This window comes from Somniosus microcephalus, chromosome 13, assembly GCF_052327205.1.
Source record: "Somniosus microcephalus isolate GS21.2 chromosome 13, FLI_Smic_1.0, whole genome shotgun sequence".
Lineage (NCBI taxonomy): Eukaryota > Metazoa > Chordata > Chondrichthyes > Squaliformes > Somniosidae > Somniosus > Somniosus microcephalus.
In genome coordinates this window covers 169,218,550-169,290,638 of record NC_140999.1, presented here as the reverse complement: position 1 = coordinate 169,290,638, position 72,089 = coordinate 169,218,550, and the positions used below count along the sequence as shown (strand labels likewise).

The 72,089-nt window shown below is 42.5% G+C and overlaps 1 protein-coding gene across 2 annotated transcripts; it reads left to right on the top strand.

Annotated features, from left to right (window-relative positions):
- The first annotated feature begins 32,652 nt into the window (after positions 1–32,652).
- On the top strand, positions 32,653–37,639 carry slc32a1 (solute carrier family 32 member 1). Of its 2 annotated transcripts, XM_086005556.1 has the most exons (3): positions 32,653–33,194; positions 34,574–35,326; positions 35,905–37,639. In XM_086005556.1, the coding sequence occupies exons 2-3, from the start codon at positions 34,952–34,954 to the stop codon at positions 37,090–37,092; spliced, it is 1,563 nt and encodes a 520-aa protein (XP_085861682.1). In that variant the 5' UTR covers positions 32,653–33,194; positions 34,574–34,951; the 3' UTR covers positions 37,093–37,639. The 2 variants fall into 2 exon arrangements, with proteins under 2 accessions (XP_085861682.1, XP_085861681.1); XM_086005555.1 differs by lacking the exon at positions 32,653–33,194 and having other exon boundaries at positions 34,237–35,326.
- The last annotated feature ends 34,450 nt before the right edge of the window (positions 37,640–72,089 follow it).

Genomic DNA, 72,089 nt, shown 5'->3' with positions numbered 1-72,089 from the left:
ATTTCAGATCATAACCTCGGCCCCTATGATATTTTTACTTATATTTTTTATCCACACCTTTGTTTTGGGCTTTCCCCCCCCCCCCTTTCTTTTTTTTTCTCTCTCCCACATGGCAGCTGTCTCCCATTCTGCCAGCACATTTCACACCTAATCTAGAGCCGTCTTTTGTCTCCACCAGTCCTATCACCATCTCGTCTCGTTTTGAATACCTCTTAATGTCTCTTCTCTTTTGTTCTCTCCCAGCCTGGCTTCTTAATTTATTTCATTTCCTGTGCCTCTGTAGTCTTGACAAAGGGTTCACCCGAAACGTTGACTCTATTTTCTCTCCACGGATGTTGCCTGGCCTGCTGAGTTTTTCCAGCATTTTCTGTTGTTATCCAAATTCAATACATTGTCCCTGCTTTCTCCCCATATCCCTTGATCCCCTTAGCTTTAAGAAATATATCTAACACCTTCTTGAATATATTTAATAAGTTGGCCTCAACTGCCTTCTGTGGTAGAGAATTCCACAGGTTCATCACTCTCTGGGTGAAGAAATTCCTCCTCATCTCAGTCCTAAATGGCTTACCCCTTATTCTTAGACTGTGACCCCTGGTTCTGGACTCCCTCGCCATCGGGAACATCCTTCCTGCATCTGGTCTGTCTAGTCCTGTTAGAATTTTATAAGTTTCAATGAGATCCCCCCTCATTCTTCTAAACTCTAGCGAATATAAGCCTAATCGAATCAATCTCTCTTCATACGTCATTCCTGCCATCCCAGGTATCAGTCTGGTGAATCTTCGTTGCACTCCCTCCATGGCAAGAACATCCTTCCTCAGATAAGGCGACCAAAACTGCACACAATACTCAAGATGTGGTCTCACCAAGGCCCTGTACAACTGTAGCAAGACATCCTTGCTCCTGTACTCGATTCCTCTTGCTATGAAGGCCAACATACCATTTGCCTTCTTAACCGCCTGCTGCACCTGCATGCTTACCTTCAGCGACTGGTGCACAAGGACACCCAGGTCTCGTTGCACTTCCCCTTTTCCAAATCTATTGCCGTTCAGATAATCTGTCTTCCTGTTTTTGCCAACAAAATGGATAACCTCGCATTTATCCACATTGGGCAGACGCATGGCAGGTGCAATATAGAAACATAGAAACATAGAGATAGGAACAGGAGTAGGCCATTCGGCCCTTCGAGCCTGCTCCGCCATTCAATGAGATCATGGCTGATCTTCGTCTGAGATCATAGCTGATCTTACCAGTTCAGTACCCCGTCCCCGCCTTTTCTCCGTAACCCTTAATCCCCTTAGCCTTCAGAAATATATCCAATTCTCTCTTGAAAATATTTATTGAATTAGCCTTCACAGCCCTCTGTGGCAGGGAATTCCACAGGCTCACCACTCTTTGAGTGAAGAAATTCTTCCTCATCTCTGTTTTAAATGATTTGCCCGCTATTTTTAGACTGTGGCCCCTGGTTCTGTGCTCCCCGGCCATTGGAAACATTCTCTCTGAATTCAGCCTGTCCAGGCCTGCCATAATTTTATATGTTTCGATGAGATCCCCTCTCAATCTTCTAAACTCCAATGAGTACAAGCCCAAACTATTTAATCTCTCTTCGTAGGTCATTCCCGCCATTCCAGGTATCAGCCTGGTGAATCGCCGTTGCACTCTTTCCATGGCAAGAACATCCTTCCGCAGATGGGGCGACCAAAACTGTACACAATACTCCAGATGCGGTCTCACCAGCACCTTGTACAGCTGTAGTAAGGTATCCCTATTCCTATACTCGAACCCCCTTGATATGAAGGCCAACATACCATTTGCCTTCTTAATCGCCTGTTGCACCTGCATGCTCTCCTTCAGTGACTGGTGCACAAGAACACCCAGGTCCCTCTGCACTTCCCCATCTCCCAATCTATTGCCATTTAGATAATAATCTACCCTCCTGTTTTTACCCCCAAAGTGGATAACCTCGCATTTATCCACATTATAGTGCATCTGCCACGTATCCGCCCATTCCCCCAACCTGTCCAAATCGCACTGTAGCCTCCTGACATCCTCATCAGAGCCCACCCCTCCTCCTAGTTTAGTGTCGTCAGCGAATTTGGAAATATTGCATCCAATTCCCTGATCCAGATCATTTATATATATTGTGAACAGCTGGGGTCCCAGGACAGATCCTTGTGGCACCCCGCTGGTCACTGCCTGCCACTCCGAAAACGAGCCGTTTATTCCAACTCTCTGTTTTCTATCCGCCAGCCAGTTCTCTATCCACGTTAATACTTTGCCCCCAATTCCATGAGCCTTAATTTTGCATGATAATCTTTTGTGTGGAACCTTATCGAAGGCTTTCTGGAAGTCAAGGTACACCACATCCACTGGCTCTCCCCCATCTACTTTACCAGTTACTTCCTCAAAAAATTCCAGCAGATTAGTCAAACACGATTTACCCTTTGTAAATCCATGTTGACTCTGTCCGATCCTTTCCCCATTTGTCAAGTGCTCCGCTATTTTATCCTTAATAATGGACTCTAGCATTTTGCCCACAACCGATGTAAGGCTTACTGGTCTATAATTCCCTGCTTTCTCTCTACCCCCCTTTTTAAATATTGGGGTAACATTAGCTACCCTCCAATCCACGGGTACTGTTCCCGAGTCAATGGAGTTCCGGAAGATGATCCTTAGAGCATCTGCTATCTCCAGGGCCACCTCCTTAAGTACCCTAGGATGTAGTTTATCAGGCCCCGGGGATTTGTCGGCCTTCAGTCCCCTCAACTTACCCAACACCATATCCCTAGAGATACTAATTTCTGTCAGCTCCTCCCTCTCATTAGTCCCTATGTTTGCCGATATTCCTGGGAGGTTATTTGTGTCCTCCTTTGTGAATACAGAACCAAAGTATGAGTTTAATTGGTCTGCCATTTCCTTATTCTCCATTATATATTCTCCCGAATCGGACTGCAAGGGACCGACTTGGGATTTTACCAGTCTTTTCCTCCTGATATACCGATAAAAGCTTTTGCAGTCTGTCTTTATGTTTGCTGCAAGTTTACTTTCGTATTCTATTTTCCCCTTCCTGATTAATCCCTTTGTCCTCTTTTGCTGTATCCTGTACTGCCCCCAATCTTCCGGTCTGGTGCTTTTTTTTGCCAGTTGATATGCCCTTTTTTTTTATTTTATGCTGTCCCTAATTTCCCTCGTTATCCACGGTTGAGTCACCTTTTTAGGTTTATTTTTATGCCAAACCGGTATAAACATGTTCTGGAATTCTTCCATTCTATCTTTGAATGCTTGCCATTGTCTCTCCACTGTCAATCCCCCCAGAAACACCACCTAATCAATCTTACCCAATTCCCGTCTCATACCCTCGTAATTCCCTTTATTTAAGTTCTGGACCTTAGTCTCTGATTCAATTTCCTCACTCTCCATCTCGACTGAGAGCTCGATCATATTATGATCGCTCTGACCCAAGGGGCCTCGTACAAGAAGATTGCTGATAAGTCCCTTCTCATTGCACAATACCCAGTCTAAAATGGCCTGATCTCGAGTCGGCTCCTCGACATATTGGTCCAGATAACCGTCCCGAATATAATTACCCAACCTGTCCAAATCATACTGGAGTTTCTCTGCATCCTCCTCACAGCACACACGCCCACCCAGCTTTGTGTCATCTGCAGACTTGGAAATATTACATCTAGTTCCCTCATCTAGATCATCATTAATATATATTGTGAATAGCTGGGGTCCTAGCACCGATCCCTGTGGTACCCCACTAGTCACTGCCTGCCACTCGGAAAAAGACCCGTTTATTCCAACTCTTTGCTTCCTGTCTGCCAACCAGTTCTCTATCCAAGTCAGTACCTTACCCCCAATCCTATGTGCCTTAACTTTGCACGCCAATCTCTTATGCGGGACCTTATCGAAAGCCTTCTGAAAGTCCAAATACACCACATCCACTGGTTCTCCCTCATCTGTTCTACCAGTTACATCCTCAAAAAATTCCAGTAGATTAGTCAAGCAAATCCATGTCCTCATGTGCACTTCTCCAATCTTTCAGTGGGTGGACTGAGAAACACCTTAGTGAGCCAAGTCCTGATGTGAATCATTAAGCTGCTTTGCTTCACAGATGGAAAGTGAATATACAGAGTAAGGTCAAAAGAAATCCCACTTCCTTCGCTCAATTTTGTAACATGCAAGTATTATCTGCAAGCTGTTGCTCATTATTATTAAAGATGGAATGGAACTCACAGTGGCTAGATTATTAGTGAAATTAGTGGTGTATTGATAGAATAAAGCAACCCTCCGCATAAAATTTAGAAGCTTCTATTAATTTGCTTTCAAGTGGTTAAATTCACCTAACGTCAGATGTGGAACTAGCCACCCCTCACACCCACCCTCATCCTAGTACAATCACACCAGGATAGGCACTTGTGTGTTTTAGCCAATTTTCATGTGAAGTTTCTGTTAATGTGCTGTCAAACATTGAAATCTTTATTTTCAACACTTTGCGTTCTTGGACAGATTTGTGTGCACCTTTGGAAGTGGCATAGTGAGTTGCAGTGAATGGTGAGACATAACGGTACCCCCTGCAATGGTGGCGAGTGTGAAAGGGATGTAGGGCATTGTAAGGATACTTTATGGTGTTGGTGTGGGGTGGTGCCAACCTCGCGCATCATTTGGCAGCCAGGGTGTACAGCATCAAGTGAAGTAAATCTGTCTATGGTGAGGCCATCTCTGGCCTCCCAGGCAGCAATGTGGTCAGGTGCCAATGCCTTGTGTCCTATGCAGCATCAGTTGATTGCAGAGAAGGTTGGTGTTTTTGTTGGTGCTGCTGGTGTGCCTGGTGCTGCTGGTGTTGGGGCTGATTGTGGTGGGATTCTGAGGACCAACGTGAAATATTTTCAAGGGCACTGATGCTGATGTAATAGATGGCAGGTAAACTTGAGATGACAGAAGCGATCTGTCAATGGTGAGAGAGGTTGTTCCAATGAGGTGACACTGGGTACAGAGTTTACTCCAAACACTTGCAACCTGCGTAAAGCTCAATCTGTCTTCCGAATGCAGTAAGCAACAGCTTCTGAGCTTGGAAAGTGAACAGCTATGAGATGGGAGCTTTTATAGCACATTTGCAGCTGTCAAGTGAAGAGATGATCTCATTGTAACACAACTCCCAACCTGCTTACCTGACATGATCCCCGAGCACCGTGGAACCCGTGGGTGACCTCGTAAAATTTAAAGGTGAGCTCAAAATACTTTTTAAGTGGCTTTTAACAAGGTCATAATGACCTAAATTGCCTCCCCCACCACTGCGTGTCAGGTCTGTTCAGCATTGACAGATCTGACATCTGGGAAAATCGTGGGTTCCCACCCGACCCGTCACCAAACGCGACCGCTGACCCCCCCCCCAAAAAAATTCCCCCAGTGACTCTAGAGGAATTGCTCTTTAATCAAAATATCTTCCGGCCCCACAATTCCTGGCACTACCAGGGTGAATGACTGGCTGGGGGGTGGGGGGAGACGGGGGTGCATGGTGGAATTTGAGGTTTTTGCCCCTTCTCACCGTGAGAGGTTTTTTCTGGAGTGGGGTCTGGTGCTTCTTACGTTTGCTCCTCTTTTGTTGTCATGTTAGAAGAAACGGCAGGACTAAAAGGATACATCACCCACCAGAAATCCTGCCAATTGTACCTTACTGAAAGCCCATGGAAAGTATGCCTGCAAAATGTAAGTGTACTTACAAGTCAAGGTAGAGTGGATTCCACAATAATTACCTAATAGCAAGTTTTAAATCTTATAGTTTTTTTTACTTTAGGCTTGCATTAGGCCAGATCGTCTCCCCCTCGCCCGCCCCCACCCCCCCCCCACCACCACCAAAAAAATGAGCTGCAAGGTACTGCTCTGAAATTCCTAATCCTCTTTTTGCTGATGACCATATACCAGATACTTGGAATGGAGTCAAGACCAGGTCTGAATGGTGGTCAGAAATCCCACCCCACTGCACTTCAGGGTGTCTTCAGGCAGTTTAAGCACCTAAATTGAAGAGGAACCTTAGCTAGCAGGAGATCTATTTTGGTAACAACTTCTAACTATCTATGATGTTTCCAATAGCAACGGTCAGCTAGCAAGCTAGATAGAAATGCTTCAAACACCTTTTCAGCAGTATTGTATACCAAGCTTTTTTTTTATCCAGTACAATCTTCAAATCAGAGTGGAAGTTAACTCATTTTGTTTACATTCTGGAGTTTCAGTCCTCCCTGATGATGACTTGTGGTGGTGATGCACTTGTCAAAGGAATGGATGAAAGAAGAGCTACACAGAAGCAAAAAGTGTGGCTCAGATTCTAAGAGATTACTGAGTAAAACAAAACAGATTTTACTCTGTTACCAGCTATTAAATCTATTAACTGCCCTTTGTACTTTGAAGTAAGTTTAATTTTTTAAGGGTTTTTTAAACTCTTGGGCAGTTTAAACCAGAAGTAGAATCCGGGTATAAAAGGGGAGGGGCTAGTGCAGTGCACGGAGTGCCTTGTGCATTGAGTGGTGCTGGAGTTTTGCTAAGTGGGAGTAAAATCATTTAAGTGTATTTTGTGAATTTTAGCGTGTTAAGAAGTCAATTATTTGAAGTAAGTTTAATTTTTTAAGGGTTTTTTAAACTCTTGGGCAGTTTAATCCGGAAGTAGAATCCAGGTATAAAAGGGGAGGGGCTAGTGCAGTGCACGGAGGGCCTTGTGCATTGAGTGGTGCTGGAGTTTTGCTAAGTGGGAGAGTTCGGATAAGTGGGAGGTGAGGGTGTGTTTTTTGCTCTGATTTGTTCCCCACTCCCAGGCTTGGACAACACTACGGAGGCGGAGCAGTGAGACGAGTCAACCAAACAGGCCCCACAGACAGTATTCAAGGAGGAGGTTGGTGATCAGCTGGTTGGTTGGTTTTCTTCCTTCTCTTCTCTTTTATACCTTTAAGTTGGTAAGTCCTTTGAATAGTGGTGTGACATTATCATCTATATCCGGGCAGGGTCTTCATAACTAATAATAAGACATTTAATTAATTATATAGAATGGAGCAGGTGATGTGTTACTGTTGCGAGATGTGGGAGCCGGTGGTCCCCATTGAGGCTCACGGTGATTACATCTGCGACAAGTGTTTGCTGCTAGAGGAACTCAAGTTCCATGTTATGGAGCTTGAGACCGAGCTTCAGACACTGCGACACATCAGGGAGGGGGAGAAGTTCCTGGACTCTATGTTTCAGGAGACGGTCACACCTATGAAGTTAATTACTACAGATGTAGTCCGTGGTCAGGGACAGGACGGTGTGACTACGAGTGAGGAAGGTACAGGGATCCAGGATGTAGTGTTGAAGGAGACGCAGCCCTTGTTCTTGTCCAGCAGGATCGAGGTTCTTACTCCCTGTGAGGGCGGGAGCGGGGACTGCAGGGAGGATGAGCAACCTGGCCACAGCACTGTGGTACAGGGGGCCATTCAAGTGGAGGGAGTAAAAAGAAATGTTGTAGTGGTAGGGGATAGTATCATTAGGGGGATAGATAGGGTTCTCTGCAGTCAAGAGCGGGAGTCCTGAAGGCTGTGTTGCCTGCCTGGTGCGAGGGTTAAGGACATCTCTTCTGGGCTGGAAAGAAACTTGGAGTGGGAGGGGGAGGATCCAGTTGTCGTGGTCCATGTTGGTACAAACGACGTAGATAGGACAAGGAAGACGGTTCTGTTAAAGGAGTATGAGCAGCTAGGGGTCAAATTAAAAAACAGAACCTCAAGGGTAATAATCTCTGGGTTATTACCTGAGCCACGAGCGAATATGGCTAGGATAAATAAAATTAAAGAGTTAAATGCGTGGCTCAAAGACTGGTGTGGGAGAAATGGGTTTTGCTTCTTGGGACACTGGCACCAATACTGGGACAGGAGGGAGCTGTTCCGTTGGGACGGACTCCACTTGGCCAGTGCTGGGACTAGAGTCCTGGCGAATCATATAACTAGGGCTTTAAACTAATTAGTGGGGGGGGAGGTTTCTAGAGAGCAAATAATAGAAATGACAACAGAGAAGGTCATAGACTTAGGTAGCAGTGGGGGAATTAAAAAACAGAATGTGTCAGGAAGGGACAGAAGGTATGGAGCAAAAAGTAAAGTACTAAAAAGGGAAAAAACAGGAACTAAGTGTTACAAAACATATTTGAAAGTTCTTTATCTGAATGCACATAGCACTCGTAACAAAATGAATGAGTTAACGGCACAAATAACGACATATGGGTATGATCTTGTGGCCATTACAGAAACATGGCTGCAGGGTGACCATGACTGGGAATTAAACATACCAGGTTATTTAACAATCAGGAAGGACAGGCAGGAAGGGAGAGGAGGTGGGGTGGCTATGTTAATAAAGGAAGGAATCACTATAATACAGAAAAATGATATTGGGTCAAAGGAGCAGGATAGTGAAACAGTTTGGGTGGAGATAAGGAATAATAAGGGGAAAAAAACACTAGTGGGTGTAGTCTATAGGCCTCCGAACAGTTGCAACTCTGTTGGACGGAGTATTAATCAGGAAATGGTGGAGGCTTGTAATAAGGGAACAGCTATAATTATGGGGGATTTTAATTATCATATTAACTGGACAAATCAAATTGGGCAGAGCAGCCTTGAGGATGAGTTCATTGAGTGTATTAGGGATGGGTTTCTTGAGCAGTATGTAACTGAACCGACCAGGGGGCAAGCAACCTTAGATTTGGTCCTGTGTAATGAGACAGGATTAATTAAAAATGTCCTAGTAAAGGATCCCCTTGGAATGAGTGACCATAACATGGTTGAGTTCCATATTCAAGTAAAGGGTGAGAAGGTTAGATCTCAAACAAGCGTGCTGAGCTTGAATAAAGGAGACTATGAAGGTATGAGAGCGGAATTGATTAGAGTGGACTGGGAAAATAGATTAAAGGGTAAGACGGTACATGATCAGTGGTGTACATTTAAGGAGTTATTTTACAACTTCCAGAAAAAATATATTCCACTGAGGAAAAAAGGGTGTAAGAGAAAAGATAGCCATCCGTGGCTAAGTAAAGTAATTAAGGATAGTATCCGACTAAAAACAAGGGCATATAAGGTAGCCAAATCTAGTGGGAGGATGGAAGATTGGGAAGTCTTTAAAAGACAGCAAAAAATAACTAAAAGATTGATTAAGAAAGGGAAGGTAGATTATGAAAGTAAATTAGCAAAAAATATAAAAACAGACAGTAAATGTTTCTATAGTTATATAAAAAGAAAAAGGGTGGCTAAAGTAAATGTTGGTCCCTTAGAGGATGAGACTGGGAAATTAATGGTGGGAAACATGGAGATGGCAAAAACACTGAACAATTATTTTGTATCAGTCTTTACAGTAGAGGACACTAAGAATATCCCAACACTGGACAAACAGGGGGCTCTAGGGGGGGAGGAACTAAATATGATTAAAATCACTAAGGAAGTGGTACTTGGTAAAATAATGGGACTCAAGGCGGATAAATCCCCTGGACCTGATGGCTTGCATCCTAGGGTCTTGAGGGAAGTAGCGGTAGGGATTGTGGATGCATTGGTAATAATTTTCCAAAACTCACTGGACTCAGCAAAGGTCCCGGCAGATTGGAAAACTGCTAATGTAACACCCTTATTTAAAAAGGGTAGTAGGCAGAAGGCTGGAAACTATAGATCTGTTAGCCTAACATCTGTGGTTGGTAAAATGTTAGAGTCCATTATTAAGGAGACAGTAACGGGACATTTGGATAAACATAATTTAATAGGACAAACTCAGCATGGTTTCATGAAGGGGAAGTCATGTTTGACAAATTTGCTGGAGTTTTTTGAGGAAGTAACATACAGGGTGGATAAAGGGGAACCAGTGGACGTAGTGTATTTAGACTTCCAAAAGGCATTTGACAAGGTGCCACACAAAAGATTATTGCTCAAGATAAAAAATCACGGGATTGGGGGTAATATTCTGGCGCGGGTGGAGGATTGGCTCTCTAACAGAAAGCAGAGAGTTGGGATAAATGGTTCATTCTCAGATTGGCAACCAGTAACTAGTGGTGTTCCGCAGGGGTCAGTGCTGGGTCCCCAACTCTTTACAATCTATATTAACGATTTGGAGGAGGGGACCGAGTGTAACATATCAAAGTTTGCAGATGATACAAAGATGGGACGGAAAGTAGTGAGTGAGGAGGACATAAAAAACCTGCAAAGGGACATAGACAGGCTAAGTAAGTGGGCAGAGATTTGGCAGATGGAATACAATACTGGAAAGTGTGAGGTTATGCACTTTGGCAGGAAAAATCATAGAGCAAGTTATTATCTTAATGGCAAGAAACTGGAAAGTACTGTAGTACAAAGGGATCTGGGGGTCCTGGTGCACGAAACTCAAAAAGTTAGTATGCAGGTGCAGCAAGTGATCAAGAAGGCCAATGGAATGTTGGCTTTTATTGCTAGGGGGATGGAATATAAAAACAGGGAGGTATTGCTGCAGTTGTACAAGGTATTGGTGAGACCGCACCTGGAATACTGCATACAGTTTTGGTGTCCATACTTAAGAAAAGACATACTTGCTCTCGAGTCAGTACAAAGAAGGTTCACTCGGTTAATCCCGGGGATGATGGGGTGGTCATATGAGGAGAGGTTGAGTAGATTGGGACTCTATCATTGGAGTTCAGAAGAATGAGAGGCGATCTTATTGAAACATATAAGATTGTGAAGGGGCTTGATCGGGTGGATGCGGTGAGGATGTTCCCAATGATGGGTGAAACTAGAACTAGGGGGCATAATCTTAAAATAAGGGGCTGCTCTTTCAAAACTGAGATGAGGAGAAACTTCTTCACTCAGAGGGTGGTAGGTTTGTGGAATTTGCTGCCCCAGAAAGCTGTGGAAGCTACGTCATTAAATAAATTTAAAACAGAAATAGATAGTTTCCTAGAAGTAAAGGGAATTAAGGGTTACGGGGAGCGGGCAGGAAATTGGACATGAGTCTAGGTTCGGAATGGTCATGGCCCTGTGGGTAGTGGAGTGGGCCCAGGGGCCATGTAGCCTGGTTCTGCTCCTACTGTGTTCTAATTCTGTGTTAGATTTCAGGAGATGGTTTTATTCCTGTTCCTGGCTGGGGTGGAGATCGCCTTTACAGAAGGTAAGTACTGTAGAAAATATAGGGACAGAGTGATCTCCTGGAAGAATTTTGATCGCCTAGATGGGTCGGAGAGGAATTTCCCAGATTTTTTTCTCCCAAATTGGCCATTGGGTCTTTATCTGGTTTTTCGCCTCTCCCGGGAGATCACATGGGTTCGGGTGGATGCACAGTGATAGAAGATTTGAGGTTAGGATCAGATCAGCCATGATCTTATTGAATGGTGGAGTAGGCTCGAGGGGCCGATTGGCCTACTCCTGCTCCTATTTCTTATGTTCTTATGTTCTTATAGTAATTAATATTGTTGTAGTGGTGATTTTGACCTATTTTTTTCCCTTACCTCTTTTTATCAGTCCTGGAATAGGATTTTCCTTTTCCAGTTCTGATGAAGACGCCATCTGATACATTCATCTGTCTTTTTTCATCTCTTCAGAGGCTGATGAACTTGCTGTGCACTTCTGTTTCTGTTTTTATGTAAGATTTTTTTGGCCTGAGAATTTTTTTACACACAGGAGCGAGAAGGGATAATGATTGATTCTTTTCCATCAGTTTTCTGCGCTCCTTTTCTGGCCTTTCTTCCTCTCCTGTAGGTGTTTGCTTCTTATTGTTTTTTTTCTCTATCGGTTCCAAATGTCTTCTGGTACTTCACTCAAGAAACATTCTTCATTTGTGAACATAAATGGCAGCTGTTGCACTATTTGACTATGGGGTACTTTACTGTCCAACCCAGTCAGTCACACACACCCCACACACTTCCCACATTATCACGTGCACCCCACATTCACACACACACTTCCTCCCGACATTCACATTCTCTCTCTTCCCACCCCACCCCCATGGAATCTTACCCCAATAAGGAGTCAACAACTTCAAGGAAGAGGAGAAAACAACAGAAAATGCTGGAAATACTCAGCAGGCCAGGCAGCATCCATGGAGAGAGAAACAGAGTTAACGTTTCAGGTCTGGGACCCTTCATCAGAACTGGAAAAAGCTGGAGATGTAACAGATATTAAGCAGGTGCAGAGACGGGGGGGGGCGGGGAGGGAGGGGAGGAAGGAGTAGAAAGAACATCCTGTACTTTTGTGAGAGGCAGGAAAGATAAAATGTTGCAAATGGGAGTGGCAAAAATCATAGTGCATGAAAAATGGGGGCAGGGATAATTATCTGAAATTGTTGAACTCAATATTGAGTCCGGCAGGCTGCAAAGTGCCCAATCGAAAGATGAGGTGCTGTTCCTCGAGCTTACGTTGAGCTTCATTGGAACAATGCAATAGCCCGAGGAAAGAGAGATCAGAGTGGGAGTGAAGCGGTGAATTAAAGTGACAAGCGACCGGAAGCTCAGGGTCACCCGTACGGACTGAACGGAGGTGTTCCGCAAAGCGGTCGCCCAATCTGCGTTTGGTCTCCCCAATGTAGAGGAGACCGCATCGTGAGCAGCGAATACAGTATATTAAATTGCAAGAAGTACAAGTAAAACGCTGTTTCACCTGGAAGGGGTGTTTGGGGCCCTGGACAGTGGGAAGGGAGGAGGTAAAAGGGCATGTGTTGCATCTCTTGCGCTTGCACGGGAAGGTGCCAGGTGAAGGAGCAGGGCTGTTGGGGGTGATTGAGGAGTGGACCAGGGTGTTGCGGAGGGAGCGGTCCCTTCGGAATGCTGAAAGGGGAGGTGAGGGGAAGATGTGTTTGGTGGTGGGATCACAAAACAGATGGGGGAAAAAATAATCATCGCTATCCTTGCTTATTGTTAACTCTCCCTTTTTCTTTCTTGCTCTATTGTTGAAAGAAAAGAAATCTCAGGCTATTAAAAAACTTAACTGAAATCAGAAATAGCTGGAATTGCACAGTCAGTCCATAGACAATCAAGCAGAGTAGCTATCAGGGCCAGAATCTTGACTGTTTTTTCCTATCCTGCACCCAGGGGCATTAAAGTCAATTGTCATGTCCCAGCTGCTATTATCCAGCTCAGTACGATTTGGGATTAAATCTGGGACCTTGGGGGAACCCATAACTCTCTACTTGTGCTGTTCTATCCTTATTTACTGTGAGCAATGGTCATAGAAAATACATTGAGTTTATTTGTAAACAAGAGCAGTATTGACCCTTTCTCTGGCAGCCTGAACTTGTACAGAGCTTTGCTTAGGCGCAGGGTTATGTGAAACCATCAGTATAATTCTGTGCTCCTGCCATTTTAAAGCAGGTAGCAACAACATAATTGAATTTGATAACAACTGATCTTCATAAATTGTAATCAGAAGATCAGTTTTGCTATTACAGTTAAAAAGATTATTACATAACTGCCCAAGGACTCAGGGAAAGTATTTGGCCCTGAAATTCTTTAGGGGTTCTCCCTATTCCCTCACCAAAACTTCTTAAAGCTATTGTTTCTCGGATGGGGGAGGAGGAGGGCGGTCAGGGGTATGCTGGTCTCCACCGAAGTTGTAGTGGGAGACCGGGAGAATCCTATGCAGAATTTCAGGGCCCATGTCCAAGCCATAGAAATCGGGAAGGTCTTTGCTGAGTACGGAATTAGATTATAACAGCTGAAGAAACAGTGGGGGTATGCCAATTAACTGCAGCAGTCCTGCATAAAGGGAAGAAAAATTGGCCAGGATTCTTACTCTTGATGTCTATATGACAACCTCCACTGTAACTGTACATGTGTGAACACTGGCTAAGTAGAGGATTGGGCTTGGCTGTGATGTCCTCCACACTTGGATAACATGCTGGCTCTCACTACCTCAGCTCTCCCATGAATAATGGCTTCTTGGGTAAGGAACTGGAGGGGAAATGGCATCTGTGGAACCATATCCCAGTGAGGAGAGATTCAACACCTTCAGGGGAGGAGAAAATAGTTTTTTAAAATTACAATAACTTGTTTAGTCTTGAATCTTGTTTCATTAATAGTTATATTGAATAAAAGAACAAGTCACACAATAGTCATGGTTAATTACTAATGGACCTAGTGACATTTTATGAAGCCCATCAGGAGTTGATTCTCCTCTTGCCTTTTTACTAACATTCAAATTATAAAGGTGGTCAAACAGACCATTAGAGATCAGTTTCAAAGATTGAAATGAAGGGCTATGTGCTGTCTCATAGTATAACTGCAGTTACTGAAAGGCCAAGTACTCATACTGCTTCAGGTAAAGACTTGTAACCTATAAGCACTGTTCTCCCTGCTTTGGCTTGTACTGTGCTGCTGGTTCCTATTATGGCCTTTGGAGGACCAACAAGGATCAAAGTCCATTTTTTTTGCAGTCCCTGTGATATAAGCTCTGAACCCATGAAAATGTGGTCCTTGGATACTATGTGAGTTGTCGAGTTCACCTCTCTATTGAATATTATTGACAAGAGTATTGTAGGAATCCCACAGCTATCAACTCAGGAAATATCACAATGGGGATGTTACTTCAAGTCAAACTGTGACAGTAGGACAAAGGGACACAAGTTCAAACTGATGAAAGACACATTCTCATCAATTTCCATGAAGAAGTTCTTCATGCAGGCTGATCAATATGTGGAGTACAAAGGAAAAACTGCAAATGTAGGTAATCTAAATTAAAAACAGGAATGCTGGCAGTACACAGTAGGCCAGTTAGTTTCTATAAAGAGAAAAGACAGTGTCATGGTTCAGGATCTTTCATAGAAAAGATTTGAAAAAGGGAAGAGGTACTTTAAATGTTGCGTTTCAAAAGCATAGTGTACTCCTGCAAGTTAAAATCGGCTTTCAGATGATAGCTAGTTAAGATGCTAATAAAGCAGCTTTGATATTTTCTCATACAGTGAATAATAAGCAATTTGGTAGCTTGTCTCAGTAATTGAATGAAACACCTTACACCCATTGTGTTGGAAAGCTTTCATCTCAATTTGACTAAAGTCAGGAATAAAGCAGGAATACAGTTACAGACATCTAAAAGGCAGTCTAGCTTTTGCAACAGAGAAACTACTGAGGCAGAAAGTCGCCAGAAAAGACGGGCTGAGAAAGTCAATGCAGAGAAGTTAGTGGGGGTGAAATTCAACTTTGACAGTAGCGCAATGAAGTCGATGGAAAAGAAAATTGGGTGGGTCAGGGTGTTAATTGGGCTGTTGATTCACTATTCATTTAGCGCTAGCGCCAAAATCAAATTTCACCCTCAATCTATTGGCTCGGAATTTGCGGTTCTAATGATGGCAGAACTGTCAGCGTTTGCCATCAATACAACTGTGAAACTGACGGCAACTTCTGGCGTCCGCACATGCGTAGTTAAACGTGGAAATCCAGAAGTTGCTGTCAGTCATTCCCTACTCCCCACAGCGGGCAATCAATTGAAATCACTGAATTGATGAGAACTTCAGCTTTTATGTTCTAATATCGCTGTTAAAAAATAAACTAAAAAAGTTAAGCCTTGTTCCATGAGCTTTAACTGGGTTTTTAATAGCATACTGAGTCATAACTGCTGCTGAACAACCATTCTGGCCCTGAAAAGCTAATATTATATTTGTGAAATGTCAACTTTCTCCATTATGGTAAAAGTTCCATGGTTTTTAATATAATATATGTATAAAAGTTTGTTTATGATATTTCAGCTTCTACCTTAATCCCATGTGTATATCCCAACTAACAACAGAAAATGCTGGAAATACTCAGCAGGCCAGGCAGCATCCGTGGAGAGAGAAACAGAGTTAATGTTTCAGGTCTGGGACCCTTCATCAGAACTGGAAAAAGCTGGAGATGTAACAGATATTAAGCAGGTGCAGAGACGGGTAGTGGGGAGGGGGTGGTTTAGGAGGGGAGGAAGGAATTGAAAGAACATATTGTGCTTATGTAAGAGGCAGGAAAGATAAAATGTTGCAAATGGGAATGGCAAAATCATACAAAAATGAAAAATGGGGGCAGGGATTATTATCTGAAATTGTTGAACTCAATGTTGAGTCCGGAAGGCTGTAAAGTGCCTAATCGAAAGATGAGGTGCTGTTCCTCGAGCTTACGTTGAGCTTCATTGGAACAATGTAATAGGCCGAGGACAGAGAGATCAGAGTGGGAGTGAAGCAGAGAATTAAAGTGACAAGCGACCGGAAGCTCAGGGTCACCCTTATCCCAACCTTTCGCTCTCTGTAAAACGATTAAAAAGTGAAGGAAAATCAGTGCAGTTTACTTCCTGGATTGCTGTCTGTAAAAATTCTTCAATGTGATTGCCTGCTTAGCCAGCTTGATTACATCACTGGATGCTGGAGATTCACTTGATTTGGTGTCAGATTCAAATTAACATCTGGAGGGGAGAAATCCACGCCACAGAGATCACTAGATCTTTGTGAGCAGCTTTCATCGCAGTCAGAGGCGAGCACCGACACCTCACCACTGACCACAAAATCCGGGCCATTAAAGTCAAGCTAGTTGACTCACTGATGTGGGGAAATGTTACATGTTCATTATTATTGTATTATTATGCAAAAATAAGCTGTACTGATTGAAATAAGTGAATCGGATCATAACTAGTGCTCTGTATGTTCACCTTATAGTGGAATAAAGCACAATTCAAACCAAGCCTCGTCTCATTTAGTATTAACTTGGCTCGCCTTTGGAGAGATTGAAGAAGTATACATGCGAAAGACAGGAGGATCTGATCCCTTCCACCCGACTCAATATCCACCACTGGTGCAGTATGTTTGATCTATAGGATGCATTGCTGCAACTCACCAAGATTACTTTGACAGCATTCTCTGCCCCCCCCCCCCCCCCCCCACCACCCTGCAATTTCTATCACCTGAGCAGGGGGAAATTGTTACCTCCAGGTCACACACCATACTGACTCAGACATTTATCACTGGGTCAGTATCCTGTATTCCCTACCTAAAACTATTGAGCGAACCATCACCACAATGACTGCTGTGGCTGAAGAAGAAGGCTCACTTTGTACCTTCTCAGGGGAACCAGGAATGGGCATTAAATGCAGCCATACCAGCAATGCCCACATCCTGAGGACAATTTTTTTTTAAATCATAAGATAATGCTATTGTTTCCTCCCTGGGTTATGCTATCATGCAAGCAGATGCAGGGTAATATGTGTCAACTCCCATAAAAGATGCTCAGCCCACTTAAGGCAGTGACTGATGCCACTGAAATCGAGAGGTATAACTTGTGCTGTGTGTACATTTACCAAAAATATCTCTTTATCACAGGTGCTTACTGACCTGTTTTGTATTTCCAGAATCATCAGATCAACACGTGGAAAGGGTTTCAGGGTGGGTTAGTAGAGACAAAGCGCTAGTGAACACCTTTCCGGATGGATGAGCCGGAATGCGCAGAATGGATTGCCTCCTTCTTTATCATGTGACTGTCTCCCCCAGATATTGCCCCTTGCCAAGCAATACTGTGAGATGGTTATACACCACTTTGTGCATTAATGCAATGTGAAAACCACATCCATAGACACAAAAACTGCCGTGAGACCAGCCCCATTAGCCGGTGCTCTCTGTTATTGTTCGCATTTGTATTTTAGTTATTGGCTTCCTTCTCGCCTCTTCAAGCCCCAGCTCTCCTTGGAGCTATTAACCAGGTCAAACAGGCTTGTCCCACTCCTGCAGCTCGCGTAATTGCCTTTTTAAAGTATATTATCGGACTCTTTATTATCCTGTCATATTTCGCTCTCGGGCTCTCTGGGGGAGGGGGTGGGGGAACTAAACTGAATAAAATTCAGCGTTTGCGGCTCCATCCACCTGCCACTCTGGAGCAGGGAGTATTTGCTTGTAGGTGTTTAGCCACTTAAAGGGATTCAAACGGGTTTGTTCAAAAGACCGCAAGCTTCCTTTCTGCTTTAAATCGATGGCTTTTAATAGTAGTTAACAGCAATATTCATAGTGAAGCGGTGCCAGCCCGTTGTCAGTGGCTGTTTGGTTGAGTTGAGCAAAACGACTGCACAATCCCAACAACAAACAATCTGCCTCACTCACAGTACAGCGGGAACCTGGCAATAAATACTGGCCGATTCCAGTCAGTGCTAAATCTGAAAAAACAAGCATTTGATGCAAACGATTTTGGAGTAACCATCTATTTAGTTCGCCCGCACAAAGTAAGGCAAAGTCAGCCCAAAGGATTGGACTCGCTCCCAAATCACAGCGTTTACATTAAGTGCCCCCACACCCAGACTCCTGCTGTTTTTCATTGAAAGATGGCTATTTCCCCAGGGCCAGGGGGTGCAATGTCCTTTAAATGCATCGTAATTTCCGTAAGAATTATAGTTTCGAACAAGTTGGAAGATACCGATTCAGATTATTATAAAGATGATGCTGGACTGGCCGTCCCGTTAAATACCACCCGCTCCAGCCCTCGGAGGATCCTTCAAGGAATTCGGGTTCTATTTTTAAAATTCCGAACAAGGATTGTTTCTCAGCAGGTTTTTTGATGTGCGGGATTAGAAGGTGATTCCCCCCCCCCCCCTCCTTTTTTTTTCACGCTGGTTGAAGTTTGAAGAAAGTGTTTCTCAACGAATGGCCCAGGCGTGTGAGCCGGGGAGCTGACCAGCCATGTACAATGGGGAGTGCCGAGAGGAGAGTGAAAAGCGGGGGCACCACAGCCCCGGGATCCGCACTGAGCAGGAGGGATAACTCCATTGTGGGATGTTTCCCCAGATTCCGTTGCTCCACCCTGATTCTGGCACCACATGCCTGTTAATGTGACGAGTGACTGAGCGGTAAGCGGGCGAACAAACATTGCACATTGAGTTCTGTAACTGAAGAGGGAAAATAGTCCAGTGTTGAAAGGGATCAGACGCGGTAAAATCAAGTCAAAAGTCGCGCGCGATTATATATCAGTGTTTGCTGCCTTGTGCCTTAGTCAAGCTTTCAGTAGCTTAACATAACCTCTTTAGTAGAAATTCTTGCAAACAAACGACTTCAAAATGGTTACCAGTAGATTTGAGCTTTTGGTACATCTTTTACAATTAAGTAACAATATTTCAGTGCAATGATATCCAGAACTAATGGACACAGTTTGAAATTAATTATATTAACGGTGTATTCACACTCTACAAGTTCAGCATTGGTGCACAGCTCCAACTACTTCGAGTGCAATTCGCAGGCCGAGGCCTGAACTGATTGCAGTAAAACTGAACCAGCCCCCCTCCTCCAGGGAGTCTTGCTCTTTGCCCTGACACAGGATGCAGACTCTATCCACACTATCAATGCAGTGCCAGTGCAAAGCGAACCCATCTTTGCACCGAATGAAGCCACCGTTGTGTAAATTCGCCCTGCTTCGTGTTATTTAATCCAATGTTATCCTTATAAATGATGTCATATAAATGATGTCAGTTGATAGAAAGTTTAGAAGAGTGAAGAATGAGCAAGTTCATTGGTTTGGAGTTTTCGCAGAAAAATGTTTGGAACAATCCTGGAAAAGTATGGAAATCCATGAAATAAAACCAGGATTGAACTTATTCAGCCACCATAACCCAAATGGCCCTGTGAATGACATATGGCCGCAATGCCTTAACATCTGCAACAATGGCTTTATCACATGGTACTGAGTGACATTTAATTTGGAATTCAAAGTAAAAATCAATTAGAACAATCGACCGACTGAACACCGAGTCTCCAGAAATAACCACATAGGTGAGTGAGTAATTGATTCATTGCAATTGTTTTTCTGCAAAGAAGTATTTTAACTTTTGTCTGGATTGTAATAAAATGCTTGTGGTTGAAGCCCTCTCAGGGTGGGGTTTGGCTTCCCACTAATGTTACAGTTGTAGGGCACAGACTCACACCGCTTCCGTCTGATGGCACCAGGGGTGTAAATGCAACGCGGTATCAATCCAGGTGTAAGAAATGCTCAGGCGTCCCTTGGGCCCGCAGTTTATTTAAACTCCTTCATAGAACTTCTGAGTTCATTATAGATTTGAACATCGCCAGAACCTGACCTGCGCTCCTGGGGATGTAGTTAAGTTGTGATGTGGTCACAGTGATTACTGCAAAGAACAGTTCATTTGTTTTTTTTAAATCTTTCAAACTCCATCCACAGGATGGACAACCAAGTGTCGAATGATTTCTTTCTTGCATTTCTTTCTTGTTGGCGCCGCTAAACTTTGCCCTTTGAATTCCGAACTTCAGAAGGCTGCTGACCCTGTGGTCTCGGATCTCCATTTGGGGTGTGGAACCGCTAGGTGTTGGGGTTAGGGCTGCAGATGGATTGGGTCTACCACTGACCTTGATTATACACCATCAAATGCTAATGCTTGTGTGTCAAAGACCCTACCTGTTTAGACATGGACATTACCACCAGCACTGTCTCATCAATTAACACTTAACTCCTGACAAGTAGGTTCAGCCAGCCAGTATAAGCAGATCAGTTCTGACGAAAGGCCATCGACCTGAAACGTTTAACTCTGTTTCTCACTCCACAGATGCTGCCTGACCTGCTGAGTATTTCCAGCATCTTTTGTTTTTATTTATTATAGTATTAACAGGCATGTGGAAAACTCATAACCAGTCTCTGGTTGTACTGCCAAGGTGAATTTAGTGTTACAGTGAAGCAGTTCCGACTTTGGTGCTAAAGTTAGTGTGTAGCTTGGGATTCACCCCAGCAATCTCCTCACAAAGGACGGCACTAGAACAGTATAACTGAAAGCCCCATCACACCCAAGGTTTCATACCCAAACTATAGATACCACAAGCAGCGTGGATGCAGTATTCTGAAATTTGAGTTAAAAAGTGCAGTGGGGTCCATTCCTAGAACATCATGTCGTCGGTGACACCAGCATGACAATTGGCTTCACGTGGATTTCAATGACAGGAAGAATTTGGTTCTCAGATTGCTTTGTGAAGTATGGTTTTAAAATCTGCCAAATGCGATTATAACGACAAAACCCATTATTCCGATTACTTACTGATGCACTATTTTAGATTTCTTATCCATCCAGAGTTTGTGATTCTCAAACTGCAGTGCCAGAATCGTTACATCACGAAAGTAAACTCAAAGATAACAGCATTTCAGCTGCAGCGTAGCGGGTTCTCGAACAGAATTCGAACTCTATGTCAGGAACAGACAACACTGGGGTAAATACTATCACAGAACTACTTAAATGACTACATCCTCACATTTGGCAAAGGAAAGGGTTAAATACACATGAGGGGGGAGGGGCGATTGAGACTTATTCCGGTAAATTCATGTTTTGCAAGATAGGTAAAGACATGCGTCCTATATTTTACCATCTGGCCTATTCATTTCACCAGATGCCAGCATAGCTTGCATCTGTAACTTGACAATAACTGCGACGTTTGGTCATTTGGACCTCGCACGGTTTGTGCACAAACACGTTTCTTGGTCCTGTGCTGAACTCCAGCAGCCAATGACCTTGGCAGAAAAATTCTCCCGGCCTGCTGCTGCTCACCAAATGCTCGGTTACATCCCCGGACACTGGTGATTTCATTACCCGCTCACGCTAGCTGTTAAATGCACCGTTGGCTTTTTCTTATCCTTTACCAAGTCCGCTCTCAGCCAAATGTGTCGTCATTGCTTTGCTTTAGCTGCAGCCTGCTGTGCAAGAACATTAGCAAACGTGACCTCCCTTGTCACATGGAAGTGAGCCTTCCCCCTTCGCCGTCGTGTCCCAGCACCTTTTTTCTTTCATTTCTAGCCTGTGCGGCAGGTAGGTGGAGATCTTTGAACCAAAAGCACAATTCTGAGCAAGGTTTCAACACCCGAAAAGTCGACGGGTTTGCTTGTGCATCCTGGACAGACGCTCCCTGACCCACTGAGTGGCCCCAGCATTTTCTGTTTCTATTTCGAGGTATTCGGAAGCAGATTCACTGTTAGAGAAATGAACCGAACAAAACACCAGCTTTCAGTGTAATGTGCCTTGCAGGAATTGGCTGTCCCGCCTGTTAAACACATTGCCAAACAATAGTTGGTATGTGTCACGGTTGGCATGATCAAATGTTAAACAGCGGTGCAGGAATATAATCAGTACATGAAAGGTGCATTGACAGTACACGGGTGGGTTTCAGGCTGCAATTGCACAACACAAATTTAGCATTAGTGCAAAGTCGTAAATTGTATCTACCAAGGCTTCGTGTAAGTGCAGCCTGGCTATAGAGTCAGGGGCGGAGAGGGGCAATCTCACATAGAAAGAAAGACTTGCATTTCCATAGCGCCTTTCACAACCACCCGACGCCCCAACGCGCTTTACAGCCAATGAGGTACTTTTTGAAGTGGACCACTGTTGTAATGTAGGAAACACGGCAGCCGATTTTCGCACAGCAAGCTCCCACAAACAGCAATGTGAAAACGACCAGATAATCGCTCACTTAACGCATTATAAAGTGTAAATTCAGTGTGGTACCAAACCCGGTGTAAAAAGTGTAATTTAATGTAACCCTTGAACCTTTTGGATTTTCTTTTTTTTTAAACGACCTTTAATTCATTAAATATTTAGACAGCACCGCACCTGCACTGACTAAACCATTAAAATGAAACTGCTGAGAGGAGTGTTGTACCCATGTGGAAAGCGCACCTGCCCAGAGCGCTCTCCCAGACAGCAGCATTCACATTTCAGCCGGGCGGTGTGCGCAGTCAGAGATCAGTAGCTGGCCTGTACATTGTATTCATAGATTCAGCTTCTTAAATCTTCAGCAACTGAAAGTGCGGAAACGTGTGTTCAGGTTCCGTGAAGCATGATTGTGATCCATACTGATGCGTTCACGATATTCAAAACTGTTTTTTAAGTGTCGGGTTAAGGAATGTGTAAGAAGAACGCCTGCACACAACTGCATTTTAGAAAAGTTCACATTTCTTTCGTTTCATTGTTAAAATCAGAACACCTCCTTCCACCCCTAGCCATAGAATGTGGTTCATTTTTGCTAGCGTGCCTTTTCAATTTGTTTTAGTTCAGCGCAATGTTAAGAGTCAGTCACTTCCCGAGCCTCGCCCTTTTAAATTCAAGAAACGCTCGACTAAAGCTTCCAATGACAGCAATGGTTTGGAAGCCCAAACCCGTAATATTGGGCAAGGGGCCTGTGGGCGATCACGGAAGCTTCCTCTGGTGATTATCATTGTTTACTCCGAAGTCTCAAGGTGACGAGCTAAACAACGCTGGGCTACAGTGGCAAACGTCTAGAGTACAGTGTTGTACATTGACATGAAGATCTGTAGGTTATTTACACTTGTAGCCAAAGCAGCTCAGCATCTTTGTGTATATCTGGTAACGCTCTTTAGACCTGTAGAGGGCACAGATAAAAAATCCAGATTTGATGCTCGAATACTGTAGCTTATGCAGCGTGGACCAGCGATGTGATTGACAGTCGCAGTTAAAAAGGTTTGGCGAGGGAAAAAAATTGAAACGATACAAATCGATGTGACCGAATCAAACTAAAATTCGATCGATAGATTTTTGGATCGCATTGAAAAATGAACTTGGTAAGCCATCCTCAGATCAACTATTAGACAGCAAGACCTGAGCTTTAGGTTCTTTCCTCACTTTTGTTCCGTCAAAACATGAGCAGCGTTTTCCAAATTGGTAAGAGTGACTAGTCTGAAACAAAGGTTTTTTTTAATTGTTTGTAAATACAGTAGTTATAGAAGATGAAGAGAGAGCAGAGCTATTCGGGTCGTGCAGCAAAATAGAAAATACACTATTTTAAATGAATTACGATGTCGCTATACACAACGGCAAGAACAATTCTTTTTGTATTTCAAGCATGTAGAACGTATTAAAACTGGCATTGCTTCATAAAGTAATTATTTTGTTGGAAGTAGTTTATAGGTTGCACTCTTTGGACACTGCAATATAAAGTTATCGCATTGCACAAGATAGAACTGCCTAAATAACTCAAACGTTTAGATTGAGAATGTATTCCCCAAGGAGTTTGGCAGGCATTTAAGTGACGGGCTGCAACCCTTTCTGAAGAGAGAACTTTGGTTTCATATTGAACTTTGCAGTGCTTTCAGTCAGATTGAAAAGCGACCGATACTTACTATCCTTTTACGAATTTTGCTTCCAGTTAAGTATCTTAATGACAGGCAAAGGTGGAATTAATTCAACGTTAGGAGATATAACGACATGTCCTGATGTATCAGTGCAGTTACCTGGATTTTGAGCAAGTTTAGTTAATGGGTAAATCATTTTGACAAGATTTTAGCAAAGCAAGATCAACAAAAGACGTTAAAATATGATAAATAATGCTTCCTGTTCACGTTTCATTCTTTTTCTTGATTTTTAATTTGTCGAGGATAAATCCCTCACAACAAAATTACATTGGATTGTATCTGTTGAAATATTTATTTTTGAATTGATCTAACCTGATTGAGGCACCTTTGCACCATTGAGGAGATCACATTAGGATCACTGAAGCGCCCTTCCACACAGTTGATTTGCTGAACTGTAATCAGTTAGATTTTAGTGCAGGGCAAATCCATAACATTAAAATCTTACAAGCAAAATAACAATATCCCCCCTCCACCCCACCCCCCCCCCCTCCGCCTGCATTCAGTCTTTATTTTGGATATCACAAGAAGGAAAATTCCTCATAAAATATTAGATTTTAGTGGAGAAAGTTAAGTGGGGAATAAAGACCACAGCGAGTCGTTGAAATACTTTCTCTTGGTTCATGGTAGAACTCTAACAGAAACTATAACAGAAGTAAATTTACTACAGAAATCCAAAAACAAATAGGTACAAATTTTTCACAAATTGAAGCGATAGAATTGGAATCCTTTTGTACTTTAATGGGGAATTGAGCACAACAAGCCACATAAAGGGAAAATGACTAAAGGCCACCAACCTGAAATGTTTACTCTGTTTCTCTCTCCACAGATGCTACCTGACCTGCTGAGTATAGCTGAGACCTGCTGACCAGCACTTCTGTTTATATTTCAGATTTCCAGCATCCGCAGTATTTTGCCTTTGTATCAGTGTTTAAGCCACAATTTCCACTGGATTGTAGTTGGCAATGCATTATTATGAAGTATAAAACTAAGCAAATGCTGAATGAAGGTCATCACTTGTAAAAAGGGGGTTCTTTTATTAAGCCTAGAAGGAACTGGTGCAGTTTGTAATTATGTACAGTCGAATTACAATGCACAGTTTGTGCCCATGCAAAGTAATTTGGACTTTAATTTCCCACATTACAACAGTGACTACACTCCAAAAGTACTTCATTGGCTGTAAAGTGCTTTGAGACGTCTGGTGGTCATGAAAAGCACTATATTAATGCAAGTCTTTTTAAATTAATATAAACTACATAATATAAATTTGAGAGATCAGATCAAATTCTGTCAAGTAATGTGAAACCACCTCCAGGAGCTAGTGTCCCATTGCTTTAGTTTCTCACCCATTGTTGCATAACTAACAGGCATGAAGCCGACTTCAAAAAGTTTGGTTGACCCACCTAGGAATTTTTGAACTTCATTTTTATATTGTTTAATATTAAAGTGCGTGAATATGCCATAAAATGTAAAAAAAATGTAACTATAATCTGGGCACTATTAATAATTGTTATGTGCATGTATGCATGTGCACCTTCAGGAAATTCAGCTGTGCCTGGGAACAAGACAATGAAGAACCTAAGAGTACAACTCAAGTCTGCTGGCTTACATGGTTTTAAGCAGGTACTGGCTTAAAACTGCCACCTAATAGAACAGTCTATTGGCTTATGGGCTAACCATACTAGAAGCATGGTAGCTCAATCAAATATAACTATAGGATGCTGAAATATTTAGTAGTGTTGGCTGTAAATTTTGAGTTTATGCTGAATTTTCTATTTTACCAATTACTGAAGTATGCAAACATTAGGAATTCTGATCTGATTTAATTTAACAAATTGGTCCCTCTGTTTCTATTAGAGGTTGTTACCAAATACCAGAAATTTTATTTTCTCAGTTACTTTTCACCAAGTAAGTGGGACATATCTATGATGAAAACTGCAAATACCATCTATTTTAGTGTTTTAAAAATAGGGTTAAAATGAAGGCTGTCCTCCTTTACTAACTTTAAAAATGGAAGACAGGAAATAATTTGTTGCAAAGAGGCAAATGCTTTTGTGTGGAGAAATCAATTGAGATGAAGATACTGAGATGGAAAGGAATACAACACATTGTCAGATAAAAGTATCATTTCCAGTTACTGTAAAGTGGCAAACCAAGTGGGCTATTCTGTTACCAGAAAGCCATCAGTTACAAGCCCTTACTAATTTGTTTGTCAAGGTGTGAAGATTGTTAACATTTTGATTGCCTGACTGCTGTGAAGAAATTGTTTGAATTTCAAAACAAAAGATATCCTCATAATCCAAGAACTTTCTCATGGTCTTCAGTACATATTTGTCATATCACAGAATCACAGAATCACAGAAACCCCACAGTGCAGATAGAGGCCATTTCGGCCCATCGAGCCTGCACCGACACATATCCCACCCTATCCCCGTAACCCCACGTATTTAATCCCCCTAACACTAAGGGTCAATTTATCATAGCCAATCAACCTAACCCGCACATCTTTGGACTGTGGGAGGAAACCAGAGCACCCGGAGGAAACCCACGCAAACACGGGGAAAATGTGCAAACTCCACACAGACAATCACCCGAGGCCGGATTCGAACCCAGGTCCCTGGTGCTGTGAGGCAACAGTGCTAACCACTATGCCACCATGCTGCAAAGAGTAAATTAGAGCTCTATCAGAATAATCAAAGAGTGTTTCTAAGAACTTGCTGAATGGAACTATAAAAACTATGGATACATCTTTAAACAGTCAATCCAGTTTGCATATATTGTACTGAATAGTATCTTACCCATTTATTTGCATCAGTATATTATTTTATCTATAAATAAATATGGATAGTAGTTTTAGCCTGTATGCTATGGTTGACCAATGTAATATTTTCCACCTTCTGAGGAGACAGGCAATGTGGTGGGCATCTATATAATCTCTAGCAAGTGATTCACAAGTTAATTATTAGTCCTGGAATATACTGATGCATCCATCATAGAAAATAAAGACAGTGATTTCAATTCTTAATTTTTTATAATCTGCTAATGGAAAAGTTTGTTATTCTAGCTGTGGGTGAAAATCTCTGATGAAAATAGCTGAGTGTTAAATGAGGCCCTGGTAACCTATATAATGGAGTGGTCCAAGCATGGTTTTAATGGGGGAAGGAAGCCCCAAATATGCAAGATATCAGAAGCTAGTCTATGTCAATGATTTGGAGGACCTGACTGGCGATCTAGAAGTCATTGCGCAATTTAATGAAGATCATAAAAATAAAGCAACACAAAACATATAAGAACACAATCAAAAGTAATTGTTGTGAAAGGTGTATGTAAAAAGTGCCTTATTGCCACAGGGAAATACGAGCAATGATATAATAAGAAAGGCACAGAAGTGAAAATAGCATGGTTTGCAAATAACATTAAAAGTGCCATGATGGGAGAGAGTATGTATTGGAGAGAGGAATTTCAATGGACTAAATCACCGTATCTTAAATTTAAACATAAAACTGGCATGTAACAGGGCAGCATAGTGTTGAAAAAATTGATGCACACTGACGTAAGAAAACTACTAGGCACTTGGTCTAAGCGTTAAACAAAGCTTTAATCAACTGTTTTACAACATGGAGGTCTAGTTGTGACCTTCACTAGTTCCTGTTAAGAATGTCCTGAGCAAGCTGGGCCCATGCCCGAGTATTTATATTCTCCCTGGACAGTGCCACCTGTAGGCCGCCCAGTATTATTTCATAAGTCTTTCTTTCATGAATGACTGATTTATGTCACACACCATAACCTTAAACAAATGAGAAAGATATCATAGATTTGTTCAAAGGAAAAGATTAGAAGGTATTGAGACAATGGAGATTGGAGGAGGGTACAGAACAACGTAAATGATATATTCTATATTTTGCATAATGTATCGGAACGTCGATACAGATTATTAACAAGTGCATAAAATAACAAATTTTGACAATACAGTACCAGAATGGACAAGTGTTTAATATCTTTCTCCTCTCTTTACAGGGCAATGAGAACCAAAATGATCCATCAGCTACAGCTGAAGAGCACCACACACCAGAACACCAACACTCATCATCCCCATATCACAGAAATCACAGAAACCCCACAGTGCAGATAGAGGCCATTTCGGCCCATCGAGCCTGCACCGACACATACCCCACACCACCAGAAATACACAAATTATGGCATTAATAATAAGTGATGTTGATAAAAGTACAGCTTAAGCACAAAATACCTGGTGAGGAATAGATAGGTCTGATGGTGGTTGGTAAGGAACCATCTGGTACTGAGTGAAGATCCTGATACATAGTACCTGTTCTGGGTTTTATGGAGATACAGACCAAAGTTGATTTATTTTCAAAAGGATAGTGGTTGTTTGGTAGTGCAGCAGGGTTCAATGCCCAGTTTCTACATGAGTAATGCCACAATAACAGTTATCTGTATTACAATCTGCTATTAGCAAATAGAAACACCAGTGTTGTCAGTCGGCTCATTTTAGCATCTCTTACATACAATGGGCCAGAAATTAGGATCGGGTGCTTGCCGCGCGTGCAAGCCCCCGATGTGCACTCACCCGGCGCGCCGACATCTGAAGCCTGGGCCTGCTTGGAATTCCTGTCACTGGCCCGGTTCAGATGTTGGCGCGATGTGCTTGCCTGATCCAGCGGCGTAGTTAGTGCGATGTGCCGGCTGGGATCAGGTGAGCACTCTGCAGCCAATCAGGGGAGGGGAAACTTCATTCATGAGTTTGATAGTAAAGACTATCAAACTCATGAAAAGTACAGGCGCCCAAAAGACTAGTTTAACTTCAAATAAAATTTTAAGAAACATCCCAATAATTAAATAAACTATAAATAACTTAAAAAAAACTATTTTAAACAATTAATAACATTTTTGAAAAAATAATTTTTTACAAAATCGGGTCTAAAAATAAACTTACCTTACTGTAAAGTCCTTAAAAACAATAAAGCTGTGGAAAAAATGTAATAATTTTAAATAATAGACCACTTACCTTCAAGAATCCACTCCTTACGCCTCCTTTTTATATGTGTAAAAAGTTCAGGCCCTTGCACACGCGCAAACCTGTCAAAAAGAAGGAAGTTCAACGCGTGCGCGCAGAGTCCTGCGCGCACGCGTTGGACCTCTGAACCCCTTGGAGGAAATGTCGGTTTCCCGCGCATGCGCTGTGCATGCTGAAATCCGGCACTTCCAACGGGCCCACGCGTGAGTACCCCGTCCGTACTCATGCGTTGGGACCGGAGTTACTGGCCCAATATCTCTGCTGATATAGCGCTGTGTGGTTGAAACTCCCATATGTAGTCATTGCCAGTTTCAACTTACTTGGTTACAAGAAAACATGGAACAGCGATTCTGAAACCTCCTAGATGGCCACTGTTCAATGCTTACATAGACCTTTTGGCTATGCTGCTATCCAGCAATGCTACTCCCTTAACTAGAGAAATGCTGGTTGGGTACATGCCAAACAAAAGTTCACAACATATAAGAGCAAACATGAACTAATGTAGTCAACTTGTCAATAAAATGAATTCACTTTTAGCAGTGTGGATGGTTGATTATCCCTGCAATTCTTCATGAATGAAGAGACACACCTCAATCTGATGATTGTGAGCCTCCTCATACTCTGCTTCTCCACCATGTCTATATACCTGACTCTGTCATGGAATGCCCACTGCCTGGGTAAGTGCATGCAGCAAGTCATGCCTCTTATGTCATCTGCATTGCAGGGCTGTGTTTTCCTCTTGTTCCATTGTGATGTACACAGCCATGCTGCTACACCATGCTCTTGCATGGTAAATTCACATCTCTCACTGTTGTGCTGATGATACTTCCAATTTTCCCCTTTTGGCTCTGTAATTGCAGAATTCTGCTCAGATTTATTATTATTGACCTTTAATAATGTCAAAGAAAAGAAAGAAAGGTCAAGCAAAAATCATACTTTTTCTCACCTATTTATAAACTTTAGTATTCTTTACTGGGTGGGGGTAAGACTGTTCATGTCATAGCTAAACATGGACACATATTGCTTATTGTTTTCTTAACATTGCACTACTTTTACTCATATCTACTTTTCATTGAAATTACCCAAGAGAAGAATGTTAGGCCTAATATGAAACTAATGGAATTTTTTTCTTCAAATATACAACTGTTTTGGAGATTTCGGAAGATATAATTTTAACACAAGCACATATTAGTATGAAGTGAGTAGGAATACTGGATCCTCCCTGAGCCATTCAAATGAACTGCCTGCAAACCTACTGAACTTGCCTTCACTCTGGACTGGAGATATAATTAAATCCAGTGACAAGCCTAAGCTAAGTTGTAATACAGCTGCAGTTACCCGCTCTATTAGGCTATTACAAATAGTCACTTGCCCCTTGGCGTCAGTGAACTTGGAAGTTTGAATCTTTGACCACGCTCGATCAGCTCCGATGGACGGGTCACATTGTCCGCATGCCCGATACGAGACTCCCAAAACAAGCGCTCTACTCAGAGCTCTGACACGGCAGGAGAGCCCCAGGTGGGCAGAGGAAACGCTTCAAGGACACCCTCAAAGCCTCCTTGAAAAAGTGTAACATCCTCACCGACACCTGGGAATCCCTGGCCCAAGACCGCACAAAGTGGAGGAGAAGCATCCGGGAAGGCGCCGAACACCTCGAGGCTCTTCGCCGGGAGCAAGCGGAAGCCAAGCGCAGGCAGCACAAGGAGCGCACGTCAAGCCAAGCACCCCACCCACCCGTCCCTTCAACCACCGTCCGCCCCACCTGTGACAGAGACTGTAGGTCCCGCATTGGACTCATCAGTCACCTGCGAACTCATTTTTAATGTGGAAGCAAGTCATCCTCGGTTCCGAGGGACTGCCTGAGAAGAAGACTTGGAAGTAAGATTGCCAACCTTATTCCTGGGTTGTACAAAATCCAAGTTATTCGAAACCACCTTGCATTAATGCTAAATTAGCACTGAGCTACAGTTACTGTCCTATTTTGCACAGAAGAGTGACAACCCAATGGCACCAAAATAACTTTGTTAGTGTCAAAAAGAGTGGCTATTTTCTCCATGTCCCGCTGATTCGCCGGCATAATTTGCCTACATAAGAATAGTGACTACACTTCCAAAAGGAGTTCATTTGATGTGAAGTTCTGTGAGACATCCTGTGGATGTGAAAGAAGAGCTTTACAATTGCAAATTCATTCTTCCTTGCTCCACTAAAACTGCATTCTCAGAAACTGCACGCCGCCCAATTACGTTTGTAAATCTGATAACCTTCCAAAAAAGTAGATCTCGGAAGCTTCTGTTTGGATCCTTCCACCGAGAGCACAAGCTCTGAAATATTCATCTAACTTCAACGGTTGACATCGTTTTGCAAATAGAAAACTGAGTTATAGTAGTCATGTCATTGAAATGAAATCTCTCTCGCCGTGGGGCAGTTGAGTATGGCTGACATGTCATGTTAACAGGCACAAAACAGCAGCATTTGCTCCGGCATTCCTATAATGCTATAAAATGTTATTTGTTAAAATTTTAAAAAAATACTTAGAGAAGTACTTGAAGCTCATTTATTTTAAAAGCAGTGTTCTCTTAATGCCAACACATAGTCTGCATTTTCTTTTGTAAAATAAGACAGTATAGTAACAGTTTTATTGACATTTAAATGTGCACTTAATTGGTCATTATTTTAACTTTCAATCTTTTAATTACTGTCAATTGAAAATATGCCACACAAGTTCGATGTTTTCCTGCTGAATTTAAATCTGATAATAAAGTGCACCTTTGTAATGCAACTTCTGTGGTCCAATTTCAATGTGTTATATAGTTTGCTCAAGTGCCGGAATTCGCTTTGTTCGATGCTAACAGGTAGGGCATCGTGGCTTCTGCAGAGCTGCAATGAAGGGAATTTGGAAACAGAATTGACTGAAAGAATTCGTTTTAATTGTGACCCGCCTTCCCCTTTCCGTTCAGTGTGCCTGTCCATAAATTATTCTGTAATTCCACTTCATAGGGAATATCCTATTACTCCCGAACATTTAGTATAAATGCATTCACCTGGTTTAAAGCTGTAAAATTCCGTTTGAAACCCTTAACACTGTAAATCCATGTGTAGTGTAGACACCACTGTACGGAGTTGCTGTTACTGGTGTGAGAAGGTCTTCTGTCTTGTACTTGATAATTTCAGCAGAATGTAAGTAAAACGGGAGGACGCTATCTCCTGGTCTCATCATCCAGAACCGTTACACAACTTACATTATCCAATCGGCTACCTACAAAAATATGGAAAATAATTGTAAAATGGGAAAAATGTAAATACTGTACAAAACGCACAGTTAACTAAAAATAAAATGTACATGATATGCCTCTTGAAATCATGAAATAATATTTATAAGGTTAATTAAAGCAGGTTTGATATAGCCGATAATGTTGTAAAGTTAGCTATCATCATTCAGATCACCGCACCAAACTGTATGAATTCAAATTATCTGCAAATTAATGATTCCCTCTAATAATGTATTGTGTACATGCAAAGTTATCATTCCAAAAAAACGCACCGTAATATTTCCCCAAAGGTTCTTTCCTATCAGGACCACCCCGCCTGTGCCCAGCGCTTTCGCTTGATTTGATATATTTACCAAAAAATAATTTGTGATGTTTCCCGTACAGGCTCACAGCCAAATGTGTCCCAACAAACCGGATCCGCCCGTTCACCCCCCCCCCCCGCCCCCCCCCCGTGCAAGACTAATGGAATACCTTGGATCCCTACTTGGCAAAACGGGAATTCCATTGGTATAATGAGTTGATCAGTGGGACCAAACTAACTACTTTCATTTCAAGCAGGTCCCTGAGAGAAGTGCGAGGAAACGGAAATGCTGCGGGAGGTTTCTGACTTCCCACACCCCGAGTGCCAGTTATAACGGCCCGATAAGAAACTAAAGAAAAGGACTTTTTATTTCAGGATAGTTCTGACACCTGCTTCATAAAAGGCAAATGTGAGTAAGATTTTCTAACTTTGCCGTCACAATTCCGGCAACGATGATCACCAGAAGACCTAAACCGCTGGGCTCCTGTTCTTGAGAATGAAACGGACAACCAGGTCAGACTTGGGCATTTGTTTTGCAAGGGTTAGAATCAAACCATGCTCCTTTAAACAGCCCTGCTTTATTTAATCACGGAAAGATTCTTCTCTGTTCATGCTGATTTCAGAAGTGGGCATTTCCGTTTATTAAATTACACTGGACATTAATTGGGAAAAGCATACTTTGGAAATCCGCATTTAAAAAAATGTGTGAAACATGTATTTTTTTCTCGGTGAAGAGATTTAATGGACCCGTTTCAGGGTTTTTCTTGGCTCTGTACAATTGTGTTGGTTTGCTAAACTGGAATTTCTGTCTGGAATAAAATGTGAACTTTGATTTGCTAATACTGCATCGAAAAGTGCCTAATTCAATTACCGCGACTATGGGTTTTTTGTCACCGGTAAATCGTGTGCTCAAACACACGATTTTAGCAATATCTGAGCTTGGTCTTAAAACAACATGCATTGCAGAGAGAATATTTCGCCATAGCTGTACACCGGCGGCGAAGCGAATTAGTTTCCACATTCCGCGTTCGTTCAATGTAAAATTGCACATGGTTTCTGGAAATTAAATACAGCTTGGGCAAGTGATGCTGTAAACAGATGGCAAGTGGTAGAATGCTTTCTCCGTATAACACATTTTGCATCATTTTGCACCATTCCGATCGCAATAAGGAATCTGGGAAGGAGCGTGTGGAATATTTAACAGCCTGTACAACTTCTGTTTAATCTCCGTCATAAGATAAACAATTTAAATACGTTGAATTCATAAAGTAGTTATTTTGGTCTATGATACGAGACTCCCATTCCAATAATGTGGTACGTTTGTGAAAATGTTCAATATAGGATGAGCTGTTGATTTTTGAGCTGTGTGTGGAGTTTGCACATTCTCCCCGTGTTTGCGTGGGTTTCCTCCGGGTGCTCCGGTTTCCTCCCACAGTCCAAAGATGTGCGGGTTAGGTTGATTGGCTATGATAAAAATTGACCCTTAGTGTTAGGGGGATTAAATACGTGGGGTTATGGAGATAGGGTGGGATATGTGTTGGTGTAAGGGTTGGGGATCAGGTGGGATATGTGTCGGTGCAGACTCGATGGACCGAAATGGCCTCTATCTGCATTGTGGGGTTTCTGTGATTCTGTGACTTTTGGTACATTTATACTTTTCTGTTATTTATGCAAATGTTGACGGTAAGCACTGACAGAGCTTGCGATTTCTTGCGATGCGGAAAACTAAACCAATGTTATGGCTGGGATGGGGATCGAGCGCTCCTCCCACGTGAATCCACACAACCTTTCTGGCTGATGGATGAACGTGCTGAATTTGGAGACGTGGTTGGCAAAGCAATGGGCTTGCGTTGTCAGTTGTATGACACGTCGCCTTTCATTCGTCCCCTTAGGCGCTTCACAGCAGAACTGGCATCATTCCGGCTGACGGGAACCAACTGGGACCTGAGCGGCTCAGACTGGGGTAAAATCTGCGCAGACAGAGAGAAAAATAAAGCTCCGATTCCGGACTGGCGTCTCCTCATCCATCGTTCGCTGCTTTCGCCTTGCAGTAAGTGAGACCGGTTTCGGACACGGGATGAAAGGTTGCAGTCTCCAACTTTAACAGCTGACATGACCCACGGAAAAGACCAGCAAGAAAGGCACACTTTCAGTAAGAATTGGAGATAGCAGTTTGGGATCCCTTCCCCTCCCTCCACAAAGCTTGAGTGCGCCGATTAAAATTCACTTTCGTTTCTGTGCAAGAAGAATAGCCCAGCAACCGAGCGGCGATGGCGACGCTTATAAGAAGCAAGCTTTCCAACGTCGCCACTTCTGTCTCGAACAAATCGCAGGCGAAAGTTAGCGGGGTGTTCGCCAGGATGGGGTTCCAAGCGGCCACAAACGAAGAAGCCGTTGGCTTTGTACAGTGCGACGACCTGGACTATGAGCACCGCCAGGGTCTGCAGATGGACATTTTGAAACCCGAAGAGGTGTCCGGTGAGGCAGATCCAGCGACCGAGGGCGACAGTCATTACCAGAGAGACGGCACTGGTTTGCCTCCTTCAACCTCCAAAGATGGGGAGCCGTGTATGGAATTAGCAACCCAGGGAAAGCCCAAAATTACTGCCTGGGAAGCGGGCTGGAATGTGACCAACGCGATCCAGGTAAACCAGATACTTTCCCCCCCCCCCCATTCATTACTTTAAAAAGCTAACACTGCCCCCCCCCCCCCCCCCACTCTAGTAGCGAACAGCAACTTTGGTGGTGAATTCACCGTGGAATAAAGATAACGTTACTGTATAGATATAGAATGCAACTGATCTCTTTGACGTTCTCTGTTAGAGCATCATTATGCCAATGAAATATTTGTCCTTTTCATTGAAAATGGTTAGTAATTAGTGCAGCCTCTAAATTTACAGTTTTATAAAACGGTGCATTTTATTGCACCCGCAAGTGAACAAACATAACAATGCAGAACAATGCATACCGTGGGGAAAATAAATCAGCTGTTCCCTGAGCAGCAAATACACTCCCTATATATATAATGATGATGAAGTGCTGGCTGTAATTAGTCAGAATTTATGTAACATTGATTGCATATAAATGCCTGTTCAGATTTCTAAACCCCTTGCTAATGTTTTCTGTTCCGTAAATATGTATCCTATTTATACTGAGAATAAATGCGTTGAATTGCTAACTTGAAAAAAATGTGTGCCCATATTGTGTTGTATCTGTCTTTCAGGGTATGTTCGTCCTGGGCTTGCCCTATGCTATCCTGCATGGAGGATATCTAGGACTATTTTTAATAATTTTCGCTGCTGTTGTGTGTTGCTACACGGGAAAGATCCTGATCGCTTGTCTGTACGAGGAAAACGAAGACGGCGAGCTGGTGAGAGTAAGGGACTCCTATGTAGACGTTGCTAATGCCTGCTGCGCCCCTCGCTTTCCGAAGCTGGGTGGCAGAGTCGTGAATGTAGCTCAGATCATTGAGTTAATAATGACCTGCGTTTTGTATGTGGTTGTAAGCGGCAACCTTATGTATAACAGTTTCCCAAATCTGCCCATCTCTCAAAAATCCTGGTCTATTTTGGCCACTGCAATGTTATTACCTTGCGCGTTCCTGAAAAATCTGAAAGCGGTGTCTAAGTTTAGCTTGCTCTGCACTCTGGCACACTTTGTAATTAACGTCTTAGTGATCGCCTACTGTCTGTCTAGAGCCCGGGACTGGGCCTGGGATAAAGTCAAATTCTACATTGACGTAAAAAAATTCCCAATTTCCATCGGCATTATCGTTTTTAGCTACACTTCACAGATCTTCCTACCATCGCTGGAGGGCAACATGAAGAGCCCCAAAGAATTTCACAGCATGATGAACTGGACTCACATAGCAGCGTGTATACTAAAGGGACTGTTTGCCCTGGTAGCCTACCTGACCTGGGCAGATGAGACAAAAGAAGTAATCACGGACAACCTCCCCTACACTATCAGAGCAGTGGTCAATATTTTTCTTGTGGCCAAAGCCTTGCTCTCCTACCCACTACCATTCTTCGCAGCTGTCGAAGTCTTAGAGAAGTCCCTTTCCCAAGAGGGGAGGTTTGCTATGCTTACTAATTGTTATGGGGTCGATGGTAAAATCAAATCATGGGGGTTAGCTTTAAGGTGCGTCCTCGTGGTCTTGACCTTGTTGATGGCCATGTATATCCCCCATTTCGCTCTGCTCATGGGCCTGACTGGGAGCCTAACGGGTGCTGGCCTCTGTTTTCTGCTCCCAAGCCTCTTCCACCTCAAACTTTTGTGGAGACAGCTGCAGTGGCATCATGTCTTTTTCGATGTCAGCATATTTGTTATAGGTTCTATATGCAGTGTGTCCGGGTTCATCCATTCGCTCGAGGGACTAATTGAGGCTTACGATCCCAACACAAGCGACTGAGGATATACTCGGGCATGTATCACATTTCCTCTAGATCCACAAAACATTTCAGATAGGCGCCCATTTTAATTTTGTGCAGAACTCAGATTGTTACTTAAGATGGTCAAGTATAGAAATAATTCCATTAGTGTAAAAATCTACAATTAAAATCTTACCGCATTGCGGCAATCCATACAATTACAATTCAACGTGATATAAGTGAAGATGACAGGGCCAGCCTTCAGAAACACCTTGAGGTACTTCCAGAGTATTTCAAATATGCAGTGGTGGCGGGATCTGCTGTAATCAACTCGCTTCCCGATATTATAGGATTTTAACATTCAGTCTCTAGGCAAGGGATTGGAAGCGTCTTGAAATCCATGTTTAATATATGGAAAGGAGTATATGTGCTATCTAAGCGATTGTTTCATGAACATGTGAAAATGTTTTAAACCGTATGTGTGGTGTGGTTATACATGGCAGAATGTATAATGCAAAGTTTATCTTGAAGCATACATTGTGTAAAATATATATATACATATATGGTATAATAAATGACAGTATCTAATACATTTTGCTGGTGTTATTTCTAACGCTGAATTCAGCGGAATTACACTTTTTAATCAGTGTGAACAACCATTGTGCAAAACGGCAACACGAATAATCAAAGAATGTCACATTTTATTAATTTCGTTTGACATATTTAAAGAATAACGACGTTTGCGTTCTGTATACTAACTGGAATGACCCCACAGCAGAAGCCCTGCGCTATTTGCATATGAATGCAATTATATTCCATCATCACAGTTCAAAATCTCCACCAGCACGGTCCAGTCCATGACGTTGACCCGGGCTGGGTTAACTAGAGAAGCCGTTTTTTTGGAGAGCGAGTGGGTAGTTGAGGAAATCATAGTAACTTATTATTAGAGTAACAACACACACACACATATATATATATATAATAATAACATTAGTCGATATAATGCGAATTATTAGCCGATAAATGAATACGCGTTTGTCCATATAATTAAATATTCGCACCACAAAGGTTATCTAATTCTGATATTATGTAACTAACAATGTTTGATTTCACAACAAATTAGAAAGAAGAAATTCCATAATGATAATCAATGAGGTCTACATGTTTGGTTTTGGCTAGTGCGGTATTGCTGAATTAAAACAGGGATAGTGATTTCATAAAATACTAAAGCTTTTTTTTTTAGCAAATAATGCGAATTGTTAAAATACAGATGCCAAATTTATAAATAACATAAAATATAGAAACATATATCTGTAGGATGGGTGTTTCACCATCGTGTTTAGTGAACGCAACAGTGTCAGAAGGGCCAGACTCGCTCCAAGTACATGTACCACTTTATATGGAGACTGTTTATTTCACTGACAACCAATAGTCACCTGAAAGGAGAGCGGTAAACAAATAGTGGGAATTTACGGAATGGGTGAGGCAAATTGAATTATGTAGCTATTTCCAACCATGCACGTGCAGATTTTATTTATAGGGCGTTTAATATTTGCCCGTTTATTTTGGTATGAGATTGTAGCACAAATAACCTCGATTGAATTTATGACAGCTACGTTATTGGGTCCTGTACTGGCAGATAAAAGATAAAAGCAAATGGGAAAAATAATCTTGCAGGAAATTGGTCGCCGCTCGTTGGGAGATAACCCAGTTTAGCGCTCTTCTTACAACTCTCAGCAATTATTTTTAGGCTTCGTGGGCAAATGCCTGAAAACCTTATCTGTGACATTGATGAACTCACACGATTAATCACTTCACCGGCGCAGACACGAGGGGCCGAATGGCCTCCTTCTGTTCCGTAAATTTCTATGATTCTAAGATGAAGATTATTTTTTTTGCAGTTTTGTCCCCGACGTGCTTTCCTGTTAAAATTAAATTAGTGCGGAGTGTAATGGCTGATTGTTCTATACATCCTAATTCAAATAATTTGTTATGTTTCAGAAAACATTTAAATATTTCAGACACGGAATTGTTACAGGTAACTCACTTTCGCTCTGATACACAATTCTGGCAAACCAGTTGAAGGTCACTCTAAGTACAGGAAGCAATCGACCACCACTTAACTCCCTCCCCGCGTCCCGTCCCATTACAGTCACATCCCATTAAACAGAGGAATACAACTCCCCACAAAACCTATTCCGTTGAAGGTCACCGTACCTGCAAAATATTTACGTAAAAATCGCTTGTTATTCAGTCTGATTTTCATCCCTCAATGCTAATATTCTAAGTATTTTCAAAACGGTAACAATGTTAACGTTGCATTTCAGTATCATCTGAGCTGGTATTAGGTTCGCAAATATTTTTGATCAAGTCACAATTGTTTGTCAATTATAAAAGGAAACTTCAATCAGAAACAAGAACAGCCTGATGGTTTAAAAAGGGTACAGTCAAAGTAATTGCATACTGATTAAAGCTGTATTATTTCGGAGAGTTGTGCTATATTTGGACTGGAATGAGTAACGGACAACCTTGTTCCAACCAGATGCAGTTGTCCTGTTAATCATTTCACTGTTTGCCAAACTAATTTTCGTGTGTCTGGGGGAAAAAGTCATCACGACTAAATTCTATTTGAAACCTACCATTTAATCTTGTCATTGATAATTACCATTCTCATTTTTAACCATTTTCGTATCGCCTTTATTGGCAATGAGTCACAACTACTTTACAGACATCAAGCTTTTTTTTAAAAAAAAACAACGTTGAGCTCCTAATACAGGGCTCTTGGTTTACTTTAAATACAATTCTGGATAGACCCTGTTTTCTTTTTACAGAATTCAAAATCTTCGTTGAAATTTAGATTCATCATTAAAATGCAACATGTATGCAGTTTAACAATTGGACTTGATCCTAAATAAGAAAGGCAACAGCCCACTCTAAAACAAATTGCTACGTAAACGACTATCAATTTACTCCACTATTTGATGTTCAAATTGAAAACGAGAGACCGAGAATTTAATTCGAATCGTTCATTCTTTTGCGTTGTATTAACGAGACAATTCATATATTGCTTGTTGCATCTTTTTTCTTGCAAACGAAGAAGGAGGAACGGGCTAAGTATGTCGAGTGCTCAGCTTACAACCACAGACAGCTTTTCAAAAAGTTTGTCATCGCCCCTTCAACGCTTTGTGGGAATTGTCAGTGCTGATATGAAAGTGCGAACTGTAACGCTTGCCAAAATGTCTCCAGCAATTATTGCGGAGCTGTATTCCAGGCACGGCAGGAATCTGGGGGCGTCCCTGCAATGCGGTAAAACGGGAAAGCAAGTAGAGCGCTCCCAAGCGGCGACTTGCTCAACTACATCATCATGTTGTTTTCCCCAGTGTTGCTGGAGGAGTGGGAACTGTGGAGCAAGTACAAGGAACAACTACTCTGCGTGCAATTTCAAGGAAAAGATTAAGACAAAATATTCAGCATAGTACATTTTTCTGAGTTCTGGTCACGTTAACCTGTCTTTCTATTTTTGATGCTGACTGACCTGCTGCGCATTCTCAGCAAAATTTAAATTTTTTTTCAGTTGTCCGAATTTATCCCTATCTCTGCAGTAGAATGTCTAATGGTTTCGCAGTGGCGCTGCGTAAAAATATAGGGACGGTTACTGAAGGAATGCGTGCTGAGCTTTGCTCGCACTGGGTCCTCTTTATTTTTCTGTTAGCACGAGGAATGATGGTTTGCAAAGGGTGAATTCAGCACAGTAACCAGCAGGAGATTAAACGTTGCAGACTTTAGCAAACCATTTGCCAGAAAATATTATGACATCAAGACAGAATAATGTAGATTAAAAAAAATGCAAGTAATTAAGTAAAGGCAGAAATAAAAGTAATTGTACCGTCGTAAATGTAGATACAGACAACATTCGATATTCTTTGGAAATGAAACATTGCTGAATAAAATTGCATTTATATGTTACTTGATCACATCGAAATGTCTCAAAGCTCTTCACACAATTAATTTATTTTGGAGTGCAGTGACTGTTTAACTTATATTTTAATAAAACATGTTTGACTCAAAAGGTCTGAACAGTTAAATTTGCCTATTCGTCAGCATTAAGTTTCAACACGCTTTTTGAGATTGCCTAATGGTTGTAGAACAGAATATATATTTCACCAGTGAAATGGAAGTACCCTGGTTATTAAAAGGGAGAATGGACAAAGGGATACAAGAGAAGGCCACTGAATATTACTAGTAGTCAGCTAGTGCATTCCAAGCCAGTAATGATAAGAAATATCTTTGTAATTATGCTACCCCTGCCTGTTCAATCACGAGTGAGCCAGGCCATTTGGCCCATCTTAATTCATCCATCCAGAAATCCCCTATAGTTCTCCCATCATAGAACTCAACTGTTTCTTAAATGATTTTACTGTACCTCCACTACTGGAAATTAGTTTGATCTGTTTATCATTCTTTGTATGAAGACAATTTTTCAGATATTAGTCCTAAATTTGCCTTGTACCAGTCTGAACCTGCGTCGTATTGTGCTACACTCACAATTTACTTTTCAGTGATATTTTGGATTTACCTTTTCCATACCCTATCTTGTATACCTCTACAAGACCTCCTCTCAGACCCCTCTTTTCAGGCTTGAAAAGCCCAATTTCTTCAGTTTTTCCTCAAACACTAGAGATCAATCTTTTGGCTTTTCTCTGCACAGCCCAACACTTGACTGTCTCCCTACACTCAACGACCAGCACTGAACGCAGTGCTCAATGTGTGGTCTGGCCAGAGCACTATGCAGTTTGATTATTACTCCCTCTGACTTACATCAACTGTTTTTGACTGTTGACCTTTGTTGTACCACCAGCTGTAGCTACTTCACCCAAGTGAGGTTGTGGTGTCAAATGTATAAACCAATGAATGTCAAAGTAAACTGAAATTTACCTTTTACATCAGGATCTCCATAAAGAGACTTGGTTTTGGCTTGCAAGAAAGTGGAATATCAGGAGCTTTCATTAAAAAAAAAGTCCCGAGTGCCCTTCCAAGCCTAGTTGCATGAGTCTGCACCCGACCTATGAAATACAATGCTCCCAATACTGTTGACAGCTCTTTCTTTTTCACTGACTGATAGCCTTTTTTTGGCCTTGAACGATCACCTTGAGCTTAATATTTCAGTTAGGATGGTGAACCTGCAAGTGCCATCTTGATGCAGGTGGTAGCTTTCTTGCCTATAAGCCAGCAGTTTGTGGATTTAAGCCCTCGTTCAGGATGTTAGCATGTATTGATGGAGCTTTGTACTGTTAGAGGTGTTGCCTTTTCAATGTCGTTTTAAATTCAGTCTCCTGTGTTCTAGTGGTTCAAGTGTATGTAACAATTAACAAGAACAAATTTTATGGTTATTCATTTCAGTGTTGTTTGTGGGACTTTACTGTGTGCAAAATGGCTACTGCAGTTACCCACATAGCATGAACAATTGCACAATGTAATTCATCCTATGCAAAATGCTTTGGGCCATTCCTGAGAGGCATGATAAGGTGCTATATTAATGAGTTCTCTAATCTTGTAGCTTATTTTTAGAAACAAAGTATAATGATGGCAGGGTGATAGTGTGCATTGAAGCAGTAACATGGAGTGGGAGGATCTAGTTTTCATCTCCCATTCCACTGAGTCCTTGATCTGAGTTCTGTTGGACAGGGTGCCTCCCTGCTGGAGGAGAGAAAATTACAGAGGGTCATTGAAAGGTATCTATAGAGCTGTTTGCAAAGTGGGCTTAGCAGACCACCTACCTGCCTGTTTTCTTTGTCACAGAGGTATGAGATTCAGGCTGGAGAGTAAATATGGGCAATAAATTGTTATATAAAAAAAACAAAGATTATTTTTTTAAATTTCAACATTGAGTTCTATATGGAGCTATATTAGAACAGAGCTCTATATTGTTGAAAAATTAAGAACATTGATGCACATTTCATTCGGAGAGTTATTTTTTCAATGCTGTGAAAGTAAAACCAAATTTTTCTTCTTTTCATATTAACCTTTGACACAAATTATATAGGCCTAGATTTTGCAGTGCGCACTTACATCAGCACAGGTGCAGCCAACACACAATTCCGCCCGCCCCTTGACGCCGCTGCTGACTCGGGCAGATTTACCAGTGTCTGCTCATTACCATAAACATTAATAACCTTCAGCTCAAGAACCGCCAGTTAATGGGTGCAAGTGAGTGGAGGACAGAAACTAGAACGCTGCAATGGAATTTAAAGGTTTGTTGTAGCTTAAAGGGAAAGTGGCAGCAAACACAGTATTGGAGAGAGGCTCTATTTTCTATTTAAGATTCTATTTTCAGTGAAGCAACAATGGATATATGGGAGAAGGCCAATACTGTTTGGCACACAGGGAAAGATCTCATCTCGGTCACATTGAGGGCACATATTAAGGGAGGTGGTTGAAGCTTTTAGCGCCAGTCCCACAATCTCTAACTCAGCAAAGCTGTGTAAGAAAAAAAAAATTGACTAGAATGGGCAAGGTAGTGTGCCTAACACAACCCTAGTAAAGGTCATACAACCTACACCTGGTATATTGTCATCTTGACACAGTCAATGTCTCACGGTGGAATTGCATGCTTGTATGGAGATGTTAACACCCTGAAGCTACTGTGCTGCCACTCTCTTGAATCCTACCTGAATAATGCATGATTATAAGCACACCATATGCATCCAACTTAAACTGCATCTGTAAACCCGCTAACTGTCACAATTACTAGTGTTGGCATGTGCATGCAGTCCCTGGGTGTCTTTCACAATACTTTGGTGAGCTGAGTGACACTGTTATACTCTGCATTTGTTTTGCAGGAGATGGCCCAGCACGTGAAAGCAAGAAAGACCATGGGAGGGGTGGCAAAAGGTGTGGAAATATACGCAGGGTGGCCCTTCTCTCTCACGCGGAGAGGCACTCAGCATAATGGAGCATGTGGAGGCCAAAGGTGTAGGAGATGGAAAGAATGGTGGGTAGGTGGCACAACCAGGTTTACGTATGGATGAACTAATTGAGTCTTACACAGTTACAATAAGCACATAGACAGTAGACAGTACAATAATATTATTGCACTATTAGGTATGAAGGGGAACTCACTGATGAGAAGCATCATACTAATTCTTGTTATGAGCCCTCTCACTCCAGCTGCTATTTTGCCAGAACATCTTTTCCCACACTGTCATTCATTCCCTCACTTCACAGTGCCAGCCCAGATACCCACCCCTGGGGCGTAAGACAAGTGATAGGGGGGAGGTCAATGCATTGGGTGAAATACAGCTCACAAGTGGCCAGAATGAAAGGAGGATGGAACAGTAGGATGGTGACATCTCTGAACGGAGTGCCCAGAGGAGCCAGATCATGCTGTGGAGCTTCGGGGCTATGATTTCATGGGTCCTGCTTTCAGGCAAAACATGATGGTGGAGCATCGAGTGTGCAGGCATTGCAGGATGTCTCCAAAAATGTGCTTTATATGGCTAGTTTCCTGGAGGAGTCTGTTACCAGTCTGAAACATTAACTCTGTTTCTCTCTCCACAGATGCTACCTGACCGGCTGAAGTGCTGAGTATTCCTGCATTTTCTGTTTCTATTTCAGATTTCCAGCATCTGCAGTATTTTGATTTTTGCACAATCATGGAGGGTTTCATATCACTGCAGAGGGTGGCAACACAAGGGAATGCCACTGGTAAGGAGATCTTTGCCACAATGTTTCCTTCCCGAGAGGAAGCTCATAATGCTGCCATGGAGGTCTTGGGTGCCTGCATTCAGCCAGGCATAGATAGGGGTTTTGCAGCTCTAGTGCAATCTATTGGGTGTGACCACCAGCTGATCGTCAGTCTAACACCAGCAGCTTGGCGAGCACGTTTTCACAGGATGACGCTTTTTCTAGAATCCAGTTCCACTGAGGCAATTATTCAGATCTCCCAATGTCTGAATATGCTGGTCCACAGCAGCAGAACCTGGTTGCCTCATCATCAAATTTGGAGATGCAACATTCAGTGATCACTGTCAGGAAGGGAGGGCCCAGAGATATCAACCACCACAGTTCCATGAAGTTCTAATGTATTGAGAGCAACATACTGAGATATGTTACAGAGATCATCTACACTAAACTGAACTGAAATTATTCTAAAGCGTAAAAGTAGTGACCTTCACCTGCACAGACAGAGCAGTGCTATTCCTAGAGAATGCTCTCCAGTCAGGTTCCAGTGTCCCACAAAGGTCACAGAGCATAGGGAAAAAAGATTCCTCATATTGGGCCGTATTTTCCGATCGGAGGCTTCCCGCGTGCGGAGGCTTCCGATCTGGAAAAATCTACGACTTACCTGAGGGCTCCCGAGGTGCATATACTTCCGTTCCTGGGCCTTTCCAACTGGAAATGCGCAGGGCCCGCGTATCCCTGAGGCGCATGCGGTTCGCAAGTGTCCCTGGGATCATGTGGGCCAGGGGAGCCAATAGGAGAAGGGAATCTCCCTTCATACACTTGACAGATAGACCTGTCAAATATATGAATGGAGATCACCCCAAAAACACTGTAAAACATTAAATAAATTTAATTTTTTTTTAAAAATGAGTTGAAATGACAATAAATTAAATATTTTAAACAAAAATTTAACAGGGCTAAAAATAAACTCACCTATTTTTAAAGTATTTTTAAATGATACAGTAATTGAATGAAATTTAAAAAACAAACTTTTTTTAAACTCTTATGCTGGTAAAAGCAGGCCTTACACCAGCTTTTACCAAGCGTAAGAATTCCACGGCCTTTCAGCGGGCGGAGGTTGAGCAAATAGCGCCACTCTCCACCCACAGAATCACTTTTCTTGGGCATGCGGGGGATCTGTCAAGAGAATTCTTGACAGAACGCAAGTTCCGGGTTTCAGCGCATGCGTTTTGCATGTCTAAACCCGGAACTTGCGCAGCCACTATGGTTTTCTGCAGGCAGTGGTTCTCCAGAAAGCGGAACTATCCACCCGCAGAGGCCCTTCTCTAGGGCAGGTGTCCATCTGTCAAGAATTCTTGACAGATCGGAAATGCCGGTTTTCAGCGCATGCGCTTGGCATTTCGGATGTCCGTACACACCCATAGGGATCGGAATACACAGCCCGTTGTTTCTCAGAGTAATTTTATACCCTTCTCAGTCTCTTCTGATACAACTGTATGCATCGTTGTTCCAGTCTCTCTTTTTCCACATCAAGTAATGTCAAATATAATGGTATGCTCACAAGTAATGCTATCCTCTCAATCTTCCCAGGGGAATACCCCTATGAGAGTAACTTTAGACCTCTTTAGATCCCTCCCAAGCAGAATCCACAGTTTCAGCCCTCAGAAAATAAGCAGATTGAAATTCACTAAGTAAAAATAACAACAGAACCAGGCAATATATTGTGCTAACTCCTCATTATCCAATTCCAGCAAATGCCACCTCACTGCAGTTTAAATCTAGGGCCAGATGTTTAATCTGCCATGATTTATTCACTGCCTGCCTGTTCTGTTTGAGCGGGCCCTACCTCTGACGTATTTAGGGACATGGTGAGAGGAAATGCAGTGGATGATGTCATCCTTCCATCATTTGTATGGCTACACCACCTGACTGAAGGAGCTGTGCGATGCTTCTAGTGGGGAGCCAAGAGTGCAGCGTGTAAAATTGGACAAGCTGCTGTGTGGACAGAAAATTGGTGGAGTGTCGTTTTCCATCCACGCTTGCAGAATTTTGAGTCAGCGAGGGCTGGAGTATTCAGGCTATAATGTTCAGGTTTAATAAATGTATCTTTTTTTTCAGTTGGGTGAATGCCAGTGTTTGGATCATGAATCTCTGGCTGGGCAGCATTTGGCTGATTGAGATCGATGATCCAAACACTGGCATTCACCCAACCACCAAGATTAGTGTTAATTGAATTGATGGCGTTATGAGGTGCTTTAATTGCTCAATTTTCAAGTTCAAAATGATTTCTACAAGTCACAAGAAACCAGTTTGTATAATCTTGCAGATGCACATTAAAATAGTTTAGTTCTGAAAATGAAACTGTCAACTTCCGATTATCTTTAAACTTCAATTATATTGTTTCAATTACTGTAAAGCCAGAGATACTGTCCAATCTGAGCCCTAATTTGTTCACTGTTGCTTCTCTCCTCCTCCTCCAATACAAAAAAAAAACTGGAGCCTCTTTTAGAATTCTTGATACTGTAATTGTAAGTTATTTAAGGTTAAACTGGGGATTTAAAAAGAAATCAAATGTAAATATAAAAATATTAATGATTCTGCAATGGCCGTGCTCACATTGTGTCAGTGGAAATGCTGTTTTATAATGTTAAATTCCAAAAGCAATTATCCCTTCCAGCAGAGCCAGAGATGCCTCTCCCTATGCAACAGATTTCCCTCCATCTCTCTTCTTGCCCTTTTCTGCTCAAAGGGTCTTTATTTATTTTGCCCCTCTTGCAATAGGTTCTCCACCTGTACCTGATGTAACATAGCAATGGAGCAATGACTTCCTGCATTTTACCTGTTGCATGAACTGTGGTTGTTATTGTTGGTGAGTCACAAACGTTTAAACCGCTTTAGTTTTCTACCAACTCCTGCTGCTTTGTTCACTGCTCAGCCAGTTGTGGCTGTTTCTCCAGCCTGATGCCCTTCACAAAGGTGCAGTTGGGCTGTATGTAGATAATAATGCATTGAACAGACTTGATAGCAACATTCTCTAAATCCTGTGCCACTGACAATTTTGTTGTCTTGCTGTTGGTAGCCTGAGAAACCTTGAGCAAAGAAATAATAATCAGACTGTTTATCAATAGACAATCGCCTTCATCAGGTAATAGACTCACCCCTTTGATCCATTGTGACTGGCATTTATTCGGGAGCTGGTGAACCATGAGCTTGAGAGCATGTTGGCATGCAGGTTTAGTGATTAGTGGCATGGGGGTGGGGGTGGGGGAAGTTGATAGGGACAATTTTATGGCTAAATTTGATTTTTTTAACGTGTTTGATATGTGATACTTTTTATTTTGCGGGTATATAGTGGGATGGGTGATGAACTGCCATAGTGGCTATATCTCAGAAAATATTTTCTTGCTGGAATATGATTGTTTACATTTTTTTTAGTGGAATGTGTTTGGGAAAAATATTGAAATTGTGAAGAAATATTTCGTGTAATTGTAGACGTAACCAAAATAGACAATTAGAAAGAATAAAAAAACTGATGAGGTAGAGGAAAATTAACAGACAGACTCGACAGTCATAATGTGAACAATTGTCAGATTTATTATATTATTTGTTGACATTACTCCCCAAAACTGCCACAAAATTGGAAATTGCTGGGCCATTCTAGAACTGAAAATTTGATTGCAAAGAAGCTATTTTTTCCATTGAAACAATTCCTTCAAACAGAGCGTATAGAATTTGTGCTGTACTGGACTGTTGTAGAAGCTACTCAACTTATTTAATCTCCTGAGGACGCTGAATATATACAGGTGAAACTTTCAAGAAGATATTTGCAGTGGGGAGCAGCGAATGTGAAGACAGTGAAATATTTGTTATCTTAGGCTATCATAAAAAAGGCTGAATCCAGGCTTTACTCAGAGATATCTTTCAATTTCGGAATTTGAATATGAAATGCCTTTAGGGGACAATTAAAATAATTTAGCTTCAAACTTTTCTTTTTCACGACTTACAGATGAAAAAGCGTATGTTAAATCTCATGTGACAGAAGCTTTCTTTCTAACAACTGTCCATTGATATAACTATTGTTTTAAATGGGTTAGTTTTCCATCTTTCTCTCAGATAGCCTACTCACAATGACAGGATTTCTCTTGCAGAGAAATTTATAAGTGTGAACATGATTTGAGACTGAGATCCTCATTTGGACGTTCTCTTTGAGCATCCAGTATTCTCGTATTATATTCATTACCTACTTGTCCATTTTATCCACACCATTTGCACCCATATAAAGCAGTGACAACATTGAACATTTGAAAAGAAAACTGGATGTACAAAGTATAGTAGTAACAATGCAACTTTCATAAATCAAGCTCAATTTCACAACAAAAGTACAAGACTTTAATCGCTCATGCAGAAAGAGAAAATAAATTTGTGTGCATTGGAGACTCCCCACATTTTCAGTGGAGTGGCTGTTAGCAAGCTTATTTCACTCTGCTTCATAGGTTATTCTGTTTTACAAGTATAGGTTTTTTACAAACATTTTCTCCCTCAATAATTTTGCAGCAGTTTTCACTTTTAACTTCTTGTTTGAGGGCGGTGTTTCAATTTACATTTCTGCAACAGACCTTGTCCTCTGCAATCTAGAAGATGTACTTTTCATGTAATCTGCTCTCAAGGAGCTGTGTGCCCTGAGGATTTAACAAATAGCCTGTGCCACACTATCATATTCATTTCAGAATTGCAGATATTAAATTCAGTCAGGCAGAAGATGATAATTAGCATATTTATTTATAAATACACAGAGATATGAAGCCAAAACATTCAGCAAAATATTAACAGCACAAAATAAACATAAATGGATTAACCATTTTTCATAAGAGCTGTGGCTTAAGGAATGAAATAGCTATTTAAAAATTTAAAAACAACTGATAAGTAAATTCACTAGTTTAATCTTCTTATTCCACTTCTTTTACTGAGTAATGTAAATTGAGATGTCCCTCTCAAACAGATAGTTAAAAGTAAGCCTTGCATCTATTCAAACAATAGACAAAGTCAAACTACTGTATGTAGAATTACATTAAATTCATGGTTTTATCTATTTATTTTCTTTTAACTTGTGATCACAAATAAACATTACACCCATAAGTACAATATGACAATGCAAGAATCACAAATATCAGAATAAATACACTAATGCATATACTGCTCTGGATCAAATTCACTCATATGTTCACTTCTGTCTGTGCAGCTTCCATTCCTGTCACCTATTTCCAAATATATTCATCAGCTAAATCTAACAAGAGATTCTCAATGGACAACAATCGACCATTTCAGAATTCAGGAATCTGCTTATTTTATCAAATGTAGACATTAGCCATTTAATTCAGCAAATGAATCTTGATCTACAATCAAAGGTTGCACACTAATCTCTTATTAATAATCATTATCTTTCCTTAATTAAGAATTAAATGAGTAAAGTCTGTACATCTCTAACACACTACTTGAAAGAAAAAAGACTGATGGCAAATTGACCCACATTTACCTAGTTTTAAATTAGCACTGTAAAGGAAATTTCGTAGTAAACATCTTAATGAAAAGCAATAGTTGTTCACATGCCTTGAAGAATAAGTGGCTGCCTACTATATTTGTATTTGATTTATACTTCTAAGCAGTTATATTAATGTTTCAGTTAGCTAAGGTAGTTGCGCCATAAAGACAGGAAGGCGCTACATTTAATTCAGTCTGTACTGACTTTTGCTCATCTCAGCTGTGTTGCCAGCAGGGAACTATAATTAGCTTCAGTGCCAAAGGGTTAGGGAGAAGAAGATCAAAATCCAGTAACCCATATTGGAAGTATTATGTTTGGGCAAATATCAGCAGATTCAAACCCAGTGGATTGAATAGCCTGCTAGCATTCAGCATCTAGGGACACACATGAAAATAGGAACATAGGAACAGGAGTAGGTCATTCAGCCCCTCGAGCCTTTTCCGCCATTCAATGAGATCATGGCTGATCTGTGACCTATATCCCTCAATACCTTTGGTTAACAAAAAAGCTATCAATCTCAGATTTAAAATTAACAATTGATCTCGCATCAATTGCCATTTGCGGAAGAGAGTTCCAAACTTCTACCACGCTTCATGTGTAGAAGTGTTTCCTAATTTCACTCCTGAAAGGTCTGGCTCTAATTTTTAGACTATGTCCCCTAGTCCTAGAATCCCCAACCAGCGGAAATAGTTTATCTCTATCTACCCTATCTGTTCCCCTTAATATCTTGAAAATTTCAATCAGATCACCCCTTAACCTTCTAAATTCAAGGGAATACTACCCTAATTTGTGTAATCTCTCCTTGTAACTTAACCCTTGAAGTCCAATTACCATTCTGATAAACCTATGCTGCACTCCCTCCAAGGCCAATATATCCTTCCTAAGGTGTGGTGCCCAGAACTGCTCACAGTACTCCAGGTGTGGTCTAACCAGAGTTTTGTACAGCTGCAGCATAACTTCTGCCTCCTTGTATTCTAGTCCTCTAGATATAAAGGCCAGCATTCCATCAGCCTTCTTGATTATTTTCTGTACCTGTTCATTACATTTTAATGATCTATGTACCTGGACCCCCAAGTCTCTTTGGACATCCATTGTTTTTAGCTTTTCACCATTTAGAAAGTACCCTGTTCTATCCTTTTTAGGTCCAAAGTGGATTACCTCACATTTGCTTACATTGAAATCCATTTGCCACAGTTTTGCCCATTCACTTAATCTATCAATATCCCTTTGTAATTTTATGCTTTCATCTTCACTGCCTACAATGCCGCCTATCTTTGTGTCATCGAAAAGAAAGAATGGCCTCCGAGTGAATTACTGGCGGTAACCAATTCCCATCAAACCATACTATTGGATAAGCTTGCTGAACTGCGGGAGAGCCTAATTCAGGTTACCATTTTGTAGAAAGATTTTTGAGAAGCTTAATTTTCTCCTCAATAATTCCAGGTACCATATTTACAATTCCTTGTTATGGGAATATGCATTGAAATTAATTTCATCTTATGTAAACAAAAGCAAAATACAGCAGATGCTGGAAATCCAAAATAAAAACAGAAAATGCTGGAAATAGTCAGCAGGTCAGGCAGCATCTGTGGAGAGAGAAACAGAGTTAACGTTTCAGGTCAATGCAATGTAACAGATTTTAAGCAAGTGCAGGGGCAGGGAAAGGGATGAGGGGAGAAAAGAACAAATGGGAAGGTCTGTGAGAGGGTGGAAGGCAAGAGTGATTAGATGACAAAAGGTATGATTGTACAAAGCAAAAGGAGATGGTAATGGGACAAGTAAAGAAACAAAAGATGGGTCTAGAAGAGGTGTAAATGGGTATAGCAGAATCATAATCACTTTCGTTGGGCCTACGTGTGAGTACCCAGCGCGTACTCACTCATGGGGACCCGAATTTCTGGGCCATTAAGAACATAAGAACATAAGACATAGGAGCAGGAGTAGGTCATTTGGCCCCTCGAGCCTGCTCCGCCATTCAATAAGATCATGGCTGATCTGATCTTGGCCTCAACTCCACTTTCCTGCCCGCTCCCCATAACCCTTAACTGCCTTACCTTTCAAAAATCTGTCTATCTCCAACTTTAATATATTCAATGACCCAGCCTCCACAGCTCTCTGGGGAAGAGAATTCCAAAGATTCATGACCCTCTGAGAGAAGAAATTCCTCCTCATTTCTGATTTAAATGGGTGCCCCCTTATTCTGAAATTATGCCCCCTAGTTCTAGATTCCCCCACGAGTGGAAACATCCTCTCTGCATCTACCCTGACAAGACCCTTCAGAATCTTATATGTTTCAATAAGATCCCCTCTCATTCTTCTAAACTCCAATGAGTATAGGCCCAACCTGCTCAACCTTTCTTCATAAGACAACCCCTTCATCTCCGGAATCAACCTCATGAACCTTCTCTGAATTGCCTCCAATGCAAGTATATCCTTCCTTAAATAAGGAGACCAAAACTGTACGCAGTACTCCAGGTGTGGTCTCACCAACGCCCTGTACAGTTGTAACAGGACTTCCCTACTTTTATACTCCATTCCCTTTGCAATAAAGGCAAACACTCCATTTGCCTTCCTAATTACTTGCTGTACCTGCATGCTAACTTTTTGTGATTCATGTACAAGGACCCCCAGATCCCTCTGTACCTCAGGATTTTGTAATCTCTCCCCATTTAAATAATAATTTGCTTTTTTATTTTTCCTACCAAAGTGGATAACCTCACAGTTCCCCACATTAAACTCCATCTGCCAGATTTTTGCCCACTCACTTAGCCTATCTATATCCCTTTGGAGATTCTTTGTAGCCTCCACACAATTTGCTTTCCCACCTATCATTGTATCATCAGCAAATTTGGCTACATTACATTTGGTTCCTTCATCCAACGGGAAGGTGTCATGGGAAGGGGAGGGGGTGTTGCAGGTGATTGAGGAGTGGACCAAGGTGTTGCAGAGGGAGCGGTCCCTTTGAAATGCTGAAAGGGGAGGGGACGATGTATTTGGTGGTGGGATCATGCTGAGGGTGATGGAAATGGCGGAGGATGATCCGTTGAATGTGGAGGTTGGTGGGGTGAAAGGTGAGGACAAGGGGAATCCTATCATGGTTCACCTCTGTGACACCCTTGTCCACTCCTCAATCACCCCCAATACCCCCTCCCCTTCCCATGGCTCTTTCCCGTGCAAACGTAGGATATGCAACACCTGCCCTTTTACCTCCTCCCTTACCACTGTCCTGAGCCCCAAAAACTCCTTCCAGGTGAAACAGCAATTTACTTGTACTCCTTGCAATTTAGTATACTGTATTTGCTGTTAACGATGCGGTCTCCTCTACATTGGTGAGACCAAATGCAGATTGGGTGACTGCTTTGTAGAACACCTCCGTTCAGTCCTAAAGCATGACCCTGAGCTTCCAGTTGCCTGTCACTTTAATTCTCCACTCCACTCCCACTCTGACCTCTCTGTCCTCGGCCTTTTACACTGTTCCAATGATGCTCAACATAAGCTCAAGGAACAGCAACTCAATTTTCTATTAGGCACTTTACAGCCTTCTGGACTCAACATCGATTCAACAATTTCAGACCATAACCTCGGCCCCTATTGTTTCAGATTACAGCTGTTGATGGTTCTGCTATACCCATTTACACCTCTTCTAGACCCATCTTTTGTTTCTTTACTTGTCCCATTACCATTTCCTTTTGCTTTGTACAATCATACCTTTTGTCATCTAATCATTCCAGCCTTCCATCCTATCACAGATCTTCCCTTTTGTTCTTTTCTCCCCTCCTCCCTTTCCCTGCCCCTGCATTTGCTTAAAATCTGTTACATTGCTAACTTTTCCCAGTTCTGATGAAAGGTCATCGACCTGAAATATTAACTCTGTTTCTCTCTCCACAGATGCTGCCTGACCTGCTGAGTACTTCCAGCATTTTCTGTTTTTATTCCATCTTATGTGCGTCATTTTAATATCATGGTTATTTTAATATTTAAATGCCATTCTGTAAATAGTTTTGATGCTGTTGCATCATTAATGTTACACATGGTCAATATAGAGAAAGCCCTTCACAGGCCTGTTCTAAACATTTTCCCCCAACACTTCAGTAGGATTCCACATTTGAACTTTTTCCTATTTTGGTGTGAATTGCTGCCTGACAAACATCCAATTTTGCAAAAAAAAAGCTACATTTTGGTTGTGCAGTTCAGAGCTGGATTCCTCCAAATCTAGATCATGCACATGCCAGTCCCATTTTCCTGTGGCAGGGTTGAATTCTCCACAGCAGTATAATCACCATGTTTTTGTATGTTTTATTTATAAAATCTGCATTGCCTGGGAGTGTAGGTATATCATAGCTCAGAAATGTGAATTCAAATCATGGCCATTTGCACAATATAAGTCAAAATACAAAAAAATACTAAAAATGCATATTTTCTGGATCAGATGTATTAAAACATGGTTGCATAATTATTTTTCATACTTTAAAAAAAGTCTAGAGGCTCAGTTAATAAGGGGAAAATGGAACCTTGATTTTCTTCAGTTATAAAAGAACTTGCACTTATATAGTGCCTCACCATGTCCTAAGGTTGCACCAAAGCACTTCACATCCAATTAATTATTTTTGAATTGCAGTCACTATTGTTATGTGGGCAAATATGGTGCACAATAAAGCCCCACTTTGAGGGGGGAATGTTGGCCAGTACACCAGGCTAACTCCCTACCCTTCTTCAAATGGTGCCATGGATCTTTTACATCTACATCCAAAAGATGAGACATTAAACGGAGGTCCTGGCTGCTTGTTCAACTGGATGTAAAAGATCCTCTGACAATGCAGCACTCCTTCACTACTGCACTGAATGTCAGCCTAAATTATGTGGTCAAATCTTGGAGCGGGGCTTGATCCCACAACGGTCTAACTCAGGAAAAAGTGCTACCAACTGATCCAAGCTGACACCTACAATACCAAAGGCTTAAGCAGACAGGTAAGTTGTTAAGTGTGAACTTCTGTTCACACTTATGTCCTTGAATGGTATTTAGATCTGCCAAACAGTTTTATTTTCTACATAAATTACTGTAAAAGTCTAATTATCATGATTTGAATCAATAGGTTATCGCCTTTCGGCACTTGAATTAAACATAAAGCTACAATGCCAATATTCAAACAATTTAAATATATTATGCGTGTTTACACGTGTTATAACATTTTACCAGGATTCAAGGACTTCATGGAACATTCTATATGTATTACTATGTAGGTATGAGGGGTGAGTTGGCTAAGGTAGATTGGGAAACTACATTAAAAGGTATGACGGTAGACAAGCAATGGCTAGCATTTAAAGAAATAATACATAATTTACAACAAATATACATTCCTTTAAGGCACAAAAACCCCACAGGAAATGTGGTCCAACCGTGGCTAACAAGAAAAGTTAAAGATAGTATCAGATTAAAGGAAGATGTTTATAATGTTGCCAAAAAGAGTAGTAAGCCTGAGGATTGGGAGGACCACGAAATTGATAAGGAAAGAAGAATATGAGAGTAAATTAGCAAGAGACATAAAAACAGATTGTAAACATTTCTATAGGTGTGTAAATAGGAAGAGATTAGTGAAAGTAAATGTGGGCCCATTAGAGCCTGAGACAGGAGAAATTATAATGGGCAATAAGGAAATGGCAGAGACATTAAACAAATACTTCACGGTAGAAGACACAAAAAAAATCCAGAAATAATAGGGAACCAAACGTCTAGAGAGAATGAGGAACTTAAAGAAAGCAGTATAAGTAAAGACATAGTACTGGAGAAATTAATGAGACTAAGTGGCAACAAATCCCCTGGGCCTGACGGCCTACATCCTAGGGTTTTAAAAGAGGTAGCTGCAGAGATAGTGGATGCACAGGTATGAATCTTCCAGAATTCCCTTGATTCTAGAACAGTCCCCAAGGATTGGAAGGTAGCAAACATAACCTCACTATTTAAGAAAGGAGGAAGAAAAAAAATGGGAACTATAGGCCAGTTAGCCTGACATCAGTAGTAGGCAAAATGTTGAATCTATTATTTGGGACATGGTAACAGGGCACTTAGAAAATCATAATATGATTGATTAGGCAGAGTTTTATAAAAGGGAAATTGTGTTTGACAAATCTGTTAAGAGTTTTTTGAAGATGTAACTAGTCGGATGGATAAGGGGGAACCACTATTTGGATTTTCCAAACCAGTAAGCTGTGAGGAGGATGCAAAGAGGCTGCAGAGAGATATAGACAGGTTGACAGAGTGGGCAAGAACATGGCAAATGGAATACAATGTGGGGAAGTATGAAGTTATCCACTTTGGTAGGAAAAACAAAAAAGCAGAATATTTTTTGAATGGTGAGAGACTGAGAAATGTTTGCTCTCAGAGGGACCCGAGTGTCCTGTACATAAATCACAGAAAGGTAACATGCAGGTACAGCAAGCAATTAGGAAAGCAAAAGGTATGTTAGCTTTTGTTACAAAGGGATTAGAGTATAAGAGTAAAGAAGTCTTACTACAATTATACAGTGCATTGGTGAGGCCACACCTGGAGTACTGTGTACAGTTCTGGTCTCCTTACCTAACGAAAGCCATACTTGCCTTAGAGGGAGTGCAGCGAAGGTTCACTAGACTAGTTCCTGGGATGAGGGGATTGCTCTATGAGGAGAGATTGAGTAAACTAGGCCTATATTCCTTAGCGTTTAGAAGAATGAGAGGTGATCTAATTGAAACATATAAAATTCTTAAGGGACTTGACAGGGTTAATGCTGGGAAAATGTTTCCCCTGGCTGGGGAATCTAGAACACGGGGTCACAGTCACAGAATAACAGGTCAGCCATTTAGCACTGAGATGAGGAGATATTTCTTCACTCAAAGAGTTGAGAATCTTTGGAATTCTTTACCCCAGAGAGCTGTGGATGCTCAGTCGTTGAGTATATTCAAGACAGAGGTCGATACATTTTTGGGAACGAAGGGAATTAAGGGTTATGGAGATAGTGCGGGAAGGTGGAGTTGAGGTAGAAGATCAGCCACGATCTTATTGAATAGCGGAGCAGGCCTGAAGGGCCAAATGGCCTACTCTTGCTCCTATTTCTTATGTTCTTATGTATTAATAGTAACATGATAAAATGCTTTCTGTGTTAATTAAAATATATCAGCTTTTCACTGCTACTCTCTGAGGTAGCAAGTAAACAGCTATGTTTTTGTCAGATTTGTTAACTTTATTTTAAACATCTATGCATGCAAATTATTTAAATTGCGCAGATAGTGTGATTATTGAACCTCTTAAGTAGAGCTATTAGACGGAACAAGTGGCTATAAGTAATTGAATTTTTCATCTAATAAATCACAACATATGAGAAACTCATGCCTTCACTGCTATATATAGCAAGTCCATTTTTTGTGTCATTTCTGAGTCACAAAGAATATAAAGCTCTATTATATCTGAAATGATCAAAACTAAGTTTAGTATGGCTGAAATATGAGAAGTAGATACTGGAACGGCCAAACACAGGAAGATCAATGAACCATGGCACAGTCATTTCTTACAATACATCTACAAGCAATAGTCCTTCATCTTACATAAAGGGGTAAAGAATGCTTTGTATTCAGCAATCTTGACAATGCCAGATGCAACTACTTATTTCATTTAAAAATTGTTAGTATGTTATTACCATTTCATAGAACATCAAATCCTATTTTAGGACGAGCCAACTGAGTTGGATCAGCATTTAAAAGAAAGTTCTGATGTAGATTAATAATTTTGGCCCAGAAATTCGGGTCGGGGGCTTCCCGCGGGCGTAAGCCCCCGACCTGCACTTACCTAATGCGCTGGCAGGGCAGCACGGTGGCATAGTGGTTAGCACTGTTGCCTCACAGCGCCAGGGACCCGGGTTCAAATCCGGCCTTGGGTGACTGTCTGTGTGGAGTTTGCACATTCTCCCTGTGTTTGCGTGGGTTTCCTCCGGGTGCTCCGGTTTCCTCCCACAGTCCAAAGATGTGCGGGTTAGGTTGATTGGCCATGATAAAAAAAAAATTGGCCCTTAGTGTTAGGGGGGATTAAATACTTGGGGTTACGGGGTTACGGGGATAGGGCTTGGGTGGGATGGCTGTCGGTGTAGGGACCGGGTGCTAGGGTTTGGATGATCAGCCATGATCTCATTGAATGGCGGAGCAGGCTCGAAGGGCCGAATGGCCTACTCCTGCTCCTATCTTCTATGTTTCTATGTTTAGCTGTAGGGCCCCGTGGAATTCTGATCCGGGGCCTGGCCCAGCTGCCGGCGCGCAGTGCTTGCGTATCCCGGGGCGCAGTTAGTGCGATGCGTCCCCTGGGATCACGTGGGCCATGGGCAGCCAATTGGAGGAGGGAAAAGCCCATTCATAAGATTGACAGGGAGAGCTGTCAAAACTTATAAATACTACGGCCCCAAAATAGCAGTAAATCTTCAAATAAATTTTAAAAAATCACACTTTTTAAATAAACTATAAATTACATTAAATAACTATTTTAAACAATTATTTAAATTTTTGAAAAAAATAATTTTATATTCTAACGGGGCTAAAAATAAACTTACCTTGCTTTAAAGTATTTAAAAATAATAAACCTGCGGAAAAAATGTTTTAATTTTAATTAATTGACCACTTACCTTGTAAAAAGCAGGCCTTATGCCTGCTTTTTACATTTCTAAATCCTGCAGGCTTACGATCCCGGGAAAACCTGCAAAAAAAACCTAAGTTCAAAGCGCACGCGCAGCCTCTCCTGCGCGCGCGTTCGACCTCTGAACCTCTTCGTTCAGAGGAACGGAAGTGCCGGTTTTCCGCGCATGCGCAGTGCATGCAGAAAACTGGCACTTCCATTCGGCCTACGGGTGAGTACCCCGTGCGTACTCACCCGTGGAGACCCGAATTTCTGGGCCATTTTCACACAAGTACAGGAAAATAAAATATTTTCATTAATCAAACCAATAAATATAAGAAAGTAAGAACATAAGAAGTAGGAGCAGGAGTAGGCCATACGGCCCCTCGGGCCTGCTCCGCCATTCAATAGGATCATGGCTGATCCGAAACTAGACTCATGTCCACTTCCCTGCCTGCTCCCCATAACCCCTAATTCCCTTATCAGCTAGGAAACTGTCTATCTCCGTTTTAAATTTATTTAACGTTGCAGCTTCCACAGCTCTCTGAGGTAGCAAATTCCATAGATTTACTACCCTCTGAGTGAAGAAGTTTCTCCTCATCTCAGTTTTGAAACGGCAGTCCCTTATTCTAAGATTATGCCTCCTAGTTCTAGTTTCACCCATCAGTGGAAACATCCTCCCCGCATCCACCCGATCAAGCCCCCTCACAATCTTATATGTTTCGATAAGATCGCCTCTCATTCTTCTGAATTCCAATGAGTAGAGGCCCAACCTACTCAACCTTTCCTCATAAGTCAACCCCCTCATCTCCGGAATCAACCGAGTGAACCTTCTCTGAACTGCCTCGAGAGCAAGTATATATTTTCTTAAATATATAAACCAAAACTGTACGCAGTATTCCAGGTGTGGCCTCACCAGTACCCTGTATAACTGAAGCAAGACTTCCCTGCTTTTATACTCCATCTCCCTTGCAATAAAAGCCAAGATTCCATTGGCCTTCCTGATCACCTGCTGTACCTGCATACTAACCTTCTGTGTTTCATGCACCAGGACCCCCAGATCCCTTTGTACTGTAGCACTTTGCAGTTTCTTTCCATTTAGATGATAACTTGCTCTTTGATTTTTTTTCTGCCAAAGTGCATAACCTCACACTTTCCAACATTATATTCCATCTGCCAAATTTCTGCCCAGCCACTTAGCCTGTCTATGTCCTTTTGCAGGTTTTTTATGTCCTCCTCACTCACTGCTTTCCCTCCCATCTTTGTATCATCGGCAAACTTGGATACGTTGCACTTGGTCCCCTCCTCCAAATCGTTAATATAGATTGTAAAGAGTTGGGGTCCCAGCACTGACCCCTGCGGAACACCACTAGTTACTGATTGCCAACCCGAGAATGAACCATTTATCCCCACTCTCTGTTTTCTATTAGATAGAATATACAATTTATTCTTTCGAAGAATAATAATGACATAAACTAAACTGCAGCAACTCAGAAAAATAATCTAACAAAGGTAAGATCAAGGACATAAATCATATTATCAGTTTGCGAATGGAGGTGCTAATGAACTGGGGATCACAGAGGACTGGATTTATTCCATGATGATATCAAATCTCCAACACTAATACAACCAAATTAAAACTTCTGCTCAGAGAAGCAAGTGTCGACTCATGATCATTGGTACTCATGGAATCCAAGTTTAGGAGTTGACAGACTGGATCTGCAGGAACTGAGTTATGAAACACTATTAGCATCTTTAGTAACTTGGGTTAGTTGGGTTCCTTTTGTCGTGGCTTGTCTTGTGTTGCACTTGTTTCCTCTTCCATCAAAAAGCCCAGTTGATCTGATATATCCAGAGATAACAAAATAATTAAAAAGGTCAGTAAGACAAACCTATACATGCAAAATTACATGCACAAACTTTCCACAATCTTTGTGTGAGGAGAGGGGAGATCATTTCAGAGCCTTGCTAGATATATTGTAAAAAAAAAGCATAAACCATAAAATCAAGAATTCTTATTTTAGAGGAGGTTGAAGGTTGTCTATTCACAGGCAAGCGGCAGACAATGTTTTTGTGCAAGCTTGAAAAAGTCCTTTTATTTGGAAACTAAGGATTTCTAGAAGAGCTACTTCTTCAATTCCTAGTATCTGCTGTGAGAAGGATAAGCTTGCATGAGTGGTCAGGTAATATAAGAACATAGGAAAAGAATAAGATTTTAAAAAGCCATTTGCCCAGTAAAGTTCATCTTTCCAATACCCGAACTCTCCCATTATAGCTGTTACACTTTAAGTGCTCACAGCGCTCTTTGCTTGTGCTCACTACAAAAGGCAGCTCTTATGAACTGAAACTTAACCTTAAGTATGTTGCGAATGGGATATAATGCGCCTTAGGACTAACAGTTTAACCTTTTTACTGCTGGGAGTAGACTGCCTGCTCCTTCGATAGTTACAGGATAGGGACAGTCATTGAAATGAGGAAGGAGAGAACATTCCTGGCCTTTCTGCCTCATTTTTCTGCTCCTTTGCCAGCTGATGCCCATTTGAGGTGTGCCCAGAAGAAGCAAGCTTTAAGGCCTTGCAATCGAAGGGCTGGAAAGGCTGGAAAGTGGTTTTAGCAGCTAATTCCCTTTTCTTCTCTTTTGGAGTTGGCTGGAAGCTTTCTGGGTGCTGTTTTTGGACAGAAGAATGAATCATTTTACACAATCACGCTTCCAGCAGAGGCTTCCAGAGAGCCTCATTTGCACATATTGGGAATCCAAGAGCACAGTTTTTTCACAATTAAAATTAATCAATGAAAAACTGTAAAGAATATGAAGCCAATTCTAGTTAATTGCTCGCAAGGCTCCCCACTGGGAACACGCTTGTGTAAAACTGGCCCTGATATCCCACCATTTTATTTGCTTTTTAAATTGCTTTGCCACATTGTCTAGACATGGAAAGTGCTGAAAATATAATCAGTTCTAGATCATTTCTAAATCCTCCTCTGCCAGTTTGATTCCATTAAATTCCATTCTTTGTATCTTTATGGTGTGCATTTTTTGATCAAAGTGCAATGTCTTACTTTTACAATTTGTAATTGGCCTACATCAAGAAAAAGATACATGTTTATGGTATCATTTAGTTTTCTTCTTGGAATGTTTTATCACATAATACTATCTCTTCCTACAGTTTTCATTTGTTATCTGGATCCTGGAGAGGCCATTGAATTTTGTGATGATTTATGCCCAGGTGTTTGTGCTTAAGAACATAAGTACATAAGAAATAGGAGCAGGAGTAGGCCATTCGGCCCCTCGAGCCTGCCCCGCCATTCAATAAGATCATGGCTGATCTGATCTTGGCCTCAACTCCACTTTCCTGCCCGCTCCCCATAACCCTTGACTTCCCTGTAGCTCAAATATATGTCTATCTCCACCTTGAATATATTCAATGACTCTGCCTCCACAGCTCTCTGGGGTAGAGAATTCCAAAGATTTACGACCCTCTGAGAGAAGAAATTCCTCCTCATCTCCGTTTTAAATGGGCGACCCCTTATCCTGTAACTGTGCCCCCAAGTTCTAGATTCCCCCATGAGGGGAAACATCCTCCCTGCATCTACCCTGTCAAGCCCCCTCAGAATCTTATATGTTTCAATAAGATCACCTCTCATTCTTCTAAACTCCAGTGAGTATAAGCCCAACCTGTTCAACCTTTCTTCATAAGTCAACCCCTTCATCTCAGGAATTAACCTAGTGAACCTTCTCTGAACTGCCTCCAATGCAAGTATATCCCTCTTTAAAAAAGGAGACCAAAACTGCATGCAGTACTCCAGGTGTGGTCTCACCAGTGCCCTGTACAGTTGTAGCAGGACTTCCCTACTTTTATACTCCATCCCCCTGGCAATAAAGACCAACATTCTGTAGTGTATGTGCTTTAAGTCAGAACTACTTTTTACAGCTCCTGTATACTGTAGTACCGGCAGTAACCACACCGGTATATAAGCTGTGCGCATGCCTCTGTACCCCAGTCTGGAGATGACCCTCCTCCAGTAAAGACCTGTTGTTTGTTTAAGTACAGCATCCGTGTAATTCTTTATCCACTGAACCACGGATCTAACAGTGGCGACGAGTGTTGATGCGAATCTACCTGCAACATTAAACAAAAAAAACAACAACAAAAAAATAGTCGAGTCCAGGAACACGGGCGTCGACCGCGAGCAACCGCCCAGCAGTCAGGCAGAGATCCAACTTCGCTGGGGAGGCTGTGGAGAGCCGGGCTTGGTTCCCCAGCCACAACGAGCAGTAAGAGACCGACGACAGGTCCTGAGCAGACCCTTCCCGAGCAGCGGCGGCTGGAGCCGACCGACGGCAGAGAGAGAGAGCCGGGCAGCGTCGACGGGGTAAGAAAAAGGGTGAAGAGAGCAGGGCGCAGCCAGGGGTTGATCACCGAGCGGCGTCGTGGAAAAATACTGCAAAACCGGAGAGAGAGCGGGTAAGAAACAGTCGGGTTCTAGACTGAGCGGCGTCGACAAAGATCAAGAGAAGAATGCGCAGAGCACAGCCAGGGATCACTGGCTGATCAGGGTCCGCGGGGCAAAGCAAGGGGAGACGCCATTGAGCCGCGGAGAAGCAGGGAGAGCGCGGGAGATGCCATTGAGCCGCAGAGAAGCAGGGAGAGCGCGGGAGGCGCCATTGGGCCGCGGAGAAGACGGAAGAGCGCGGGAGACACCATTTTGCGAAGCCGCAGTGGAGAAGACGGGCGAGCGCGGGAAGGAAGGAAAGCGCAGGATACGCCATTTTGTGCCAGCGGAGAAGAAGGGGAAGCGCGGGAGGCACCATTGGTGATAGTTAACGCACGACCAAGGATGCCGAAGAGTGGCAGTATCTCTACGTTCGACAATGAAGTCGAAGATTGGGCGACATATGTGGAACGTATTGAGGTGTACTGCAGGGCGAATGAAGTGCCAGATGCTAATAAAGCACTGGTTCTGTTAAATTCCATGGGTGCAAAAACTTATGGGTTACTGCGAAATCTAATAACCCCAGAGAAGCCGGTAAACAAGAATTTTGAAAGCATAGTAGAAATCCTACAGGACCACTTAAACCCCACACCGCTGCTGATAGCAGAACGATTTAAGTTCAATAAAAGGAACCAACACAAAGACGAAAGCAATGCTGAGTACCTAACGGAACTGCGCAAGCAATCGAAATACTGCCAGTTTGGAGCGGGACTAGCAGACACATTAAGGGACAAGTTTGTGTGTGGGCTACAAAGTGAAGGAACCCAGAAACGGCTTCTATCAGAAAAGGACCTTACGCTGGACAAAGCTTTTAGTATGGCAGTATCACATGAAGCATCCGCAAGGGGCGCTGCAGAGATACAACGGAGACCGCAAGAATACGGCACCAACGAAATGACCTATGGAACAGGGAAGTGCTATCGCTGCGGCAGAACAACACATGACCAGAAAGATTGTTGGTTCAAGGACCAAGTGTGCAGACAGTGTGGGAAAGCAGGACACATAGCAAGGGTCTGCAGGTCTGGGAAGAAAACCAACAGTAAGAAATCTCCACAGGAGAAGTACAAAAAGGTACACCAGGTGATGGACAGTGGTTCAGACGAACAGAAAAGTGACACAGACTCCAGAAGCAAGGAGCTGGGTTGTCTGAAACTACATAATGTAACCGAAATAGAGGATCACCAGACTATCTGGGTTACACTCAAGATAGACGGAGTCCAAGTGGAAATGGACTCTAACAGTCATAAATCAAAGAGACTACAAGTGGCTATTTTCACACATACCCTTGAAAGCTACAGAGATTGTCTTGAAGATGTATACGGGGCAAAAAGTCTACCCAAAGGAAAAATAAGGGTGAAAGTGACATATAAAGGTCAGGAAATACCTAAAATGGATATATATGTATTGCCAAATGGAGGACCACCACTGCTAGGACGTGAGTGGATCTGGAAGATACATTTAGATTAGCATTCCATACAGGCACTGAAGGTGGAGGCCAAAAAGGATGACGACGTCACACATGGACGACTGTCAAAAATGCTAACTGACGCAAAAGAAGTGTTCCAGGAGGGACTAGGAACACTAAAAGGAATAACGGCAACAATTAAAATAGAGGATAATGCAAGCCCAAAATTTCTGAAGGCCAGACCAGTGCCTTATGTGATCAGACCAGCGGTTGAAGCAGAGCTGGAAGGGTTGGAACGTTCAGGAGTACTGTCCAAAGTGGACTGGAGCGAGTGGGCTACACCCATCGTCCCTGTAATGAAGAGGTCGTTGAGTAATACGCCTGGGGAACCAAAGAAGATCCACATCTGTGGGGATTTTAAGGTGACAGTGAACCCAGTCCTTCACACGGTGCAATATCCGCTTCCACGAATTGAGGATATTTTCGCCTTGCTATCTGGTGGTAAACGCTTCACCAAAATTGATCTAGCCCAGGCGTACTTGCAGATGGAGGTAGAAGAAACTTCGAAACATTACCTTACGATCAACACCCATAAAGGTCTCTATCAATACAACCGGCTGGTGTTTGGAGTAGCCTCGGCTCCGGCTATCTGGCAAAGGGCGATGGATCAGGTCCTGCAAGGGATTCCAGGGACCCAGTGTTATTTGGACGACATCTTGGTCACGGGCAAAAATGACGGTGATCACCTCGCTAACTTGGAGAAGGTGCTCGCCAGATTAAAGGAATATGGGCTACGAGCTAATCGCCACAAGTGTGAGTTTTTCCAGAAACAGATCTCGTATTGCGGCCACGTCATCGATGAAGAGGGGTTACATAAGTCCCCTGACAAGATTGAGGCAGTAGTCAAGGCTCCAGCACCGGAAAATGTGTCACAACTGAGGTCGTTCCTTGGGCTGGTAAACTATTACCACAAGTTCTTATCAAATTTGTCTACGGTACTACACCCGCTGAACACCCTACTGCAAACAGGGGTACCATTGAAGTGGGATGACGAACGTAGACGAGCTTTCCAGAAGTGTAATGAATTGATCACATCAAAAGAGGTGTTGGCCCATTTCAACCCAGCACTACCAATTCGTTTGGCATGTGATGCATCACCCTACGGCATTGGAGCGGTGCTGTCGCACAAATTCCCAGACGGGTTGGAGAGGCCAGTGGCCTTTGCGTCTCGGTCACTAACCTCAGCCGAGCGCAACTATGCCCAGATTGACAGGGAGGCCCTTAGCCTAGTAAGGGAAGTAAAAAAATTCAACCATTGGGTGGGTGGGATATGTGTCGGTGCAGGCTCGATGGGCCGAAATGGCCTCTATCTGCACTGTGGGGTTTCTGTGATTCTGTGATTCTGTGATTATCTGCATGGGCAGAAGTTCACCTTGCTGACTGACCACCAACCACTTGCCTCCATCTTTAATCCTAAGAAGGGCGTGCCAGTAATGACTGCACAGCGGTTACAAAGATGATCCCTGTTTCTAGGGGCGAATCAATATGAAATAGAATATAAAGGCACAAAACAGCATGGGAACGCTGATGGGCTATCGCGCCTGCCACTGCCTATGGTGGAGGAAGCACCAGCAGTGGACCCTATCGAGATATTTTATTCGTCGATAATTGAACGATTGCCAGTAACAAACGCGGATATAGAGAAGGAGACCCGCAATGATCCGATGCTGTCACGGGTATATGAATTGACGGTGAGGGGATGGCCAACACATGGCGACTCACTGTTGCCAGCATTCTCATCCAGAAGAGAACAGCTGTCAGTATGCCAGGGGACAGTGATGTGTGGATCCAGAGTGGTGATTCCACCCAAGTTAAGGGAGAGAGTGCTAAAGGAGCTACATGAAGGTCATCTGGGGGGAGTGAAAATGAAAAGCCTTGCTAGGGCTTATGTGTGGTGGCCGGGAATTGATCAACAAATCGAAGACCTAACTAAGAGCTGCTTAGGATGTCAGAAGGTCCAAAATGCACCACCACATGCCCCTCTACACCCATGGGAGTGGCCCTCCTCTCCATGGCAACGGGTGCACATTGATTTCGCTGGTCCATTCATGGACTCAATGTTCTTAATAGCAGTGGATGCTCATTCAAAGTGGCCTGAGGTGATAAAGATGTCTTCAACCACTACAGAGAAAACGATTGCAGTCCTACGGACCATCTTTGCCAGAAACGGTTTGCCAGAGCAGATCTGCTCTGATAATGGACCACAGTTTGTGTCCGACGAGTTCCAAAAATTCATGAAAAGGAATGGGGTAAGGCATTACACATCCGCCCAGTATCATCCAGCCACCAATGGATTGGCTGAGAGGTTCATACAAACCTTTAAGAAGGCGATAAAGGCCATGTGCGACGAGGAAATTCCACTACAGCATAAGATGGACAATTTCTTATTAGCCTACCGAAACGCGACACATGTCGTTACCAACCAGACCCCGGCCATGATGTTCTTTAACAGAAGGTTGAGATCTCGTCTGGATTTGCTCAGACCAAATGTGCGAAGAAATGTTGAGGACAAACAATTCCAGCACATCAACGAGAAGCTGACAAGGAGCTTCAATGTAGGGCAACCAGTCTTGGCCCATGACTATCGAACAGAGAAGTGGCAACCCGGAATGATATGTACAAGGCAGGGGCCATTAATGTACACAGCGGATGTCGGGGAGAACATTGTGAGACGCCATGTCAATCAGATCTTAGCATCACAGGAAGGCGTCAACCCCATGTCTCGAGTACCTGGGGATGAACCCGACATACCAGTAGCATCTACTTCAGACCCAGTAGCAGTGGAACCCGATGAACTACCCGATGAAAAGGGGTCAGAATCGCCTCTGCACCAAGAAGAAGAACCTCCGGAAAGGCGCTATCCCGAAAGGGTCAGGAAGCCGCCCCAAAGACTGAATCTATAAATGGACTTTTTGTTATTGAATGTAAATGTAAAAATGTAATTGTTATTTGAATATTAAGGGGGTATTATTAATCTAAAAAGGGAGGAATTGTAGTGTATGTGCTTTAAGTCAGAACTACTTTTTACAGCTCCTGTATACTGTAGTACCGGCAGTAACCACACCGGTATATAAGCTGTGCGCATGCCTCTGTACTCCAGTCTGGAGATGACCCTCCTCCAGTAAAGACCTGTTGTTTGTTTAAGTACAGCATCCGTGTAATTCTTTATCCACTGAACCACGGATCTAACACATTCCATTAGCCTTCCTAATTACTTGCTGTACCTGCATGCTAACATTTTGTGTTTCATATACGAGGACCCCCAGACCCCTCTGCACCGCAGCATTATCTAGTCTCTCCCCACTTAAATAATACCTGCTTACTGCTGGATTTGGAATAAGAACGTTCCCAGTAATTTTCAGTTGCAACAAAATGCTTGTGTCCAAACCTTTATCCGTGTTACTTCTTGGTGGGCACATCCAGAGGCTCTAGCGCTATTTATAGCTACTCTGTGCTAGTAATATGGTTTACTCTAGGCTGATGTAGTGGTGTGCTGAAAAATGTGGTCTGTGCTGCTGTAAAAATACCGAGAAATTCCGGTCGGAGGCTTCCCGCGGGCATAAGCCCCCGATCTGCACAAACGAACCGCGCCAACCGTAATGCTCTGGGCCGGCATAGAATTCCATTGATGTGCCTCCTCAAACAGCCGGTGTGCAGGGCCCACGTATCCCAGGGGCGCAGCTAGTTCGCAGCATCCCTGGGATCACGTGGGCCATGGGGAGCCAATCGGAGCAGGGAATCTCCATTCATAGATTTGACAGGAAGACCTGTCAAATCTATGCCTAGAGATCACCCTCAAAACATAAATAAAACTTCAAATAATTTTTTTTAATCACATTTTTAAAATGACTATAAATTACATAAATTAACTATTTTAAACAAAAATTTTAATTTTTGAAAAAAAAATTAAAGTTTTTAACGGCTAAAAATAAACTTACCTTTCTTTAAAGTATTTAAAAATGATAAATAAGTGTTAAATTTGTTTTTCTTTTACTGATATCACCTCTTACCTTGTTAAAAGCAGGCCTTGTGCCTGCTTTTCCAGGCGCAGCTGCTACCGACTTACCCGGACTGCATGTACCTTGAAAAAAACAGAAGTTCCAGGCGTACACGCTGCCTCTCCGGCGCAGGTGTTTGACCTGCGAACCCCTTTCTTCAGAGAATGGAAGTTCCAGTTTCCAGCACATGCGCAGTGCATGCGTGAAACCGGCACTTCCGTTGGCCCTACGGGTGAGTACACGGTGCGTACACACCCGTAGGGAATGGAATTTTGGGGCCATTACTTTCGTGAATCAAGACAGTGGCAGCACAAGGAAATGCAAACAATGTCATGCAAATGAAGCTTTACTGCTTATCTGGTCCTTGTACTTAAAACTGAGTGTTTGATAGGGGGGATTTTTTCGGGGGTCAGCGGACGCGTTCGTTGGAGGGTCGGGTGGGAAAGTTTTTTTTTGACAGCAGTTCGTCAACCTGCTGTCAACCTGCTGCCACACGACTTTCCCAGATGTCAGGTCTGCCAGGGCTGAACAGACCTGACATGCAGCGGCGGGGGAGGCAATTCAGGTTATTATGACCTTGTTAACAGGCCATTAAAAAGTATTTTGAGCTCACCTTACCATTTTACGAGGTCACGCACGGGGTCCACGCTGCTCGGGGATCACACCAGGTAAGGAGGTCGGGAGCAACGTTCCCTGAAATTTTTTTTGTACTGAGCGGGCCACGAACTCCTTCAAGCGTGACCTTTTCGTCCGTGGGCAAATTTTACAACAACATCAACAACTTTTACACCAACAACGGCAGCAACAGCAATCACTTAAAAGCATATATACAGTAATGCCATATTGCCACCCCATCGTCTCAAACCATGAGACAATCAGACAAGGTTCTATACAGTAACATTACGTCTCTACTTTTGAATTCTATTCCTCTAGAAAGGAGCCCCAGTGCTTTATTTGCACTTTTTATGGCTTCTTTAACCTGCGTTGCTACGTTTAATGATTTGTGAATCTATACCCCTAGCTCCTTTTGCACCTTGACTCCATTTGGTCTCTTATTTTCCAAGGAGTAGGTCGCCTCCTTATTCCAACTACCGAAATGCACCACCTCACACTTATCTATATTGAAATTCATTTGTCATTTACATGCCCATTCTGCAAGCTTGTGTACAGTAAAATTAACATCACTTTCCTGTATTTTTTTCTGGCTTTAAACAATTTTCCAAATTAAAACAAAAACATTCTCATATTTTTGTTTCTGACAAAGGCAACCTGTGTTGCCCCCGGCGGTTTGAATTCTTTAGCAGACAGATGTGTTAACTGGGTTGGCCTGCAGAAAGTGAGGAGCCTCAACATTTCTAAAAATATAAACCTGACGCCAAAATTCTGATTTTCAATTGTAATCGCCAATCTTCCACATTTTTTATGTTACTGAGGTTTTTATTAAATTGCATCAGCAACAAGGCTAAAACCATAAATCCACTCCTGGTGCAATATTGGATTTAGTAAAAAGTAGCAAATAGAAGTAAGATAAACTTGTGTTAATCACTCTTCTTCCTTCTGCTAAAATGCTTCCTTGCTTCACCTAATGATTGAAAGCCTGATCTTACAAACCCATATGCAGTAGGATCATTTTATTTTAAAAAGCGGATTCACATACAGCTCAAAATATGCACAAATCCGTTTCTAATTTCCTCTCCAAAAACATGCCACTGTCATCTGACAGCAAAATACTTTCTTACTCACCCGTTGCAGTAAAACTCAGCGACTCACTCACCTGCAACAGGTTTAATAAGTTGAGGTACATGTGGTTTATCTACCGATCTGTCCCACCTATTATTAAAGCTTCGTCCAGCCCCATAGCGGTGGCTGGCTGCACTGAACTGGCCTGTCCCCAGAATGGCCTCGATCGGAAAAGGTCCCGCTCGGGAATGGCCCTGCTCGGGAATGGCCCCACTCGGGAATGGCCCCACTCGGGAATGGCCCCGCTCGGGAATAGCCCCACTCGGGAATGGCCCCGCTCAGGAACGGCCCCGCTCGGGAATGGCCCCGCTCAGGAACGGCCCCCTCGGGAATGGCCCCGCTTGGGAACGGCCCCACTCGAGAACGGCCCCACTCGAGAACGGCCCCACTCAGGAACGGCCCCGCTCGGGAATGGCCCCGCTTGGGAATGGCCCCACTCGGGAACGGTCCCCTCGGGAATGGCCCCACTCGGGAACGGCCCTGCTTGGGAACGGCCCCGCTCGGGAACGGCCCCGCTCGGGAACGGCCCCGTTCAGGAATGGTCCCGCTTGGGAATGGCCCCACTTGGGAAAGATCCCACTCGGGAATGGCCCCGCTCAGGAATGGCCCCGCTCGGGATAGGCCCTGCTCGAGAAAGACCCCGTTTGGGAAAGGCGCTGCTCGGAAAAGGCCCTGTAAGGATAACCGTAGCTGTTGTAAGGACAGCGTGGGTTTGATTGACAGCTGGTTGACGGCTGATGTCATATCCGGGGGCGGGATCTGACGCCATCTATAAAAATAGGGAGGTATTGCTTCAGTTGTACAAGGTATTGGTGAGACCGCACCTGGAATACTGCGTACAGTTTTGGTGTCCATACTTAAGAAAGGATATACTTGCTCTCGAGTCAGTACAAAGAAGGTTCACTCGGTTAATCCCGGGGATGAGGGGATGGACATATGAGGAGAGGTTGAGTAGATTGGGACTCTACTCATTGGAGTTCAGAAGAATGAGAGGCGATCTTATTGAAACATATAAGATTGTGAAGGGGTTGGATCGGGTGGATGCGGGGAAGATGTTCCCGATGATGGGTGAAACTAGAACTAGGGGGCATAGTCTTAGAATAAGGGGCTGCTCTTTCAAAACTGAGATGAGGAGGAACTACTTCACTCAGAGGGTGGTAGGTCCATGGAATATGCTGCCCCAAAAAGCTGTAGAAGCTACATCATTACATAAATTTAAAACAGAAATAGACAGTTTCCTAGAAGTAAAGGGAATTAAGGGTTACGGGAAGCGGGCAGGAATTTGGACATGAGTCTAGGTTCGGATCGGTCATGGCCCTGTGGGTAGCGGAGCGGGCCCAGGGGCTGTGTAGCCTGATCCTGCTCCTATTTCGTGTGTCTAATTCTGTTAGATTCAGGAGATGGTTCTGTGATAGTGGATTGGTGGTTAGGATCAGATCAGCCATGATCTTATTGAATTGCGGAGCAGGCTCGAGGGGCCGATTGGCCTA

What these genes read in the sequence shown, in the direction of transcription:
- slc32a1 (XM_086005556.1), top strand. Translation starts at nt 34,952, where the DNA reads ATGGCGACGCTTATAAGAAGCAAGCTTTCCAACGTCGCCACTTCTGTC. An exon ending in ATGTGACCAACGCGATCCAG is followed by an intron (nt 35,327 to 35,904) that starts GTAAACCAGATA and finishes TCTGTCTTTCAG; the next exon opens with GGTATGTTCGTCCTGGGCTT.